Source organism: Adiantum capillus-veneris, chromosome 27 (genome assembly GCF_014529385.1).
Source record: "Adiantum capillus-veneris isolate H3 chromosome 27, ASM1452938v2, whole genome shotgun sequence".
NCBI lineage: Eukaryota > Viridiplantae > Streptophyta > Polypodiopsida > Polypodiales > Pteridaceae > Adiantum > Adiantum capillus-veneris.
The window spans coordinates 30,784,171-30,856,259 of NC_140957.1; the positions used below are offsets into that span (position 1 = coordinate 30,784,171).

At 43.7% G+C, this 72,089-nt stretch overlaps 1 protein-coding gene across 1 annotated transcript; it reads left to right on the top strand.

Moving 5' to 3' along the window:
* Nucleotides 1-4,940: 4,940 nt before the first annotated feature.
* LOC147421725 (eukaryotic translation initiation factor SUI1 family protein) lies at nt 4,941-47,777 on the top strand. The gene is made up of 8 exons (XM_086502428.1): nt 4,941-5,208; nt 30,458-30,569; nt 30,881-31,071; nt 31,152-31,246; nt 44,557-44,991; nt 45,648-45,756; nt 45,845-46,487; nt 47,307-47,777. Exons 1-8 carry the CDS (start codon nt 5,074-5,076, stop codon nt 47,429-47,431), a joined length of 1,845 nt encoding a protein of 614 aa, XP_086358554.1. The 5' UTR covers nt 4,941-5,073; the 3' UTR covers nt 47,432-47,777.
* The last annotated feature ends 24,312 nt before the right edge of the window (nt 47,778-72,089 follow it).

Below are 72,089 nucleotides of genomic sequence, written 5' to 3' on the forward strand. Positions count from 1 at the left end.
AGAAATAAGGAATCAAGGGAAACGGAGTCTTGCACCATATGGATCTTACAATTGGGTGCTTTCCATGTGTAGGAATGGGCATATAGTTCTAGTCTTAAATTTTGTATAAGCTTTTTGTAGGAATTATAGAAAATCCATAACATTTTTCCTTTCCCTCTTCTTGTATGTGTTCAAAACAACAATAGACATCTAGCTATTGGGTAATTTCGTAATGATTTTATCTTGATGAACTTTTTGGGTGTAAGAATCTAAGTGATCCCATTCCACATCAGTTTTGCTAGCTTATGTAGCTTAATCTTCATTCATAGTCGAGGTTCATGTTGATAATTGATGGTTTTAAGTACATCTTTTCCATAAGCTAAGCATCAAAGCCTTAGAGCACAATATTTTTCAACCATGCAAACAAAGGAAAATGAGAGATAGAGGATTTGCTTCCATTGGAAAGAGAAGGAAGTTTTGTTTGGGTGGGAGTGTCACGAGCTTCATCACCGCAATGTTCTCCATCCAATTTGCCCTCAATAGACAACATGCAAAGGTTTTCAGCCATGGAAAATAAATGCATCTAGTGCAAAATGGTTCTAGATAGCACAACCCATAGAACACTATAATGCATGCTTTGCAAACATCCCACAAATATACGCACTAAAAATAAATATATAGAACAAACGCAAAAATTGTATGCACATGTTAATTGCAGTGGAATTAAGAGTCAAAATGAGAAAACTCTTGTAAACATCAAGCTCTATGTGTTGTTACAAAGTACACATTGCTCAAAAAATGCTCATTATAGATCACTTTGACCTAAGAGTGAAGCCATGGAATGACTTCCAGGGTATTGAAGCCACCTCTAATACCAATTCTTTGTTGGAAATACAATTGCAAGAATGCATGCAAAGATAGAGAAGCTAAAGAGCACACAACATAGTAAGTAGTATTACTAAGTGTGTTGGTACAAAGATAAGGCTTCCCTAGAGTGCGACAGTCTTGAGTATGTTCACACACATCACTACCATAATATGGTAACGTTCTTGGAGTTAGAAATTCAAGGATGAACACACAAAGCTTGGATAATAAGGAGTGGCTCAAGGGAACACAACAAAAGTAATGTTACTCAGTGTGCAAGTACAAGACAAACTAGCCCTAGAAGATATGTGTATACACTATGCACAAGTGGCCAAAACCTCTTAGTGGAGCTTGACACATTAGTAGTTTCATGCTTTGGAGTAAAAGTACGTACATTCTAGCTTACATTCACCTAATGCCTTGGCTGTCCAAGTGTGTTCACACACATCACCACTTGAATATGGTAATAGTTGCTACAAAGAGTGGATCTAATCATCCAAGTATCTCCTCCCTAGTAAGCTCATTGTCAAAGATGACTAAGACGTAAGAGAAAGGTTATGTCACCAAAATTGATTTATTTTAAGGGACAAATGAAATTTTATCACACATAAATTTTTTTGTGTGGTTAATAAACTTTAAGGGTTTAAATAAAAACTTCTCTGTCCGGGCTAGAGAAGAAAATGCTTAGAACTACTATGAAGTGAGCTATGCACCTGGTGGAAATGGCAATTTGGACCTTATAATTCCATGGAAGAGTTAGACATTTTTTGTGATCTTTCTTTCCTAAACTTGAGATAACACCTTGTGGCTGCAAAATTCAAGGTTGAACATAGTCCAAAAGTGAGGGATTGTGGACTAAAAAGTATTCAAGGTAATTAAACCTCCATAAGATAACACAAAATTTACAGAAGATTGTAACATTATTTTTTTAGATCAGAAGAGCCTAAGAATGACTCAAAAACAATTGTTCTTCTCCAAAAGCTCTATGGAAGCAGAGAACACAACCAGTTGGAGAGGTATGTTGTGGTTGGCGTTATGTGGACATAGAATGATCATATCCAAAGATGGCACGTAAAGAACACAATATATAGAGAGGTCTAATTAGCCCCTATGCATGAGCGAGCTCTTATATATCTTTGTATTAGCTATACTCAAGTGAACTCAAACATAAGGGATACATTGTAATTGAAGTAAAAATAGAACATGATTCAATGAAAATAGAGTTTTCACGGTTTAAGAGAGTTTACCTACGAACTAATAATAGCTAATAGAGGTTCCTTGCTGTGAAGATGTGCACATTAATGATTATGGAGGATGAGAGGAAAGAATCCTTTTACTATTGTGCTATGCGGTATTAGACTTGAGAAGATTAGAAATTTCCTGGCGATTGAAATCACAAGAGATCCCTTAACCATATTGGAGTTTGACAAATGACCCTCCTAAGTCTATTGGTGTTACGAATATAAGCTCTAAGATGGTATCCATTATGCAGCTCATGTGACCATACTAGCTTTTTAAGGCGATTTATGCCCTATCTTTGAGTTTAAGAAAATTTGAGGTTTCGAGGGAGCTTTTTCCAGATAATTGCTCAACTGAGCAAAATTAAAAAAAGCTCGCTGATTTTGGAGCGAGTTTTTTTTCTCAATCCCTTAATCTCTCTCTGTGTGTGTGTGTGTGTGTGTGTGTGTGTGTGTGTGTGTGTGTGTGTGTGTCCCTCCCACTGATTTTGGAGCGAGTTTTTTTTCTCAATCCCTCAATTTGTGTGTGTGTGTGCGTGCGCGTGCACGTGTGTGTGTGTGTGTGTCCCTCCCACTGATTTTGGAGCGAGTTTCTTTTCTCTCTCTCTCTCTCTCTCTCTCTCTCTCTCTCTGTCCCTCCCTCCCCCCCTCTCCCTATCCATCTCTTTCTCTCTCTCTCTCTCTCTCTCTCTCTATCCATCTCTCTCTCTCTCTCTCTCTCTCTCTCTCTCTCTCTCTCTCTCTCTCTCTCTCTCTCGCTCTCTCTCTATATACACACACACACACACACACACACACACACACACACATATATATATAGATATATATAAATTATACATATTATATATTTATCCCCCCTTCTTGCTCTCTCTATATATATGTGTGTGTGTGTATACACACACACACACACACACACACACACACATATATATATATATATATATATATATATATATATATATATATATATATATATATATATATAGATATATATAGATATATATAAATTATACATGTTATATATATATCCCCCCTTCTCGCTCTCTATCTCTTGCCTGCTATTGAGAAATTTCGTCAGTCGTGGCATTCATTTGAGTTTCATTCAAACCTGTAGAAACCTTTGCTCACGGATATGGCCAACTTGGGGGACCACTCAAGAACCTCATTGATTATATTTGATACTTTTCGATGGTACCTTGTACAAGCTACTTCATCAGGTGCTTCATCTGGCCCCCCACGATGGACTCAATTCTCTCTTTTTGTTCCGTTCAATTATTCTCCTCAGGCTGGGTCTCTCTCTCTCTCTCTCTCTCTCTCTCTCTCTCTTTGTGGCATGCATATAGTCCCCTTCACCTTGCACTCCCTTTGCCCAATGGCCTCTCTTGCATCATACAAAGCTGCTTAGTTACGACTGAACACATGGCTTACCTTAATTCCTGCGACTTTTCTAGATGGCCCTCGGACCTCAGCGCTCTATAGCATTACGCAAATAACAGACATGGAAATTGCACGTGTAGTTATTTTCTTGTGCTTGTCTAGGGGATTCTTATAATTGGGTTTTCAGTCTCGCTGATTAATATAAACACAATCTGAGGGTTGACATATTTTTTCTTTGCAGGGCTGTCATTGGGGATATGTGAAACAGCGCCGCCATGCAGGGTTTGACAGAGCAGGAGGTGGTGATGAGCATATTGTAGGTAGGACGCATGGGTAGGGCCTTTACCCTAGGCCAGCTGCGCGAGTTGCAGCATCAAGTGTTGGTGCTCAAGTACATCATAAACGGTTTGAACGTGCCACAAGATCTCGTCACCCCAATTCGCACTAGCCTTTCGGGCAGAACAGATGAGAGTCCTCTCTCTCTCTCTCTCTCTCATGCTCATGTTCAAGTGGGCGCACATGAGCATGAGAGAGAGAGAGAGAGAGAGAGAGAGAGAGAGAGAGAGCCTAGAAAAATACATTGTCCCTACCGGTAAAAATAAGGAAAACTTAAAATTCTCTCGATTTTTAGGTCAAATTTTGAAGCTTTTACCGATAATTACACTAAAACTCAAAATCTAACAGAGATTTGCCGATAATTACAATAATACTTGTGTAAATTTTTCGGTTTTCTTAAAGGCAAGCTCAAAATCTAACCGAGATTTGCCGATAATTACAATAATACTTGTTTAAATTTTTGGGTTTTCTTGAAGGCAAGCCCAAAACCTAACCGAGATTTTAAAATTTCAGCTGGTTAAAATACATTGGACCTTGGTTTTTTTCAACACACACACACACACACACACACACACACACACACACACACACACATATATATAGAGAGAGAGATTGAGGGGTTAAGAAAAAAAGCTTGCTCCGAAAACTGATTTTGGAGCGAAGCGAGCTTTTTTTATTTTTGCTTAGTTGAACAAAAATATGGAAAAGCTCCCTTCAAAAGCTCCCTCCATTCCCATCTCCGTTTAAGAAAAAGGCCACTTTTGAAAGGCTTGCTAGACCATGTTCAAAACACACTGATTTTCAACCTCACTCATTGCATTTTGGAAGCTGAATAGGAAAAATAACCTTGCATAGGTGGTGCTGATAGTGTCTGTATTGGTGACCAGTTGGTGGAGCTAGTTGGCCATGCAATATATGGCCTTTTGGCTCTAGGTCTAACATAGAGTTACTTGGAAGAGCTAACCTCCAACCGCAAGTTTTCCTAGTAAAAGTTTTGCAAGACACTTTTGATTTGAAAATTGGTAGGTTAAAAAGAACCAAAGGTCAAGCACATTTACAGTCCCGGAGTGCATTTTTAGGAAATTATGCTACACTTGAGTTTTACACGGCAGGTTTTCATTCTGTCAAGTTGATGAGCTGCGCCCATTTGGCACCAGAAGTTCCTAGAAGCTTTGCTGTGAGACTTTGGAGTCTTCAAGACAGGACGTGAGCGATCCTTAATTTTATCAGAGAAGGAGAAGAGCAGTCGGGCTTTCTCCTCTGCTACGCCTTTCACGTCATGTTCAAAAAACCTAGTGAAGTGAAAGCACTACAACGCCTCTCTGGCGCCGATCGCAAGAAACTGCGGCGTACCATCCGTGACCGCTTTACACAGGCTTCTGATGCTGACTTGGACCTCATCCTCCCTCCCAAGGTATCCATTTGTTTGTTCATGGCCTGCGGAATTCAACATATTTTTTACATATCAGAACTGTTGATGGTGACCCGATACACCGGAATAGAGCTGTAAACCAAAGGTATAGGGCTAGCGATTTAGAACAAGGGATAGACAGTGGTTAAGTTAGGAGCAAATGGCAAGGCTATCACATGTTATTGACCTCATCCGTCAGGCAGAGACTGAGGGAAGTAGATGTATATATGTATGAATAAATCGTCCTCTTCCAAAAATGCATTTTTAATGATTACTATGTGGAGTGCTTTTGAAGCATTTGACATGAGGAACTTCTTTTGTTTAGTGAAGATAGAATGTTAGTGGTAAAGATCATTGTCGAGTGCAAGGTGGCAAGGAGCTGGAAGAAAATGTTTAGGATGAGTTGTGCATGCTGCTCAGACTTTTCAGTTTATCAATGTATAAATGCACGTCATGCCTTGCGCCTGAATTTTAGTGGTAAATGAGTTTGAGTTGGACATGGCCGTTCTACAAGTAGTTGAAGAAGTTTGAGTAACCTCACTTTGATTAGTGAAGGCTTTTGTAGCTGGATGATGTGGGTGGCATGGTATGTATTTGAGTTTTCTTCTCCATTCATACCATATACATTTTTTGACATGAATGAGTATTTCAGTTTGGAAGATTTTGAAAGCTTAAAGTATTGAGATAAGGATATAATGAATTTATGCTGGTTAGTGGAAGATACATGGGAATGGCACAACTCTAGCCTTATAACTTTGATCTACACAAGTGCGCACACTTTGTGATCACAACCAGCACACAAAGCTCCCACAAAGATTCGGCAGCTTGCACATTATGTGGGCAGCCACAAGGAATAAATCGAGGAGATCTCTGATCACCCAGAATAGTCCAGTTTACGATGGCCGCTGATGAGTAGTCAGAGGTTATTATCAATGTACAGAGTGGGTTAGAACATGGCTAATCCAGCCTCCCACCTAGATCACCCAAAAGGGCATGTTTTTTGGTGCATGACTTGTAACTCTATCATATCAGGGTAATATTGAGTTTGTCATCTCTCTAGATTCGTCTAGTTGGTTTCGGTATCTCCCACGGACAAGTGATAGGGAGTGAGGGCTGTTTTGTGGCTGTGCTTGGTTGGAGTGAGGTACTTTTCTCATGTCGGGTTATGTCTAGCCAAGTGTAGCCCGGGGTTTTGGCTGTCCTTGGCCATTTAGCCTCCTGCAGGTGCTAGGGCTAGGGTGCTAGGGATATTTCCCTAGTCATTGGTTATTTTTCCCAGATGCCTTTGGGGCCCTACTGGTTTTATTTCCCTCATTTCCCTATTTTCTGATGTCGTGGGGCTGGGAGGGTGGGTTGGTCAGCCAGCTTTGGGCCTGTGTATGAGGTTGGGTGCGTCACCTTATCTATTGTCTGTAGTATATACTATAGCCTAGTAGGGCCCCCCCCTCATAGGCCAGTCCTTCGGGGGCTGATGAGCCTTCTTGGCAGGCTGGCAAGAGGGCAGCCCTAACCTGCGTTTTTGTGTCAGCCTCCTGGCGTTTTTGCTGGGCAGTAGGGGCAGAAGGGCTATCCTTCCTTTGGTGCTTTGCCTTTCAGATGTTGGGCAACAGGGTTTGTTATCTTGCAGTTTTTTCCTTAGGGCAGCCTTTTCTAGGCTATGTGATCATGCAATGGCAGAGCTTCTCATATGAGGTGCAGGCTATGGAGTGGAGAGATCCAATGATCTATAGAGGGCAGCCTCGTATTGTGACAACCTTGAGTGGTGGATCTCTCCCTCCATATTTCTTTCTTTCTAGGAGGAATAATTTATACTTTTAGAGCATGTTGGGGATGGTACCGATGTTGAGGACGAGTTAGAGGTCTTGCGAGCAGGAGATGGCTGTAGCAATAGCAGTAGCAGTCGTGTGTATTAGGGGTCTATCCACCGAGGCCATGCCACATCTATGCTGGACCACCCTCGGGCACTTGTATATGCAGTTTGGTATCAGCATTGAGAGCCTTTCCGAGATACTCTCACTTTTATTCTCAGATGTTCTGTCTCTTTCTACCTAAATGGTTTCTCTTCTCCACAGTTGCCTTGTATATGTATGTGGCATTACAGGTTGTCACAAGTTTGTGATGTGGCAGATCCCACTGACTTGAAGAACTCGTGGACACCGGCCGAGGGGTCCTAACCATCAGAAAATAAAGACTTGCGGATGTGCTGCTGACTTGGCACTGTACTACAGATCTCGAAAATTGCAATGTTGCCACATGGCATTATTGTACGGATTTCCCTGTTTGTGTTGGTCGAGACTGCCTGTTTACGTGCATGTTTTTGGGAGCAGAAGCTTTAAGAGACAAGTGCTCTTGGATGAGAGCTTTGGGGGCATCCCTTGTAAGGGTCTTGAGGGCCACTCTTCAGAGGGCATGTGAATGTAGTGTCTTGGAGAGCTCGACCCTCGGGTAGTTGTACCCTTGCGAAGCAATAATAAAAAAATACTGGAAGTTGTCACAAACTGATGACGTGGCATGACCTTATAAGCGTTCCAACTTACAGAGTTCCATCCGATGGGGCTCTAGGGACACTAGGACAATAAAAACGGACTGGCTGCTGGCTGTACGGACGCCGCAAATCGCGCTGGCTATTGACGTGGCATAACATATGTATTTCCGTAAATTGCACTGATAGAGCTGACGTGGCACAACTATACGGATTTCCTCGAACAACACTGGCTGCTTTTGGGCCTACTTCTTTTGAGTTAGAAGCTTTTGTGTAACTGCTTTTGTAATTGCTTTTGGGGCTTTGCTTTTAGCATTCCTTGTAAGAATAAAAGGAACCCAAGGGCCTCACTCTACAGGGTATCTTGACGCAGAGTGTGAGAGCAGAGGACCCTCGAGAGTTGTACTTTGCTCAAAGGTTAATACAAGGTTGCAGACTGATTGATACTTCTCTTGAGCTCGGGGAGAACATATCCCTCTTCACGATCCTTCCCCATGGATTGACTTGGAGCAGAACAAGAATGTTGTTGGCTGCCTCGTATGGTTGACTTATTCCCGACCTGACATCTGTTACACAGTTTCTATCCTCAGTTCCTTCAACACCCAACCTCGTAAGCGACATTGGCAGTGTGCCCAACGTACTTTGCGGTACATCAGCGGCACCTTGGACCATGGTGTAATAAACTGCTGACATGTCAAAGCCCTGAAGAATGGAGTCAACTTGCAGATGCTGGCCGAGGGGCCTAAACCCTAAGAAGAACAAGTAACAGAAGAAGAAGTCCTACGAACTTATGGGGACCCCGTGCGATGGGGCACCAAGTGACATAAAGATTAAAATAAAGCCCATCAACTGATGACGTGGTAGATTTCCAAAATTGCGCTAGCATGATGACGTGGCAAGCTGTACGGATTTTCGCGTTTTGCGCTGGTTGATGACGTGGCAGTTGTACGGATTTCCATAAATTACGCTGGCAGCTTTTTGGCTTTGCTTTTGGACCAGATGCTTTTGAGTTTGAAGACTTTTCACTGTAATTGCTTTTAGGCCAAGGGCCTTTAAGTATGAGGATAGGGCTCATTCTCTGGGATGCTTCTTGGAGAGGGTGCAGAGTTTGGAGTACTGGCTTGTACTGAGTTGATGCAATATAAAGAAATACCGAAAGGGGCGCCAAGGTTTGGGGCCAATATTCTCTGGGGTGGAATTCCGCCATTCCGTGTCTCGTGTCGTCCCTCTCTCTCAATTCTGTTTTTATTGAAGTGCTAAAAGTTTGTTCAATCCGTTCTTTTCTATTGGCACGTGGTGTCCGTCTTGTGACAGTGGTATCAGAGCATCAGGCGTGTGCTTTTCTGAAAGCATACCGGTCCTACAAAAGAGCAGACTAACCCGGATTGGAAATTTTATTTGAGGGATCTTTGCCCTCCAACCCGGATTGGAAATTTTATTTGAGGTATCTTCGCATTCCAACCCGGACTTATTAGCCACTCCCACCCTTACTTCATCGCGCATCGGGCGCGCTCCCATCGTCACCGCTCATGTCTTACAGGGCATAAGCCATTAAGATCACTCGCAAGAGAAGGATCCAAGGTTTGTTTCGAGCTGCCGTTTTTCTCGGAGACAGTGCCATGCAGATGTTGATGTCTACAGCTGTCACAAAAATACGGAAGCGTAAACTGACTTTTAATTGTACTTCAAATACTCAAGAGAATTTGAGAGAGAGAGAGAGAGAGAGAGAGAGAGAGAGAGAGAGAGAGAAAGCTTGACACTTCATTGGGGACCAGAAGATGGGCTGGTCCCCCCCCATAAAGTGATTATCTTTATTACTAAGGGAGAATCTTTATAAGCACAGGAACGGGGCGATTGCCCGTCCTCTATTCTTTCTTTTCTGCTTCTGGCTGAGAGAGTGCGAAAGCTACTCTCAGAATACTAAGAGGATTTTCCCTCTGCTATGAGATTTTGGGAAGCTCTCGAAAACGAGAGTCTATCTTCCACAAAACTCAACGGAAGCTCTCGAAAATGAGAGTCTACCTTCCGCTAACTGTGTCCCTTTTTGCATAATCATTCTTGCAACAAAAATAAGGGAGAAATACGCAAAATGCACGCACGTCGGCTAAATGTTACCTGGGCACCTACCAAAGCCGAAAAAGAGACCTTTTTTGCGATGGAATCGCACCAAATTTTGTGTATGCGTAGTATAGGTAGAGAAGAACTACATTCTATGTGTATTTTGCTGAAATTCACCCTAGAAGAGATGATTAGGGGTTGGAAACAGAGAATTTACAGCCACCATACTCTACGGAGAGAGTGCCCGCTGCAACTTCTTGCGATGAAACTTTACCGAAAGCTGGCTATGGCTATGAGAACCCTTGTTTTAGACAATGGGAGCACGAGGCCACCACATATGTCGCAAGGGACTGCTCTCAAGCTTTCATGGAGGGCTCCAATGCGTAGAGCATACTCACAATAGGGGGGGTAGGAGCACTGCCAACACTGAGAAGTGGGGGAGGGGGCCTCCTAAATAGCCATCAGGGAGAGGGGGCGCTAGGAAGAGAGAGAGGGTGAGAGTGAGAGAAGCAGTTTTGCATTGTTAAGTGTGCCACTCTTCACTTTTAAAAGTCCCTAGGCTATTAATGAAATGTGCAAATTAACTCACAATTGCACACACAAATGCTACTAATGAAATTGTTAGCTGCTCCCCAACGCAATGCCATACCGACACTGCTGTGGCATTACTTGTTCGCACTTGTCCGGCCATTTGGTCCAGCGCAAATCATTTAAGATAATTTAATTAACTTATCCTAAGGCCGTAAAAATAATTTAGGCCTTAGGGTTACTGTTGTTCTAAGGACCCCATCTCATTCATGTGCTTGCACTAGCGCGCGTGTTTTTTTGAGCCTGAAATCTGAGGCTACTATCTACCCCTTCATTGAAGACTCGATTTCCCAATCACTACGGCTTCAAGGTATTTTCTGCTAGGGTCTCCTTGAGGTGGTTTGGCCCAAACTTGGGCGCATATGAGGCCCCATAACTGCTAGATCTATTCTGATGTGCACACAACTAATTAGATAATTCTTTTCTCGTAAATAAATTAATTATTTACAAACTCTGACATAGTTACATCCCTCTTGGTTCTAAATTGTTGACCTCAACTTTAGAGCGTCAACATAATTATGCAAGATGTCTGGGTAGTCCTTAAGATAGGACTCAATCATCCACTTTGCAACTAAAGGGGTGTAATTCTTGAACTTGACTAAATACTTTCGATGTAGGCTCCCCGACTTTAGTTGTCTCTCAGAGTGGTATTATCTTCGACTTCTTCTTGTTCTGGCGCCACTGGAGGAGGTCCAACATATGGTCGGAGGAGACTTACATGAAAAGCATTATGGATGCGCCAGTGAGAAGGCAAATCCAATCTAAAAGTCACGTCATTGACTTTATCTGTAATCTTGAAAGGGCCGTAAAATCTATGGGAAAGTTTTACGACTTCCCCTTTTTTGACCCGCTTTTTCAATCTAGCTTTCTCAAATCCAAGCAGGACATATTGTCCTTTTTCAAGATTGAGATTCCTTCTGTGCTTGTCAGCTTTTCTCTTCTGTTGCTCTTGAGTACGTAGAATCGCTTGCTTTACTTGTTGATAGGCAATATCCATAGTTACATGGGACAGCGGGTCGGGGTCGGGGTCGGGGTCGGGGACGGGACGGGACGGCAAAAGTCAGGAAACGGGGACGAGGGTCGGAACGGCAAAAACTAAAGAGAGTTTTTTTGGCATGAAGTGGAGAGTAGTATCCATTCCACCTCGACTCACACAAGCCATGAATCTCCGCATATTGAACAGGGTCAGGCACAAGCTTCTCAAGTGCCTCTATCATCCGATCCATGGCTTCGTAGACTTTGCCAATGCATGGCTGCAAGCCATCCACCACTCGAAGTAGGTGTAGAATAGGCTTGACCATGGCGTCAAGAGTCTTCACCTCCTCCCACCAAGCGGCGTCGTCAGCCCATTCTCGGCATTTCAATCCTACTGTTGATGTAGACTCCGGCATGGCCTGGAACTCATCATCGAGAAAGAGGCCCCTTAAGGCTCCGTCACATGTAGACAAGCGGCCTAGCATAAGCCAATTGAATGCAAATCTTGTCTCTGAATATTTGAGCAAGGACAAGTGGCTCCTCTTTGAGAAATCATGGCGCACTTTTTGATGGTTGAGCACAAAGGAGACAATTCGAGAGGCGTCACCAATGGTGGGTGAAATCCATGACAAGTTCCCTACATCGTTGAGGAGGTTATTGAGGCAATGCGCCATGCAAAATGGGACATGGATGTTGGGATACATACCCTCAATGATAGCTCCGGCTGCCCTATTTGATGCCTCTCCATCTGCAACCATACAAAGGACATTCTCCGGGCCGGTGATCTCTATGGTGCTTGTCCACTCAGCAGCAAGCATCTCGGCGGCCTTGCCACTATCGGATGCATCATGTGACTCCACAAAGTACATCTCCCCCCGAGAGTAGGCCACCACCCCGTGGATGGACCGCTTGCGGGTGTCGCTCCATCCATCTACAAGGAGAGACGCCATTGGTCTCCCACAAATCCTTTGTTGCTCGGGCCGCTTGCTCCACGGCAAGCTTCTCTTTTTCAAGGAGGGTGGTGCGAAGCCTCTCCGATGAAGGTGGCACATAACAGGAGCCATATTCCCCTATTTTCGTAACCATGGTTCGAAAGTATGGAGACCTATCCACACAAATAGAGCATGTTGTGTTAGTATGGAGAGTTGAGAGTCGAGAAGTTATAACCCATGATGAATACAAAATGGAAGATTGCCATGTGCATATGCCAAGGGAAACTCACCGCGAAGCATGGAAGGCCATGTGGTCGTGGAAGAAGAATCGGGCAACCGACCTATCCATCTCTTCCTTCAATTTAGGATTCCAATTTTCGTTGAGAGTGCTTTGGCGATGCGGAACGGAAGAGGATGGTGTAGATGCATGGCTCTTGAAGCTTCGAGAGATGTCGTTAAGGTTGGCTTTCCTTTGCTCTCGCGGTGTCGCCGTGGCGGAGGTATCAACGGCAACAAAACGGCCCCTCTTGGCCGCTTCCGCAACCTCATACACCGTGAGCTTCTCAAGAAGATCCAACCTCTTCTTGGGAGCTACATGGGGGCAAAACTTCACCTCGTGACCGGGTTCATGAAGAAGATGGGCTTGCACTTTGTTTGAACCACCCGTTCTCTTGTATGGGCATAGGCTTGCATGTCCATGGTCTTGCACTGCCACCTTTGCCACGCGTGCTAAAGTCTACTTCATCCCACCACGACCACGTTTGCACGACGGGCCTCCTTCGAGAAGAATCGGCTTGAGAAGTGGAGTTGGCTTGAGATGACATGATGGTGGAGAGACTCGAGAGAGTAGAGCTTAGAAGTTAGAGGAATTAGAGGAGAGCTTGTGTGGAGAGAGAGTAGAGGAGAGCTTCAAAGTGGGTAGAAGAGGGAGAGACTTGAGAGTGGAGACTCAACTTTCAAGGGTAGAGTGTAGAGTAGTCAATGGTCATGCTTGAGCCTTGAGCAATGAGGCTATGAGGCTTGAGCATTGAGTAGAGAGGAGAGCTTGAGCTTGAGGGAAATTGGAATAAGTATTAAGAGGCCCAAGGGGGCTTTTATAGCCTCCCAAGGGCCAAGGCCCCCCAAAATATGGCGGTTGGGCTGCAAACAGCCGTTTAAAACGGTCATAAACGGCTACTTTAACCCCGCCTGAAAGCTGCCGTTCCCGTCCAACCCCGTCCGACCTCGTCCGATCTGGTATGTCCCCGCCCCTGTCCCCCTGCGACCTGCCCGTCCGGCCAGAGATTCGACCGTCCCAAGGCGTCCCCTTTCGTCCCTGGCCTAGTTACGGCCGTCCCCCGGCCCTAGGGCCCGTCCCCTCCATCCCCTGTAACTATGTCAATATCAATATTGCGCACAAATTCATCTGCGGCGAAGATGTTTTCTTTGGTAACCATAATAGGAAGTAAAAGTGGCTTCCCATAAATAATTCGAAGGGAGTTTTACCAGTTGAGGAATGGATGGTATTATTATATGCAAACTCAACTATCGGTAAGTACTGTTCCCATTCGGATTGTCGTTCTGAAACATAGCACTTGAGGAGATCTAAAACAGTGGCATTAGCGATTTCGCTTTGACCATCTGTTTGAGGGTGATAAGCTGATGGAAAATCAAGCTTAGTTTCCAAGTTTTCAAACAATGCTGCCAAAATAGACTAGTCATGCGGGGATCTCTATCGCTGACAATAGTCTTTGGCAGTCCATGGTTTTAAAAAATCTGAGCTAGAAATATTCTAGCCATGTGATCAGCTTTGATCTTCTTCTTTACTGGAAGGAAATGTGCTTGCTTACTGAATTTGTCTACTATAGTCCAGATTGCATCATTTCCATTCTTGGATCTAGGAAGATCCGTAATAAAATCCATGGCAATACTTTCCCATGGCGTGTTAGGTACTTTGCACCATCTTCCTAGGAGCACCCTTGTCATGTATTCAATCAGCTATGCGAGCTGGATCCATAAGTATCTGCAAGCTACTCTGAGGGTAAAGTTTCATAGCCTTTTGCAAGGCTTCATGCAATCTTGCTTCAAACTGCGCATCTTCTCCGAATCGTCAATCTTCTTAAATGGAGTGACTTTCAAGAGAATGTCCCAAAACCTATCCACATAGCGTGGAACAATTTCGTTCTCTGACTGTGAGAGTCGATCCCATTCTTTCTTTACCTCTTCCTCATAGTCTGGAGGAAGGAACTGTGCGTAAAACTCCTTCTTGAAAACAATCCAATCTTGGGTTTGTGATTTTCTAAGATCAGGGTTAACCACCAACTATTGGCGGTGCCTTTCAGGTACATACTGACATGGTGAAGCTTGGATCTTTCTTTAAAGTTCCCTTCTGCAAATGCAACTTCAAATTGGCGGATGAAAGCCAAAGCTGTCATTATCACGCCGTCCATTGTAGGTGTCGAATTTCACATCTTTGTCTCCCGACTTAAATGTTTTCTGCTTGTGGTGTTTCTTCTTATGGTGCTCTTTCTTTCTATGCTTAGACTCCTTGTGGATAGGAGTCCTTTCCCTTGAATGCACTTATTGCTGCGACGGATCATCAAGAAACATGTCATCCGAAGCGACTATGTCATATAAATCCTTCATGAAAGAGAATTGAGGGGAATCAGGAGGATCCTGCTCTTGAACCTTTGGATTAAATTGCACATGACGTTCTGGAGGTTTCCTCTGCCTCTCGTGCATGCGGGAGGTTCCAATCAAAGGATCTTTCCTGGTTCTGGCGCCTTTGGGTTCTGCGGGATTTCTCCCGACCCCATCGGCATTTTCTCCTTCCCTTTCTCAAGAGTATGGAGAATCTTCTGGACTTCTGGATGGGAGAGAGCTTTTTGCAGCTCTACCACCTGCTGTTGAAGGAGAGAGAACTCTATCTCGCGTCCTCCCATTTCTGCAGTCTGCCAAGAGTCATCAATCCCTTAAGCAAGAGAGAGATGACCTTGCTCTTATACCACTGTATCAAAAATACGGAAGCGTAAACTGACTTTTAATTGTACTTCAGATACTCAAGAGAATTTGAGAGAGAGAGAGAGAAAGCTTGACACTTCATTGGGGACCAGAAGATGGGCTGGTCCCCCCCCATAAAGAGATTATCTTTATACTAAGGGAAAATCTTTACCAGCACAGGAACGGGGCAATTGCCCGTCCTCTATTCTTTCTTTTCTGCTTCTGACTGAGAGAGTGCGAAAGCTACTCTCAGAATACTAAGAGGATTTTCCCTCTGCTATGAGATTTTGGGAAGCTCTCGAAAACGAGAGTCTTATCTTCCACAAAACTCAATGAAGCTCTCGAAAATGAGAGTCTACCTTTCGCTAACTGTGTCCTTTTTTGCATAATCATTCCTGCAACAAAAACAAGGGAGAAACACGCAAAATGCACGCACACATGCTTGCTGTAATTTTCTGTACATAACCTGAAAATGTTACCTGAGCACCTACCAAAGCCGAAATAGAGACCTTTTTCATGATGGAATCGCACCAAACTTTGTGTATGCATAGTATAGGTAGAAAAGAACTAGATTCTATGTGTATTTTGCTGAAATTCACCCTAGAAGAGATGATTAGGGGCTGAAAACAGAGAATTTACAGCCACCACACTCTATGGAGAGAGTGCCCGCTGCAACTTCTTGCGATGAAACTTTACCGAAAGCTGGCTATGGCTATGAGAACCCTTGTTCTAGACAATGGGAGCACGAGGCCACCACATATGTCGCAAGGGGCTGCTCTTAAGCTTCCATGGAGGGCTCCAATGCGTAGAGCATACTCACAATAGGGGGGGTAGGAGCATTGCCAACACTGAGAAGTGGGGAAGGGGGCCTCCTAAATAGCCATCAGGGAGAGGGGGCGCTAGGAGAAGAGAGAGGGTGAGTGAGTGAGAGAAGCAGTTTTGCATTGTTAAGTGTGCCACTTGGCATACTTAATAACTTTAAAAACCCTTCAACTTTCACTTTTAAAAGTCGCTAGGCTATTAATGAATTGTGCAAATTAACTCACAATTGCACACACAGATGCTACTAATAAAATTGTTAGCTGCTCCCCAACGCAATGCCGTACCGACACTGCTCTGGCATTACCTGTTCGCACTTGTCCGGCCATTTGGTCCAAGCACAAATCAGTTAAGATAATTTAATTGACTTATTCTAAGGCCGTAAAAATAATTCAGGCCTTAGGGTTACTGTTGTTCTAAGGACCCCATCTCATTCATGTGCTTGCACTAGCACGCGTATTTTTCTGAGCCTGAAATCTGAGGCTACTATCTACCCCTTCATTGAAGACCCGATTTCCCAATCACTATGGCTTCAGGGTATTTTCTGCTAGTGTCTCCCTGAGGTGCTCTGGCCCAAACTTGGGCGCACCTGAGGGCCCAGAACTGCTAGATCTATTCTGATGTGCACACAACTAATTAGATAATTCTTTTCTCGTAAATAAATTAATTATTTACAAAGTTTGACATAGTTACAACAGCTACCAAGCCGCACACTTCCAAGGACTTGGCAAGCTTTCAAGAAAACTTTTGCCTGAAGTTGTATAGTTTTTGACATCTTCCTTCAAAGTGCAACTTCTGGCAGAGTGGAGTATCCTGAATTGCTTGCCATGGAAACCCTAGCAGATTATAACTTGAAGTTTCTCGACATCTCCCAGTAGATGTCTCTTCACGATCAGATGACCTTGGAGGTCGAGTGCGATTGCTATCTTGGGACTACCGTCGCCGCCAAAGAAACACTGTTTGTCCAAGAGCTGATGGACCATGCTGTGCTCGGCTACGACCTTATGGAATGAACCTAACCCTAATTTTTGATGCAGGTTTTAGGATGGAAAGTCAATCGACTTTTCGAGCTCGATTGATGTTGAGATTGCTTTTTAAGTTTGAAATCTGTTTGAGAACTTGTTTGGTGATCCTATTTGGAATTTGTTTGAAATGGATGGTAACTGTTTTGAACCTGTCTTGGTGCCGATTTGAAATGTTTGACTGTGGTTTTAATACTGGTTTCATTGATTGATGAGTTTACTCCTGGGTGGAGAAGTGAGAAATACTGTTTGGGTATTGTTTGAACCTCGGAACAACGCAGGCCGATGCCTGGGGAGCGTTTCGTTGTATGCTAGAAAACCTCCAAACGACGCAGGCCGATGCCTAGGGAGCGTTTGGTTGTATGCTTGTAAAATAATTGTTGTTGTGACTCCCGGCCCGCACCTGGATGGTTATGCGGGAGGAGTATTAAGAAGTCTGAGCAGTGGTTACTCTCAACACCTCCAAACAATGCAGATTGCTGTCTGGGGGGTGTTTGGTTGTAAAAGGCCTCTATATCTCCTGGCCCGGACCTTTTTAGGTTATGCGGGAGGAGTGATGAGGGAGTCGTGGAATATCTCCCTGCCCGGACCTTGTTAGGTTATGCGGGAGGAGTGTTCATCGGCGGCTTTATGTTTCTATGTCTTGTAACATGCATATGTGAGCATTTGTGTTGCATTGTGATGTGCAAGCTACTGAATATTCCTAATTGGATGAGATTGCTTGGGTATGTAATTTTTTTTAGTGCATCAAGACACCCGTGGAAGATCAGTACGGTCTGGGTGCGATGGCTAATTTTACTACGCCGGAATATCAAGAGTTCCAATCTGGACGACAGGAGAAGCTAACTCCTTCATCAAAAGAGTAGAAAGGAGAAGCTAACTTCTTGGTCAAAAGAGCAGAAAGGAGAAGCTAACTCTTTAATAAAAAGAGCAAACTGATTTTCCCTCGGAATGTCTCTCGAAAATTTTTGAGATAACTTGAGTTGTTTTGCAGATATGCTGTAATCGCGGACGATTACTCTCTTTCAAGAAGGGGAGATGTAACAAACTGCTGACGTGTCAAAGCGCTGAAGAATGGAGTCAACTTGCAAATGCCGGCCGAGGGGCCTAAACCCTAAGAAGAACAAGCAACAGAAGAAGAAGTCCTTCCAACTTATGGGGACCCCGTCCGATGGGGCACCAAGTGACATAAAGATTAAAATAAAGCAGGACCCGCAACTGATGACGTGGTAGATTTCCAAAAATTGCGTTGGTATGATGACGTGGCAAGCTGTACGGATTTCCGCGTTTTGCGTTGGCTGATGACGTGGCAGTTGTACGGATTTCTAAATCACGTTGGCAGCTTTTTGGCTTTGCTTTTGGACTAGATGCTTTTGAGTTTGAAGGCTTTTCACTATAATTGCTTTTAGGCCAAGGGCCTTTAAATATAAGGTTAGGGCTCATTCTCTGGGATGCTTCCTGGAGAAGGTGCAGAGTTTGAAGTACTGGCTTGTACTGAGTTGATGCAATATAAAGATATACCGAAAGGGGCCAATATTCTCTGGGGTGGAATTTTGCCACTCCGTGTCGCGTGTCGTCTCTCTCTCTCTCTCTCTCTCTCTCTCTCTCTCTTTGAGTTTTGTCTTATTGAAGTGCTAAAAGTTTGTTCAGTCTGTTCTTTTCTATTGGCACGTGGTGCGCGTCTTGTGACACATGGTGTGTTCTATGGTCGCTCCAAGGGTTGCACCTTACTTGGTTGGTGCGATTCAGATTGGGCAAGAAATCCATATACTCGGCGCTCTACTACAGTAGTAGTTTTCACACTCGGCTAAGGACTCATTTCATGGAGCAGTAAGCGGCAACCCACCATTGCGCTGTCCTCCACAGAGGCGGAGTACAGGGCAGCTTACTATGTTGCTTGCGAGGCTACAGAGATTATTGGGAGAGTTAATGTTTCCCCAGACTGCTACGACTCGTCTTTTGTGCGACAATCAGAGTTGCATTGCTGTTGCCAAGAACCCTTTCTTTCACGCTCGGAGAAAGCACATTGAGGTGCAGTACCACTTTGTTTGGGAGTATGTCCCTACTACGGGCAATGCAACAGACATCTTTATGAAGGCTGTACTTCAGCGGACCTTAGCTTCTCAGCTTCGACTTATCTGTGTTGTCTCAACATCCGGTGCTAAGAGGGGGTGTTAGAGTTACACCACTGTTGTTTCGCCATTTTGTACGGCTAGTGATTGTCTTGGGCTGACCACCCATCGCACATCATGTAGATTGCATGGGCATACAATTTTAGCACGTGGCCGCCTGGTCATTTTCTGAGCCTTGCTTGGTGCACACATTTTTAGCCATTTTTGGGCTTTTAGGTTTTTTGCACCAGTTACACATTTTGCCCTACCTCAACCTAACATTGTATAAATAGAATGGTTAGGGTCTTGTAGTCATACATTGTGTATTGAGAGCATCATTTGCAGAGCACTTGTGCTCTCTCTCTCTCTCTCTCTCTCTCTCTCTCTTCAGCGTTTTCGGCGCGTGTGCCTCTCCGTTGCTCACTCTCACATTGGGGTACTTGGGTTCTTGGGGTACTGGGTTACTTGGGTTCTTGGGTACTTGGGCTCTTCGGTTCTTAGGGTACTTAGGTTCTTGGGTACTTGGGGTTCTTGGCTTGCAATCAGAAATCTGCGTTTATGAAGGCTGTGCTCTTACCCAAGCTCAACTCCTTCCTGCGGGTGCACCCCTTTGTGGCCTTGTGCTCACACCAAGGTTGCTTTTTCCCACCTCACATCGATTGGGTTGCCGCTAGGTGCAAGGTCCGCTCTGAATGAGTGGAAAAGAAGAACGAGGGGAGGCTTGACAAGCCCTTCTTTTTTGGGTTACTTTCCACTCTTAAAAAACACAGATTAGGGATCGACACGCCCACGTGTTCTTGGGTTACGTGCGACCACAAGAAGAAAAAATAAAATTTTCTGTGTTTCTTTTTGCTTCTTTCCTTGAGTGATGATAATGAACACTACCATAGAGCTCTGATACCCATGTAATGTGCAACGGAAGTGAATGATGGTGTATGCTCAGGATGAGTGCTCAATACGTGCTCAAGGTTCCTTTTACTGAAGGGAAAGCCTTCCTTGACTTAATGAGAGATTGTGCAATGGATGACAACAAAAAGAGAATGATGGTGTATGCTCAGGATGAGTGCTCAATACGTGCTCAAGGTTCCTTTTACTGAAGGGAAAGCCTTCCTTGACTTAATGAGAGATTGTGCAATGGATGACAACAAAAAGAGAGAACGGGAAACTGTGAGAGAGTGCTGAGAGAGAGAGAGAGAGAGAGAGAGAGAGAGAGAGAGAGAGAGAGAGAGAGAGACACCAGACGGGGTCCCAAACCCCCCTCCAAGGGCCCCCCCTCTCTATTGCTAGAGAGGTATTTGTTTTCGATTGCACAAAGTCTGGTACAATGGTTCTAAATGCCGAGATGCTTGACGACGACGCTGTCGATGACGACGACGACGATGATGCTTGTGGTCAGGGTTGATACTGTGAGGCTAATGGGCTGAAAACTGAAAACGCTGGAGATGCTGATGGGATTCTGCAAGTGTAGCACACATGGGTTCTAGTGGAGAATTCGATAGAGACGACACCCCCTGCGACAATTAGTGTGCAAGGAGATGAAGAAAAGCCAAATTCTATCAGGAGAAGAGAGGAAACCTATAACCGGCTTGTACAACGTAGAGGGCGGTACTATTTCAATTACCTGTTAACTTTATACAGAGCACTGAGAAGGGAAGAGAACACAGTTGCGTCCAGCGACTAGAATGTCACTGCGCACACGAGACCGACACCCTGTAGGCCCCAAAGACTGGCGCTCCTTTCGGTATTTCTTTATTCAAATTAAGGTAGACGATCCGACCACTTCGCACAAGCTTTCACAAAGCTGTCCAAACCTGGCGAGGGCTGAAAATGCAGGTTTTCGACCTGATTTTGGCAGCATAACGGCGCAAAAACCCCCTGTGTGTCAAAAACACCTGTCTAGGACGGATTCCCTTTCTATCTGGAAGCTTTCTGGTGAGCTGTCACAGAAATTCAGCGGGCTGTAATTCCCTGTTTTTCACTGCCGGGTGCCCAAAAGCTTGTACACGCATCCCAAGGCTCTCACGAGGCTCCCCCGGCGTTCCCTTGCAGTTTAGGTGCAAAACCCTAAACCTGCAGAAAAACACAGCAGGCTATAATTCGCTGTTTCGGATCGTTTTTAGCAGAGCGAACACGCCTACGCGTGTCCCAAGGGCTCCCGCACGCAATGGGATAGTTCCCCTGTGAATTGGACGAGTTTTCACGCGAGAAAACACTCCGAACTTGCAGTCTTTCACGATGGAACTGTGCGTACCTGCGGGGGATTAGCAATTAGCTAATCCGGTTCCTGTTCAGAAGGCTCTTGCCTTGGCAAACGCGCATAAACCCCCAGAACTGTACATGTTCATCTGAGTAGCCCAACTAGTGGGGCATTACCATATGTGCCAAAGGGTAGAGAGAGATGCACGAGAGCAAATCATCGCGCTACATGAGACAGAGGAGAAGGCAAGCTTTCCATTAAAGCTGTAGACCTGCACCCACTACTCACACACACACACACACACACACTGTAGGTCACTTGTGTGAAAAATCAGCCCCCTCTCTCTCTTGGGCGCCTCCTCCAGCTGAGGTGTCTTGCAGACTGACCTCCTCCTGCCAAGTGTCCAGTTTGCCCCTTTGAGTTAATTCTCTAGTTCCCACTCAATTATAAAGTTGTGACTTTCCGAGTGGCCCAGATTTCGTTTGGCGAGCACAGGCTTCCATACTCATCAGAATTCAGTGCTAACTGGCCCGACCAGTCCCAGAATGACCGATCCAGACTCCCGATGTGAGAAACTTATTCGGCCGCAGCCGTTTCACACTGGCCATCCAATGTCCACTTGCACCTTTTCAAGGGTTCCGAGGAAAACAAGTAAAAATAAAAATAAATAAAAATATCTAGTACTTATTTACGAAAGGCAACAGGAAAAATACACCTCCTGGTGACACACCATCAGGCATAGAAGTCTTCTAGTGTACTCTCAAGCACAAACTTCTCTAGCTAAATTCTGTATGGAAAGAGTAGATACAATTGCTTAACTACTCTCTTGAGCATCATGAACCATGCTCTTGCCTTGCTCCAGAAAAGGCTACATGAAGTCACTGTGGGTTCCATCTGAAAGGCTTCAAGATACAATTGCAATAGCTGAGGTGAATCAACCAATTCAGACTCTTCCATCCATTTGGCATCCAACGATGGATAGTTCTTGAACTTCACCAAATAGCGTCTTGCAACCTTTCCTCTAACCTTTCTTTCTTTATGTGCCAATATCTGTTCAGGAACAAGGATTTCATCCAATTCTTCCACTTCGGGTTGTTCCTCATCAAGCATATTCGCTGGCACATTACCAACAAAGGGTCTTAGAAGGCTGACATGAAAAGCATTATGTATTTTCCAGCCTTCTGGTAGCTTTAACCTGTAAGCTACATCGCTGATCTTTTCTGAAATGTGAAAAGGACCATAATATCGCATACTGAGCTTAGGAAACAAGCGTTCCTTGCCTTTCCTTTTCCTTAACCTGGCCTTTTCAAAGCGCAAAAGCACCCAATCACCAAGTGAAAACACAAGTTCACGACGGTGACGATCAACAGCTTTCTTTTGCTTAGCCTGAGTCTTCTCAAGAGTAATCTTTATCTTCCTGTATGTTTCATCCATATCTTGCACATACTTGTCTGCCTCAAAAATCTTGTTCTTAGTCTGCAAAATGGGCGGGACTTTCTTCCCTCCTTCCACTTTCTCAAATGGTGCCTTACTTGTTGAGCTATGCACAGTGTTATTGTAAGCATATTCAACCAATGGAAGATGGTGTTCCCAAGTTGCCTTGTGCTCTGACACATAACATTTGAGCAGGTCCAGAAAAGTAGAATTTGCCTCTTCTGACAATTCATCAGTTTGCGGATGAAACGAAGAAGAGAAGTTTAGCGTAGTGCTCATGTTCTCAAACAATGCCTTCCAGAAAAGACTCGTCATACGTGGATCCCTATCACTGACAATTGATTGAGGCATCCCGTGATATTTAAAGATATTGCTCATGAATATCTTGACCATGTGTTCTGGCTTTATCTTCTTCCTCACAGGAATGAAATGGGCTTGCTTACTGAATCTACAAATGATAGTCCAAATCCATCATTGCCTGTTTGTGTCCTTGGAAGATCAAAGATAAAGTCCATTGCTATGCTTTCCCATGGCCTATCTGGGATCGGCAATGGTTGCAACAATCCCGGTTGCTTTTGTCTGTCAAATTTGACTTTTTGGCATACTAAGCATGATCTTACAAATGTGTCAACATCTTGACCAAAGCTGGCCAATAGAAGAATGCCTCAACCCCTTTCATGTCGCATCAATTCCACGATGCCCAGCATAAGGTGGAGCGTGACTTTCCATCAAAATCTTTGGCTGTAACTGTTTAGTAACGCATACTTTCCATGCATCATGAGAAAGTCATTCTTAAGCATATAGTGCTCATGATGTTGCCCATCAACAAGCTGGTCATAGATCCTTGCAAAATCTGAATCTTCAGCATATTGTGTCTTCATTTCGTCTAGTTCACAATGGTACGGAATTGACACTGCTGAAATTTGGGGCTTTCGTGACAACACATCAGCCACCACGTTCTTTTTCCCTTGCACATGCACAATCTGAAGATGGAACATTGACAAGATGTTTGCCCATCGCATGTGCTTCTCAGACAACTTCGTCGTTGTGAGAAAATATCGCAAGGTTTGATGATCCGTTTGGACAACAAAATCAGCCCCTAGCAGATAGTGTTTCCAACTAGTGAGAGCATGAATTACTGCCAACAATTCTTTCTCATAGACTTGCAAGTTCCTTTCAGTCTTCAAAAGAATTCTGCTCTCATATGCGACTACTCGGCCATTCTGCATTAGAACTGCACCAAGACTATGGCCACACGCATCACACTGAATCACAAAAGGTTTGGAAAGATCTGGCAAAATGATTACCGGATCTGAAGTCAGCTTCTCTTTCAAGTGTTTGAACGCTAAAATTTCCTTGGCTGTCCACTTGAAAGTAACTCCTTTTCCTTGTAGTGCATGGAGTGGAGAAGCAATCTTAGCAAAATTTCGGATGAACCTCCTGTAGTAGGAACATAACCCTAGAAAGCTTCGAATGTCATGTACGGACTTCAAGTCCGGCCATGATCTAATTGCTTCCACTTTTGCGGGATCCATGCGTACCCCATCCTTTGAAACAATGTGCCCAAGGAAGTGAATCTCTTGCAAAAAAAATTCACTCTTCTTCGCATTAATGAGTAGCCTGTTCTTACGTAACTCATTGAAAACTGCAGTCAAGTGATCCCTATGCTCCTCTTCAGACTTCGAATAGACAATCATGTCATCAAAGAAGGTACCCACGAAGTTTCTATGTGGTCTAAAAATTCTGTCCATCATTCTATTAAACGTGGCAGGAGCATTTGTGAGACCAAATGGCATGACAAGAAACTCATAGAGACCAAATGTTGTCCTGAACGCAGTCTTATGGACATCTTCTGGCCTAATGCGTATCTGATGGTAGCCACTCTTTAGGTCTATCCTTGTAAACAATGACGCTCCCTCAAGCCGATCAAGAATGTCATCTATCCTCGGTATGGGGAACCTGTTCTTGATGGTATTCTTATTCAAGGCGCGATAGTCAATGCACATGCGCCATGAACCATCCTCTTCTGCACTAAGAGTACAGGTGAACAAAAAGGGGATGAACTGGGCTGAATCAGCCCCTTCTCTAAAAGCTCGTTGACCTGACTCATAATCTCTTTCTGCTGGGCTGCACTAACCCTGTATGGTGGTCTATTCGGTGGACTAGAACCTGGCACAAGATCTATAGTATGATCCTCAGGTCTCTCAGGAGGTAACTCCCCTGGCAAAGAGTCCGAAAAACAATCACTGAAACCACTCAAAAAAGTTGACCTGTCTTTATCTAAGGTAGACAAATTAGATACAACTTGAGGTACTTCTTTTGCAAAGATCAAGTACGCAGAAAGAGGATTCTTTATTACAGATGAAATAGCAGAAGCAGAAACAACTGGAACAGACTCGCCTTTAAGCTTTACATCAAGGACATGAGTCTTTCCTCTATGTACAAGGGTAATCTTTTTGTTGTAAGTATCCACCATAGCATGCAACCTGTAACACCATGGGATACCCAGTAACACATCACAGCCCTCAAGTGGCATAATATGAGATTCTTCCGCATCCACATAGCTCTGAATGTGCAGACGAAGCTTCCCCAAAATGGGAGTAATGGGCTAATGACCTGGGCATGCCAAACCTGCTTCCCTTGTCATACCCATCTCCCTCTGCACGAATGCCCAACTTTGATGCCAATTCTGGTGATATGAAATTTGCACGGGCTCCTGGATCAAAGAAAACCAGCACTGTCTGGTCTCTAACTTTGCCCCAAGCTCTGCACAGCTCTGTGGCATCTGTGTTTGGCTGGTCTCCAACCAAATCTGGAACAAGTCCTGCACTTGGCTTTGGCTTCTTCCCTTTATGGTCTGACTTGTCATCCTTATCCTATGACTTCTTCTGTGGGCATTCATTTGCAAAATTTCCTTCCTGTTCACAAATGTAGCATTTCTTGGCCTCCCTAAGAGCTTTCTGTTCTTCAAAAGTTTTGCCGGAAAAATGCCTCTTTTGTCCTTGTCCTCGTCCCGAAGGAGACTTAGACTGCTTCTTGGACGTATCACCTTCTTCAGTGGAGGGCTTCTTTGTGGGAGGCTCAGAAGGCTTCGCTGCAACATTGCCCTTGGCTGAAAATTGTTTGCTCTGGGACCCTTTCTTGTGGCTATTAAATCCATCGGAATCTCCCTTCGACAGATTGCTGGCCACTCTTGCATTCTCTATCAACTGAAACATATTCATGACAGGAGTCTTTGTGCAGTAGTCCCTGATTTTCTTGGGCAATCCGCAAGAGTACTTCTCAATTTGTTCTGACAATGGCACAAACCTGTAAGAGGTGACTGGCAACAGTGCGGCCCAATATTGTTTATTGTACTCTTCCAGATTCGCACACTGTTTAGCATTCAACTCGTGCCATTCTGTCATCACATCCACTTCGAAAGTGTTTGTCAACCATGCAGGCGCAAAAAGTTGTTTGAATTGAACCCACGTTGTTGGGGCTTGACCCTGGTTCAACAATGCGGTCCACCATTGAAGCGCATTCCCTTTCAAGAAAGTGGCAGCCTTGCGTATCTTTGAAGATTCCGTGAAGTTTCCTCCAGCATAAGCTGCATCGAACTGCTGTATGAAGGTCAAAGCCTTCAATTGATCCTCAGTTCCTCTGAAAGTTTCAAACTTCACTCCCTGCCCACCTTCCTTGTAATCCTTAAGCTGACTCAAAGGAGCCACATTATCATAAACAGGTGCCTGTAACAGTGGTGCTCCATGATTGTTCATTCCAGCACTCGCATCAACTGTTTTACCTGTGGTATCTGCATTTGTACGTATGGCTGCGAAAAACCAGCCACACCAAATTGTGTTCCAGGCACTCGAAACTGGCCATAGGCACCCTGAAAACCTGGTTGGACACCCATGTTCGCGTACATAGGGTTACCCATGCCTGTTTGCATTGTCGCGAACACATTCCCTGGCATATAACCTGTGGAAGGTCCAGCCATAGCTTGAAACACTGAACCACCTCCAAAATAACCAGGATAAGTATTAGGTAATGGAAGGGTCTGACGCATAGCGTGTTCATTACTCCCTTGACCATTCACAAATGGTTCTTGTCCAGCTAAAGCAAGTTGCTTTGGATCATTGGACACCGCTAGTTGCTCAACCACATGGGCTTTCCCTCGAGCATCATGAGTCTTCTGCGCATTGGAAATCTCCTTTTCCTGCAACGGCTCAGTCATGCCCTGTGTAGGAGGCTGAAAACCCTGTGTCGGAGCCTGTAAGAACTTCTGCATCCTTGGGTTGTTAGCCAACTGTTGAAACATGTCCATGCAGCAACGCAGTTGAGTTCTAAACAACCTGTCCTCTTCTTGAAGAGTTGAAGGAACTTTCTCCGTGCCATGTGAGGAAGATCCCTCTTCAGGTACTTGGTCTCTCTTCTCTGCCATAACGACAAGCTCTGTGTTGCTTTCACCCACAACAATCCACGCTGCACTTTTTGAAGAAAAAGTGACTATCCCGTCGATGGAACCATATAACCGGCCTGTACAACGTAGAGGGCTGTACTATTTCAATTACCTGTTAACTTTATACAGAGCACTGAGAAGGGAAGAGAACATAGTTGCGTCCAGCGACTAGAATGTCACTGCGCACACGAGACCGACACTTTGTAGGCCCCAAAGACTGGCGCCCCTTTCGGTATTTCTTTATTCAAATTAAGGTAGACGATCCGACCACTTCGCACAAACTTTCACAAAGCTGTCCAAACCTGGCGAGGGCTTAAAATGCAGGTTTTCGACCTGATTTTGGCAGCATAACGGCGCAAAAACCCCCTGCAGGTCAAAAACACCTGTCTAGGATGGATTCCCTCGCTATCTGGAAGCTTTTTGGTGAGCTGTCACAGAAATTCAGCGGGCTGTAATTCCCTGTTTTTCACTGCCGGGTGCCCAAAAGCCTGTACACACATCCCAAGGCTCTCACGAGGCTCCCCCGGCGTTCCCTTGCACTTTAGGTGCGAAACCCTAAACCTGCAGAAAAACACAGCAGGCTGTAATTCGCTGTTTCGGATCGTTTTTAGCGGAGCGAACACGCCTACGCGTGTCCCAAGGGCTCCCGCACACAATGGGAGAGTTCCCCTGTGAATTGGACGAGTTTTCACGTGAGAAAACTCTCCGAACTTGCAATCTTTCACGATGGAACTGTGCGTACCTGTGGGGGATTAGCAATTAGCTAATCCGGTTCCTGTTCAGAAGGCTCTTGCCTTGGCAAACGCGCATAAACCCCCAGAACTGTACATGTTCATCTGAGTAGCCCAACTAGTGGGGCATTACCATATGTGCCAAAGGGGAGAGAGAGATGCACGAGAGCAAATCATCGCGCTACATGAGACAGAGGAGAAGGCAAGCTTTCCATTAAAGCTGTAGACCTGCACCCACTACTCACACACACACACATTGTAGGTCACTTATGTGTGAAAAATCAGCCCCCTCTCTCTCTTGGGCGCCTCCTCCAGCTGAGGTGTCTTGCAGACTGACCTCCTCCTGCCAAGTGTCCAGTTTGCCCTTTGAGTTAATTCTCTAGTTCCCACTCACTTATAAAGTTGTGACTTTCCGAGTGGCCCAGATTTCGTTTGGCGAGCACAGGCTTCCATACTCATCAGAATTCAGTGCTAACTGGCCCGACCAGTCCGAGAATGACCGATCCAGACTCCCGATGTGAGAAACTTATTCGGCCGTAGCCGTTTCACACTGGCCATGCAATGTCCACTTGCACCTTTTCAAGGGTTCCGGGGAAAACAAGTAAAAAAAATAATAATTAAAAATATCTAATACTTATTTACGAAAGGCAACAGGAAAAATACACCTCCTGGTGACAAAACCAATGGAGATTTTGGTAAATTTTTTGAGGAGTCCGGAGATTTTGGCAAATTTCCGATGGGGAATCTCGATAGAACGGGATACAATCGTCAACTAGTTGACACGTGCAAGAAAAGATTGATCAAGTACTCCAAGGATCCGAAATATGTGAATCACCCGAATAATTACCCGCTTGATGAGGTTCACTCTAGTTGGCGAGAGGCCGCTCATTCTCCTCTCAAGTTAGTAACGAAGCTGAAAGCAAAGGTGAGTGTAGAAAAGTAGAAACTGTACTCGCAGAAAGAGTTTGACGAAGCTCTTGAAAAGAAGACAAACCAGAGGATGAAGAGTATGAAGCACGTTGGAAATCAACATATTTCCTTGGTTATTTGGGCCGGAAATTGACTTTCGAGGTAGCTAGAAGATCCAAGAAACGTGTTTGTTTCACGGACGACCCAAATTTTTCTTCGTCTTCGGAAAGTTGCAACAGTGCGTCATCCATTAGTTCCGGTGAGGATGAGAAAAAGTGGAAGAAGCGGAAAAAAGCAAAAAAAAACAAGAAAAGCAGATCTAAGGAAAGTCTAGAATGCACAGAAAGTAAGATAGAAAAGGAACAAGAAGGCGAAGGATTTGAAGGATGGGGGTCAAGCAATCAAGTTTGACACGTTTTTAGGCTACAAGTGAAAGGGCTACGGTGGATTAGCCAATGAAGCATTCATACTAATTGCATAATTAGGAGAATAGGAATGCTGTAATCACACTTAGATGATCAGTGCACACAAGAGTACAACATAAGCACACAATGATTATTGGATAATTATTGAGTGTATACACAAGCTCACTTTATAGCCTTGGGCTAGGCATCTTTGCACACAAGGTGATGATGTCACAGGGATTGCCAAGTAGGCTGCACATTAGGATTCATCACATGGTTATCACATGGTTTGTCACATGTCATAAGTTGACTAGGGATCCACATGTAAGAGGGCTTACCCTTGATCAGCTCTTGGGAGATATTGGCACCACCACGAGATAGGGGATGAAACTCTTAACATGTCCTTGTGGCATATAGAGCAGGGCGCACATGACATACAATTTAAGTGAGAATTTCTCTGCCTCAATTCTTAAAGTGAGTAGCATTAAATCACCCACAACCGGTCTGAAAAGTTATTTATGGTGCCCACAAGTGTAAGTCCCATGCCACCCTTTTTTCGCGCACACTTGCATCAAGTGGAATTGCTGACATCATTTCGAAAATTTGAGAACTGTACACAGAATTTGTGCCATTTGTACATATCCTCTCATCCATGGTGCGAGTTTACCAGCTATAGCACTTCAAAGCTCAAAGATTATAAGCTTTTATTTGAGATGACTGTATTACTTGAATCTTGAGTTGCATTGGGATTGTTAAGAAGTAATGGATTATGCTTGGTTGTTTTACCGATCATAAACAGCTGGTATTGAATTTTAGTTCTAGGGAGAACTAGTTTTAAAGGTTGTTTTTGGAGACAACGATGCGTATGACGTCAACTATTCTCTACAACATTCCTCGGCCACAAGAACAACGGGAAGTGTGCTTAAACAGTCTCCATATATGTAACAAAATACATTGTACTAGGGATGCCTTTTTGTGAGCTGAAGAGGGTATATGTATGAGGGATGTACTCTATGTTAATGTGGAGGAGCTTAGTGTCTTCTTCTGGTGTGATTCATGGCCTCTCTTCATTCATGATTTGTGAAGAACTTCTCGATTTATTTTCCTTGCAAAGTGGTTCTTTTGGTTTTTCTGTACTAATTGAATCTCTTTACTGTGTAACATTTAAAGGTTGATATATCAGTGGCAAGGCTGACAAATCGAGCTTATGTCTATGCTGTGGAAGGGGGACCGCCTATGCTTTTTGATTTGGATGGTAGAGGCAATGATATTTTTCCAACAGGTGAGAATCTGTTCTCCTGCCAGTGTGTTGTTGAGTGCTATTGCTCACTTTACCAAGCCACAAGCTTCTATCAGCTCTATTTACTGTGAAGTTTTGCTCAAGCAAGGCTTATCCTTGCATGTCCAGAAGAATTTTCAAGCCTTGACTGTACAATACATGTGTGATATGTACCCTTTGTAATTTGTACTTCATAGATTGTCTCAAATTTGCCTAATGCACTAATTGTTATTCAAGTGCATGGACCATTTTTGATATTTTGAGGTTGCAACTTGTTTGCACTTACCATTCGTACGTTTCTTTGCTGGATTCAGTGTATGCGCTTTGGAAGGCTCCATCACTACTTCCATCTTTTCTTCTTAAAGGAGGCGAGGTTTCTCGTTATGTGCTTGGTGGTGCAGATTTGATGTTTCCTGGAATTTACATTCCTCCTGATGGTGTACCATCATTTGCTGCTGGTGAGCCCTGGGCTGTGAAAGTTCCAGGAAATGCAGCTCCTATCGCTGTAAGTGTAGTTTGTCTATTTTTCGCAGGTTAAGTTTGAGCTTGCTGCTCTAATTTATTTTGAACTATATCCTGGTCCAGGTAGGCATCACAAATGTAAGTAGTGCTGAAGCAATTAAAGCCGGACTTCGTGGCAAGGCATTGCGTATTACACATTATTACAAAGATACATTATGGTAAAAGCCAATCTCTCTCTGTGTGTGTAAAACGTGTGTAAAACAGTATAGAAGAGCTTGTAAAAGGAAGAATTGGCCTATGAAACAAAATATTTAACAAAAACACCCATGATCTTTTCAGACAAGGCGGCAGAAGAGAAATGCAAAGGGGCGTCGATGTCCCATGGCGAAATCTGATTGGTTGGAGTTGAGGCACTCTTCCGCCGGGCCTTCCATTTTTCTTCCCTCCCCCCCCTCCTCTCGGAAGAGTTGCTGGCCTCTCTCAGCCCCCTTCACTTTTTCACTTTTCCTCCTCCACGTTGTTCACACTAGGCGGCGGCAGATTTGCGAAGCCCAAGTGCTTCTGCCGGTTCAATCTGAACCCAGCCATAGATCTCCATCCATTGTCACAAACTGCTGATGTGTCAAGCCACTGAAGAATGGAGCCGACTTGCAGATCTCGACCGAGGGGCCTAAACCCTAAGAAGCAGCAACGGAAGAAGTTTTACCAACTTGCAAAGTCTTGCAGAGTGGCCTATTTCTAAAGAGGAGTTCCTGCCAACTTATGGGACCTCGGGCCCAAGTGACCTAAAGACAGTAAATAAAGCAGGACCAATACACACACATGCGATGACGTGGCACCGTTGCATGGATCCCCCGCAAAACGCGTTGGCATGCTGATGTGGCAGCTTGTATGGATTTCCATGTTTTACGCTGACATGATGAGGTGGTAGGTGTACCGATTTTCGCAAATCGTGCTGGCAGCTTTGGGCACCAGCGTTTTTTACTTGTCTGAGATAGCACGTAAACCAAGACCACTTGGGGGTGTGTCACAAGACCGGCACCACATGCCAATAGAAAAGAACAGGCTGAACAGACTTTTAGCACTTCAATAAAAACAGAACTGAGAGAGAGAGATGACACACGACACGGAGTGGCAGAATTCCACCCCAGAGAGTATTGGCCCCAAACCTTGGTGCCCCTTTCGGTATTTCTTTATATTGCATCAACACAGTACAAGCCGGTACTCCAGACTCTGCACCTTCTCCAGTAAGCATGCCAAAGAATGAGCCTTAGCCTCATATTTAAAGGCCCCTGGCGTAAAAAGCAGTGACAATGAAAAGCCTTCAAAACTCAAAAGCTTCTTGTCCAAAAGCAATGCCAAAAAGCTGCTAGCGTAATTTATGAAAATCCGTACAATTGCCACGTCAGCAGTCAGCACAAAACGCGGAATTCTGTACAACCTGCCACGTCATCAATTAGCATAATTTTTGGAAAAACTTGCCACGTCATCAGTTCCACGCAATTTCCTTCAGTGTGTGTGTGGGTCCTGTGCCAATAGAAAAGAACAGACTGAACAGACTTTTAGCACTTCAATAAAAACAGAATTGAGAGAGAGACACACTCGACATGGAGGAGTGGAATTCCACCTCAGAGAGTATTGGCCCCAAACCTTGGTGCCCCTTTCAATATTTCTTTATATTGCATCAACACAGTACAAGTCGGTACTCCAGACTCTGCACCTTCTCCAGGAAGCATGCCAAAGAATGAGCCCTAGCCTCATATTTAAAGGCCCTTGGCCTAAAAAGCAGTTACAATGAAAAGCCTTCAAACCTCAAAAGCTTCTGGTCCAAAAGCAATGTTAAAAAGCTGCCAGCGTAATTTACGGAAATCCGTACAGCTACCATGTCAGTAGCCAGAGCAAAACGCGGAACTCCGTACAGCCTGCCACATCATCAATCAACGTAATTTTCGGAAAAACGTGCCACGTCATCAGTTCTACGCAATTTCCTTCAGTGTGTCTGTGTGGGTCCTGTGCCAATAGAAAAGAACAGACTGAACAGACTTTTAGCACTTCAATAAAAACAGAACTGAGAGAGAGAGACGACACGCGACACGGAGTGGCAGAATTCCACCCCAGAGAGTATTGGCCCCAAACCTTGGCGCCCCTTTCGGTATTTCTTTATATTGCATCAACACAGTACAAGCAGGTACTTCAGACTCTGCACCTTCTCAAGGAAGCATGCCAAAGAATGAGCCCTAGCCTCATATTTAAAGGCCCTTGGCCTAAAAAGCAATTACAATGAAAAGCCTTCAAAACTCAAAAGCTTCTAGTTCAAAAGCAATGCCAAAAAGCTGCCACTGTAATTTACGAAAATCCCTACAGCTGCCACGTCAGCAGCCAATGCAAAACACGGAATTCCATACAGCCTGCCACGTCATCAATCAACGTAATTTTAGGAAAAACCTACCACGTCATCAGTTCCACGCAATTTCCTTCAGTGTGTGTGTGTGTGGGTCCTACTTTATTTTAATCCTTTATGTCACTGGGGCCCCATCGGACGGGGTTCCCATAAGTTGGTAGGACTTCTTCTTCTGTTACTTGTTCTTCTTAGGGTTTAGGCCCCTCGGCCGGCATCTGCAAGTTGGCTCCCTTCTTGAGGGCTTTGACACGTCAGCAATTTGTGACATGTCGATCTCTCCAATCTGTGATTTTGAAGAGTGACAGGTAGCCAAAAAAGGGCTTGTCCAGCCTCCGCTTGTTCCTCTTTTCCACTCATTGAGTGCGGACCTTGCACATTGCGGCAGGCCAATCAACGTAAGGTGGAAAAAAAAGAGAAAATTGCAAGAACTACCAAGAACCCCAAGTACCCAAGTACCCAAGTACCCAAAGAACCAAAGTACCCAAGTACCCCAAGTACCTCAAGAACCCAAGTACCCCAAGTACCCAAGTACTGAGTGCATGATCACCACTAGAAGCAGAATGGATTCCTTGCGTGAAGGTGATAAGAGTGGAATTGGAGAAGAAGAATTCTCTACACTAGGAGGATTGTTTCCAGAGGCTCAACAGGTCGTCGTGGAAGGGAACGCGAAGCTCAACTCATAGGAGCTGAAGAAAAGAGAGCAGCTATGGAGCTAGAGTGTGAGCAAGCACGCGAAGCTCAATGCATATCGGCTAAAGGAAAGAGGGCAGTTATGGAGCTAGAGCGCGAGGCACTAGGAGACCAACGCATGAAAGTGAGTCCTCCAAGTACTATCTTTGAAGAACGAGCCACTCGAGGAGGTCGGCGAATCATCGCGTAGCACAGGTAGAGATGACTCCTCCAACAATCCAGTCACCGAGAAGTTCACTTTCAGTAAGTATGATGGTAAGATTGATGCTGCTGCGATTTATTCTTCTCTGCATTAATTTAATGCTTACTTTGCGACTAACAAGAAAAATAGTGACAGTCAAGTTTTGACTACTGCTATGTATTTGTTGGGTGATGCCAGTAATTGGTATCAGGCCTGGCAAGAGGTATAGATGGCCGAGCACCTTAATCGTGCCACGGATGGCGAGCCACTGTCTTTCGGTTGGGTCGACTCCCAAGGCAAGCTCAAGGCTTGCCACCGTAGTACCTTGATCGGTTGAAAGAATTTTGGCGAGGCCTTAAGCAAATTGGAACTCCCGTCATGTCTTTTTCCAACCATATTTTGCACATAGGTGTTCAATTGCGTAAGTCGGGTGAGGATCGCAAAGAAGCTTTCCTCCTTGGTTTGGACGAGTATATCAAATACGATGTGCAAGTCTTCAACCATACAAACTACAATGCCGTCGTCACGATAGCCCTTGCACAAGAAATGAAGCACAACAAAGGTAAGCCTAAGGAGAAGAAGTCATCCTAAAGTACCTTGTAGAACCCTCATAACCAACAGAATGGTAAGAACAACAATAATTCTTCCTCTTCTTAGTCTTCCACTATACCTAGAGCACATATCTCTTCACCTAACAGTGATAATAAAGGAAAGGCTAAAATAGAGGAACTCCCTAAGTTGATACTCTTCGGATGACCAAAGAAGATACTTTGGATATATAGTGTCAGAGATTTTGGAATACTTTTCTACCGGCCTTTTCTTTAAAAAAGATCACCTTTAAGCAATAGATTGAGTGATTTTGTTGTGGTCTACCCAAAGAGATACAAGATTACTGCTTATTGCAGAAGTGAGAGTCCATACAACAACTGATGGGACATGTTAAGCAAGGGTTTACAATGCATTTGGGTACTCTTACGTATCCAGCTGATCAAATTTTGACGATCGGACAAAATTTGAATTACGGTAATAGAAGACGAAGAAAGATTCAGAAAAGAAAGATACACGTCCCTGACTGACAGAGGAACAATGTAACGAACTTGGATACCCCAAGTCTAGATTCTGTCGCGACACGAGAGAGATTCACTTAGAAATACTTCATAACTTCAAAATCACAGTTCAATTTGGTCGACACGGCTCGAGAGATTGGCCCCATAGACTGGTGCCCCTGTCGGTATTTCTTTTATATTAATCTTTGAGCAAAGTACAACTCCCGCAGGGTCCTCTGCTCTCAGACTTTGCGTCCAGCTCTGAGAAGTGAGGCCCTTAGGGCTCTTTTATTCTTACAAGGGATGCCCAAAAGCAGAGCCTCAAAAGCAGTTAAACTCAAAAGCAAACTGTCCCAAAAGCAATTGGTCTTGGAAAAATCATAGTTACATGGGACGGCTGGTCGGGGTTGGGGTCGGGGGAGGGGACGGCAAAAGTCAAGAAACAGGGACAGGAGTCGGAACGGCAAAAAAAAGAGTTTTTTTTGGCATTTTTTGACCTACACACATGCCACACACATAGAGCATCACTTTGACCATAAATTTACACTAAATAGACCAAAGAACACGAGTCATATAGGCGGAAATGTGCTAATAAAACATCGATGATCGATGGATACAAAATGAGAAGTGCATGCCACAAGGGCTCAAGAGTCAAAAAGCCTAAAGGACTTAGGACAAGCCTGAGGCCTCAAGGATAACAAAAAGTACAAAGAGCTATGTAGTAGGTAGAGTCGTAGACTCAAGAGTCTAGACTCGAGAGTCGAGTGATCAATGATCATCAAACTCAAGAAGTGCTCGCCTGCTGAATCTCCATATCGTCGTCGTAGTCGAGGTCGTCAGCAACGTATGAGGGCTCGGGAGGCTCGCATTGAGGCTCGAAGTCCTCCTCTAGCTCCTCCAAAAGAGTATCGGCCATAGATGGATTCTCTTGTGCCATCTCCCACTCAGTGAAAGGATCTGCCTTGTGTGTGACGCTCTTGGCAAGCATGCGCAAGTTAGAGCTCACAAACACCAAATCATTGGCCCTCTGAACCCCAAGGCGATTCCTCTTCTTAGAGGCAATGTGGCTGTACACACTCCATAGTTGCTCCAAGCAACTAGTGGTACATGCTTGGCTAAGGACACTAATAGCCAAGCGCTGCAAATGTGGGCCATCTCCTCCATAGTCCTCCCACCACAAAACCGAGCCAATCTTGTTGCGATCAAGCTGTGCATCTACACATCCATAGGAGCCCTTCTTTTGCCTATAGTTGAGTAGCTCGTCTCTAATCTTGCGCCTAATGTAAATGCTAGGCTCAAGGCGCTCCAATGCAAGCCGCCATCCTTTGCTCACCTCCTTGTCGGTCTCTTGACGCCTTCCCTGAAACTCAGGGTCCAGCACATAAGCTGCCGCATGAAGTGGAGAGTAGTATCCATTCCACCTCGAGTCACACAAGCCATGAATCTCCGCATACTGAATAGGGTCAGGCACACGCTTCTCAAGTGCCTCTATCATCCGATCCATGGCTTCGTAGACTTTGCCAATGCATGGCTGCAAGCCATCCACCACTCGAAGTAGGTGTAGAATAGGCTTGACCATGGCGTCAAGAGTCTTCACCTCCTCCCACCAAGCGGCGTCGTCGGCCCATTCTCGGCATTTCAATCCTACTGTTGATGTAGACTCCGGCATGGCCTGGAACTCATCACCGAGAAAGAGGCCCCTTAAGGCTCCGTCACATGTAGACAAGCGGCCTAGCATAAGCCAATTGAATGCAAATCTTGTCTCTGAATATTTGCGCAAGGACAAGTGGCTACTCTTTGAGAAATCATGGCGCACTTTTTGATGGTTGAGCACAAAGGAGACAATTCGAGAGGCGTCACCAATGGTGGGTGAAATCCATGACAAGTTCCCTATGTCCTTGAGGAGGTTATTGAGGCAATGCGCCATGCAAAATGTGACATGGATGCTGGGATACATGCCCTTAATGATAACTCCGGCTGCCCTGTTTGATGCCTCTCCATCTGCAACCATACAAAGGACATTCTCTGGGCCGGTGATCTCTATGGTGCTTGTCCACTCAGCAGCAAGCATCTCGGCGGCCTTGCCACTATCGGATGCATCATGTGACTCCACAAAGTACATCTCCCCCCGAGAGTAGGCCACCACCCCATGGATGGACCGCTTGCGGGTGTCGCTCCATCCATCTACAAGGAGAGACGCCATTGGTTTCCCACAAATCCTTTGTTGCTTGGGCCGCTTGCTCCATGGCAAGCTTCTCTTTTTCAAGGAGGGTGGTGCGAAGCCTCTCCGATGAAGGTGGCACATAACAGGAGCCATATTCCCCTATTTTCGTAACCATGGTTCGAAAGTATGGAGACCTATCCACACAAAATAGAGCATGTTGTGTTAGTATGGAGAGTCGAGAGTCGAGAAGTTATAACCCATTATGAATACAAAATGGAAGATTGCAATGTGCATATGCCAAGGGAAACTCACCGCGAAGCATGGAAGGCAATGTGGTCATGGAAGAAGAATCGGGCAACCGACCTATCCACCTCTTCCTTCAATTTAGGATTCCAATTTTCGTTGAGAGTGCTTTGGCGATGCGGAACGGAAGAGGATGGTGTAGATGCATGGCTCTTGAAGCTTCGAGAGATGTCGTCAAGGTTGGCTTCCCTTTGCTCTCGCGGTGTCGCCGTGGCGGAGGAATCAACGGCAACAAAACGGCCCCTCTTGGCCGCTTCCGCAACCTCATACACCGTGAGCTTCTCAAGAAGATCCAACCTCTTCTCGGGAGCTACATGAGGGCAAAACTTCACCTCGTGACCGGGTTCATGAAGAAGATGGGCTCGCACTTTGTTTGAACCACCCGTTCTCTTGTATGGGCATAGCTTGCATGTCCATGGTCTTGCACCGCCACCTTTCCACGCGTGCTAAAGTCTACTTCATCCCACCACGACCACGTTTGCACGGCGGGCCTCCTTCGAGAAGAACCGGCTTGAGAAGTGGAGTTGGCTTGAGATGACATGATGGTGGAGGGACTCGAGAGAGTAGAGCTTAGAAGTTAGAGGAGTTAGAGGAGAGCTTGTGTGGAGAGAGAGTAGAGGAGAGCTTCAAAGTGGGTAGAAGAGGGAGAGGAGAGCTTCAAAGTTCAAAGTGGGTAGAAGAGGGAGAGACTTGAGAGTGGAGACTCAACTTTCAAGGGTAGAGTGTAGAGTAGTCAATGGTCATGCTTGAGCCTTGAGCAATGAGGCTATGAGGCTTGAGCATTGAGTAGAGAGGAGAGCTTGAGCTTGAGGGAAATTGGAATAAGTATTAAGAGGCCCAAGGGGGCTTTTATAGCCTCCCAAGGGCCAAGGCCCCCCAAAATATGGCAGTTGGGCTGTAAACAGCCGTTTAAAACGGTCATAAACGGCTACTTTAACCCCGCCTGAAAGCTGCCGTTCCCGGCCGACCCCGTCCGACCGCGTCCAAACCGGTATGTCCCCGCCCCTGTCTCCCTGCGACCTGCCCGTCCGGCCAGAGATCCGACCGTCCCAAGGTGTGCCTTTCGTCCCCGGCCCAGTTACGGCCGTCCCCCGGCCCTAGGGCCCGTCCCGCCCGTCTCTTGTAACTATGGAAAAAATGCCAAAAAGCATCAGCGCAAATTGCGAAAATCCTTACAGCCTAAATCCGTACAATCTGCCACGTCAGCATGTCAACGCAAAACTCGGAAATCCGTACTGTTGCTAGCGTGTCCGTACAGCTCTCTGCCACGTCACCAAGTCTGCCTACGGTTGGTCATGCCACATCATCAGTTTGTGACATACCCCCCTCTTGAAAGAATTGTAATCGCCCTCGATTACGCTTGCAAAATCAGATATAAGCCATAAACTAGTTCAGTAGACACTGACTCTAAGTACCGACGCACTAGACACGACACATCTAGTACTTGTACAAAGACGACAGTCACATCACTGCACATGACATCACAGGACATCACATGACAATCAATCAAAGAAACATTCATTCCAAATCTCAGACCATGGCTGCTGACAACATATTTAGTAACCACATCTAGATCCATTCTGGACCTCATTGATGTCGGGTTAACTAATTTCATATTGCGATCATGTCTATAGAGATTTTTGGACTCAAGCACTATCGTGAGCAAGCAGTCATTCGTCTCAAGCACTGTCGTGTGCGAGAATTGTTCACCTCAAGCACTGACGTGTGCGAGAATCATTCGCCTCAAGAACTGTCGTGTGCGAGAATCATTTCCGGGGGTCCCAATCCATCACCAAGTTCATACTGAACAGAGTGGTTTAATCATTTATTCGATTGAATCAGTCGTAGCCATGATTCGTTATCGGGTTCATTCGTGAGCTTTCATTGCTCCAAAATCATCATCATCTTATTCTTAATCCTGTTATCTGTTCACAAATAAATTCATGATACTTATTGTTGTCAAGTTCATTCTGGAGTATCAGTGCTCCGAATTCGTGTCATGTGACACATCCAACCCTATGTGTCCGTGGACAAGCTATAGCATGACAAGGGTTTAGTCAGTCCAGTCATTCTAGCTTAGGAAGTGTTCTGGCACTTTTGTGAGTTTGTTCGCAGACCGTGCATGCCTAGGCACTTAGAGTAGATGCATATCCTCTGGTTGCACACAATATGATCATCAGCATTACCATCAAAATCCAACAGAATCCATCAAGAGCATTTTCTAGTGCATTAAACCTATTTTCCCTATTTTTGACATTTTTCACTTATTTATTAAGTGACTTTTGTTGGGAACTAGGTAGGGCAATTTCGCTAAGATAATATATAAGCAAACCAAAGCTAGCACTTTTTGGTAGAGGAGACAACAGGAGCATTGCTCAGCAGGCCAACTCTCAGCAAGAAGAGGAACTTCAATTTGGCGTTTCCATCAAGGTAGCCCAGTGTTTTCACCTCAGCCCCTTCAGTGTTTTCAGCCCTTGGAGAACCTCAGCCCTTCTGCGTTTTCCCAGCCTCGCCTTGGCGATTTTGCACAGCCATTTCAGCCAGCACCATGGCGATTTCATTCCCAGCTTCATAGCGTTTTCAGGCCCTTGAACCAGCGTTTTCAGCAATGGTTGCGGCAGCCAATTCAGCAAGGAAATTCAGCAAAACAGCCAGCCTTCAGTAGTGTTTTTGCATCAGCAGATTTCAGCACTCTTAGCGTTTTTGGACAGCAGAGTAAGCACTCCGTTTTCAGCCTTAGCATCGTCCTCATCGTCCACTCCGTCGACATCGACATAAGCCATTAGATTTGCATTCAGCCATTGTACCAGATTGTGCAGTCAATAGTAGACCACTCTCGCCATCGAGAGTGGGGCCCTTGGAGGAGGGGTTTACAACTCCCTGGTGTCGTATTCTCTTCTCTCTCTATCTCTCAGTCTCATGCACCTTCACGCACAGTGTCCATTCACTTTGTTTGTGTCCACTGCACTCTCTCATTAAGAAAGGAAGGCTCTCCCTTCCATTAGAACAAAAGGAACCTTGAGCACAGTTCGGAGCACTCATCTTGAGCAAAGTTCAACATTCATTCTGCTGCACCTTACATTGGTATCAAAGCTTTGGCAGTGTTTTGTATCACTCAAGGAAAGAACCACAAGAACCACTGATTTTTTTTTTGCTTGTTGCGGTTGCACGGAACCCAAGTTCTCTTGGGCATGTCGATTTCTAATCGTGTTTTTGAAGAGTGACAGGAATCCCAAGAAAGAAGGGCTTGTCTAGCCTCCCCTTGTGCATGTTTTCACTCATTGAGAGCGGACCGTGCACTTAGCGGCCGGCCAATCGACATGAGGTGGGAAAAAGCAGCCTTGATGTGAGCGCAAGGCCGCCAAGGGGTGCGCCCGCAGAAAAGAGCAGAACTTGGGTGAAGAGAAGATCCTTCTCTAACACAGATTGCAAGCGAAAGAAGAACCTCAAGAACCCCAAGAACTCAAGACCCCCAAGAACCCAAGAACCCAAGTCTCACAAGAACCCAAGTTCCTAGAGAACTTAAAAACCAAGATCACAGTGTATGGTCATCACCCAAAGCGGAATGGATACGTTGCATGGAGGTGGCGAGCATGGGAGTGGCGAAGAAGAGTTCCCCCCACCAAGAGGTTTTCCCGACCCTCCCCCTTTCCCATCTACACCACCGATTGTACCAAATCCTATGGAGGCTTTGGTAAAGACAATGTTGGACATGATGGCACAATAGGAAGCGAATGGTTTGGCGGCCGAGGAAAGACAAGCAGAGCGTGCGGCGCAGAGTGAACGACGCATGCAAGAGTTGGTCCGACATGTTCTCACCTCGAAGCCCGAGCCAGCCATAGATGTTGGTAGTTCATCAAGTGGCGCAAGCCGCGATTCGGACTCCCAACCTAGTCACAGAGAAGATCCAGTTCAGTAAGTATGATGGTAAGATGGATGCTACCGTTACTCATTCTTGGTTGCTTCAATTTAATGCTTATTTTGCTACAACTAAGAAGACAAGAAATAGCAAGGTTTTGACGGTAGCTATGTATCTTACCGGTGATGCCATCAATTGTACCACGCATGGCAAGAGGCACAGTTAGCCGCGTACCTAGAGGAAGTGACGAATTCACGCCCCTTTCCTTCAATTGGGCTGATTTCCAAGACAAGCTCAAGGCACGGTTTATGCCACCTCAGTATCTCGCACGATTGAAGGACGATTGGCGCGGTCTTAAGCAAAATGGTATGCCAGTTATGTCTTTCTCTAATCGTGTTTTGCAGCTCGGCACTCAATTACGCAAATCGGATACAGAGCGCAAGGAGGCATTTCTTTATGGATTGGACGAGTATATCAAGTATGATGTCGAGGTGCTCGGTCCAATCGATCTCAACAAGGCGGTAGCGATTGCTCTAGCAGAGGAGATGAAGCACAACAAGGGAAAGCCTAAGGAAAACAAGACTTCGACAAGTACCTCTCAGACCTCTCAGAACCCTCAGAACGGTAAGAATGGTAAGAACGGTAACTCTTCTAACCAATCTTCCAATAGTCTCTCAGAAAAGAACTCTCAAAGTGAACCTAAGGGGAAAGCTAACGCAATTGCTAAACCTAAGCTCATGCACAAAGTGATGATGTGGCTACCGACATCAGAAACCCTAAATTCTGCCAGAAACCCTAAAATTCCTGCAAACCCTAATTTTTGCCAGAAACCCTAATTCTCAGAAAACCCTATTTCTGGAAACCCTAACCCTAACTGCTGGTTGGAAACCCTAAAGTAGCCAAAAACTTGGAAGATCCACAATGCTTTTCATGTGAGTCTCTTGAAACCTTTCAAGGGTGAGGTGCTAGTCGACAGGGAGCTTGAGGAGCAACCTGAAGAAGAGAGCGAGGGAATTCTCGTTCCAAAAACATACTGGCTCACAAGGAAAGGAAAGAGAAAGGTAAAGTGAACGACGGTTCTTACTCAAGAACTATCCGACATTGGATGCGAAGTGGATGGAGAAGGAGGACCTCGCAGATACTCCTCAGATATTGGAACTTTACCTTGAGATTTCGGTCTAGCTCTGACTATTCCGAGAGATCTCGGACATTAGCAGGGTTGAATCTGGTGCATCCGGGACCGCACAAGAGGGGAGTTACTCCGCTCCTTTGTCACAAATTACTTGCATGGAATAAAGACACTGATTTTCCTTTGGACTTCGGGGATACCGATGTGCGGATAGTATTCTGCTGGATGACTTCATGGAAGAAGTATTTCGACATGGGAATTCCCGAGATGAATTTGACTTATGTGTCACATGTGACTGTGTCTGAGTGCAAGTTTGAAAGACGAAATGATTACAGCATTTTGGTCTTGAGAATCGATGGACATGATTGCTATAAGAATTAGCTAATCCGATATTAGTGGGATCTAGATGCGATTGCTTAACACGTTGCCAGGAACCATGGTCCTAGATCTGGATGGATTTTTATGTGATATGATTTGAATGTGATGTCAATGATCAGTGACTATCGTCTTTGTGCAAGTGCTAGATTTGTGTCATCTAGCGCGTCAGTACTCAGAGTCAGTGTCTACGTAAGTGGTTTATAGCTTATGTTTGTTTTTGTAGGCGTAATCGAGTGTACAATTCTTTTAAGAGGGGGGTATATCACAAAATAATGACTTTATCATGTCCGCCCAGAATCTGACAAGAATTTGAAGTTATAAGTTGTTCCAACTTATAGGGTCCTGTCCGGGGGACACTAGAGTAATGAAAAGAGAGAGAGATCGCGTAGAAGATGCTGACGTGGTATGCGTTGACTGATGCATGGCAGCTGTATGGAATTCCGCGATTTGCGTTGCCAGTTTTTGGACCAAATGTTTATGGAAGTTGAAGCTTTTGAACTGATCGCTTTTGGGGCTCTGCTTTTGGCATCCCTTGTTTTGTTTAAAAGAGTCTTTGGGGTCTCACTCTGCAGAGCATCTGGACGCAGAGTCTGAGAGCAGAGGTCCCTCGGGAGTTGTACTTGGCAATGATTAATGATAAAGAAATACCGAAAGGGGTGTCAGACTTTGGGGCCAATACCTCTAGGCACGGAACTACGCCGTGCTCTCTCTCTCTCTCTCTCTCTCTATGTGTATGTGTGTGTGTGTGTGTTGCTTTTGAAGTTTCTATTCGTTTGTTGCTATTGATTTTGTGCTTGGAGTGTCCAAGCCTGTTACATTGAGATTTTAGGGATACCGACAGACTGATAGTATCTTGAGGAAAGAATTTATGAACATTTATACATTAAGTTGGAAATTTCCTTGATTGAAAGGAAGACGCGCTCTTTCATGTGTGTAAAGTTAGAGACATGTAGAGAAAGATGAGATGTTTGCAGCATTTTGTTTGATGAATGATTAGAACGTAGCGCATCTAAACATCCGTGATAAGCGTGATTTGGATGTGATGGCTATAAGTGAATGAGAATTGGATGAGATTCTAGTGCATCAAGATTTCTGTCTGGATGAGATGATTGGATACTGTTGTGAATGTATGAAGAGTTTTGGAAGAATGAGATGGTTGCACTGTGATCTAGGTGTATCAAGAGTTTCTGGACAGGATGAGATGGCTAGATTAAATGATGGAGACACAATGTTCAGTGTGAACTAAGTGTGTGATTTTTGTGAATTGCATGCTATGTGAATGTATTGTCTTGTGGAGACTGTCATGGGTATGGTTTGCTTGATTGATATGTGAAAAGAAATGAGAGACTCACAGCATTTTAATTATCATAATTGCAGGGAATCTGCTGAAGGTCGATATGTCCCTAATGAGGGATTTTTTGGGGACATGGTGACAAAGGATCCAGCATATGTGCCTCGGGAATTTAGTGAAATGTTACTAGATGAGGATGCAAGCAGTGTGGATGAGGATAGTAATGAGAATGGAAATAGTATTGGAAATAAACTAGAAACGAAAGATTCTGTGGTTGACTCTTCCCCTGCTGTGGTGGCAAAGGACAATGTTAGAGAAGAGGGTGTCAGCAAGGAGATAGAGGGACTAGCTCCTGATTTGGAGGCTGTGAAAATGGATGGCGTTGCAGATGCAGAAGCTGAATCTGCTGAGGCACCCATGACTATTGAGGAAATTGATAGGCTTCTCGATACTTGTTTGCTGCAAGCCCTCCACACAACTGTCAAAGAGAAAGATCTTCCAATGCCAAGCAGCACTTTATGGTGAACATATCACCCTTTTGATTGTTTAAAGCTGCTATGGTGAATGTCTTCTCACCTCACCTTTGCTACTTGTGAAAAGGCTGCACTCTCTTAAGCAGCTTCATATGCATCTCTGTGTGATTGCTTTGTGTTGGTGTGTGCTAGCTTGAGGTCTATATATTGTTATTCTACTTCATTCAGGAAAGAATCAAGGAGGTGAAGCACAGACAAAGTTGCACCTTCAAAGCTTAGCGTGATTATTTTCTCCTTCAAACATGCACTTGAATGCTACTTGGTGCATGATGTGGTCACTGATGATAAGGAGTGGAAAGTCCATAATTGCTGTCCTACTGCAGGCACACGGGTGCATGTCCATGTGCTTCCACTTATAAGAGGTGGAATTTCATCAAGATGTTTGCATTTGTGTCATGTAAATATGTGTCCATGTGCGTGCTCGCATACACCCAGCCCGAGACCCACACTCACATCTGGAGAGATGGCAACATCTATGGAGTTGATTGGCTCTAGAATCTTGTCAGTCATTATTTTGGCTTGTTGTTCTTCTTGTACCATTCACTTGTGACACTGGAATCTGCAATTAGAATGAGGAAATGTGCTGAAAGAAAAAGTTATGATTTATTGTGTAGCATGTTAACAGGTGTTGGCTGAATCAACAGGTCCAATCATATCCTGTCCTGTAGACCTCCTGGGACCACCTTGGATCTGAAAAAATCATCCCACAAAAAGCTTTCAAAATGGCTTCAATTCAAGTCATCAACAGGGCTGGTATGAGTGCATTAGCGTCCAATTATTTCCAGTGTTTTTGTTCTATATTGCAAGATGTGACCCTTACAACTGTAATAATCTTCGCCAGATTTCAGCAAAAGAGGACAAGCACAGGAAGGAGGTCATGTTGCTGGGATTCAATCGAGGTCATCCAGATTTTTTGGCATTTAAACCGATGAAGAAAGTTACTCCTCAGGAGGTGCATACAGCTCCTTCAGTGAGTGATGGGCACCAGGCTGGGAAACTAGAGGTGTTTGAAGTTTGGAAATGCAGTTCTCATGTCAGTCCAATATTTGAAGCAGTTGGTGCAGATCCAAGCAGGCTGTATAGCTCATCAGAGGCATCAGATGTTGTATATTCTTATGTTGAGAAAGAGAACCTGGTTAAAGGTAATGATAAGGCCATAGTTGTGCTTGATGCATCACTGTGTGACGCGCTCTACAAAGGCACCATAAAGAAGGGGAATACCTACCCTACTGAGATCTACAAGAAAGATCTGGGTGCGACATTAATTAGCCGAATGCAAGCCCATTTTAAAGTTGTCAGGGGGAATGAGTCTGCGGTCAGGAAAGGAGCGCTAAAGACTGTACAGATTATGACTGAGCGACGGCAGGGGAACAAGAAAGTAACCAAGGTTTCTGGTATAGAGTCTTTTCTTGTGGATGCTGAACATCTGGCCAATGAGCTGCAGAAAAAATTTGCTTGCAGCACGTCAGTTGCAGAGGTACCAGGTGGGTGTACGAGTTATTTTCTACGCCTGAATTTTGCAGTTTAAGATACTATACTAGAATTTTAGGCAAGTCTTACACAATCAAGCATGTTGTTGCCAGTAGGTTACTCATTTTTGAGTGCGGCTCCCACAAGAGGCCTTTGATACTAGATAATGTATTTTGTCTGGCTCAATTGTATATGAGTCTTAGGCGAGCTCACACTAACCACGTCGTCACCATTACCATTTAAGTTGTGATGAGCGAAGTCTAACTCCCACATCAGTGATCACATCCCCACTCAATTGTATAGGAGTCTTAGGCAAGCTCACACTAACCACGTCGCCACCATTACCATTTAAGCTGTGATGAGCGAAGTCTTAACTCCCACATCAGTGATCACATCCCCACTCAATTGTATATGAGTCTTAGGCGAGCTCACACTAACCACGTTGCCACCATTACCAGTTAAGCTGTGATGAGCGAAGTCTTAACTCCCACAACAGTGATCACATCCCCACCCTTCTCGTTGGGCAGCGTAGGTTTCAGCTTCGATTGTTTATGCATGCAAACCGTTGTCAAATTTCGCGTAGGTGATTATATTTCGTTGGGTGTAGTTTCCCCTCAGATTGCAGCTTTGTAGTAATCCCTTGAAACTAGGTGGCAATCTCAAGTGTAAATGGCTTTCAGTATATGTGCATAAGCTCTTAGGCAAGCTTTGCTTGGTCAAATTGGTTTGATGTTACCCTAGATTGCAAATCTGGTTCACTGAGATTTTGGTTTTTATCTGCAACTGATGCCAGCCATTCAAAAAACTGATTGTGGTGGTTTTTAAATTTGTAGGCAAGAAGGGTCAATATGAAGTTCTTGTACAAGGTGGCGTCATTGAGGATCTTGGGAAGCACTTGATCTCACAATACGGCATACCAAAGAAGTACATTGAGATTCTGGATAAGACAAAGAGGTGAAAGAGCTGCACAGCTGATTAAGAGGATGCCATTGCAAAGAGTTGAGCAAATTTCATGCTTCTGAGCTTGCCATGAGGTGAGGGAGATTTATTTAGATGATTAATGTAGCTAAGGCATGCAATGCACAGCTAGCAATTGAAGGTGTGATAAAGAGTTGCTTCGACTGGTGATTGGCTGGATAGTGGGTTGCTTCCAGGCTTTGTACTCATCACCTGATGCAATATGCTGGGTTTGCATGCTTGTAAACATATTATGTGGCCCAAAGGAAAAGTTCCAAAGCTTTAAAAACTTACTGACATCTGTATATTTACGCTAATTGTGCAATACGATGCCTACGTTTATGCTACAGGTGGCAGCTTCCTTGTTTCATTTTTGTGTCTACTGCTTCCCATACATTAATTTTCCGCTTCCTGCAGGAGTAAGTTTGTCTTTGTTCGGCTTCAACTCCAGAATGACAACTATTCTTGCCCTGATGGCTTGCTTGTTCTATAGGTGGTAGAACAAATTTTTGAAGCTACTAGTAGCAACTTGATAGCTATCAAGTGTCCGTGGCCATTAATTTCTCAGTTTTGCAACGTGACATGAATGTATGAATTGTTGTTGCCTAATGTAGAATCTATATTGCAAGTGTCAAAGTCAATTGAAATGAGCGTTCAAGGCATGCATTTTAGGATGTTTTAATTTAAGTATGTGATCACAATGCAATAGTAACTAACATGGTGACGTGAAGGATGACCGGTGTTTTTCAAAAATGTGCATCTGTTTCTCAACAAACTATTTTTTTTAGTATCACACACCCAATTCAGACGGAAGGATACCCTGTTGGTGAATTTGTTCGAAAGAGTCTAGCGCCTATTGGCCGTTGTATCAGGCATAGCATTAAATCAAAAGCATCTTGCACAACTCATTCTGCAAAGGGAGGTTCTCTCAACATGTTAGTTACCTTAAGTTCACTTGAAGGAATTCATTTGTCCCTGTATTGCACTTATTTGAAAGATTGCAGAGATTGTTTGCCCATTTTGTCCCAAGCATGGACTACAATTAAAGCATTCAAACACGTGGCACTATGAAAAAGGTGGTTCTCTTGGACATTTTACCCTTTGCGAAGAGTACCGGTTATTGCTTGCATTTGCATGTGACAACGCACAGCACAATGTGCCTCTGGTTCGAATTTTGCGATTGCAATTATAGAGCAGGCATTAAAGATGGAAAAAAAATCCCTTCATTTGGAAGGAGTGCACTAGTGCGAGATTTAGGAAAGTTAAGGCCCCTAGTTCTGACCTACAATGCTTGTAATCTGAAATGATGCCCCTAGTTCTGACCTACAATGCTTGTAATGAAGATATCTTTCAAAAGGCAAGTCCAACAATTCAATGCCTCAATGCAGCACGATGGTGCTTTTGATGCTCTTGCAGTAATGAAGACATTATCTTTAAAGCAAGCTCCTGTATCATAGATGCAAGTTACTTCATGCAGAAGTCTCAAACTGACAACATTGGATTGATCATGAGTGATGAGATCCTCACAAAATCAATTGTTGTGCGACTTTGAAGGTTTTCCTACACGAGCTTGCTGGATGCTCAGCAAGGATTACAACAAACTCTTCAACATCCTCTTTATGAGGACCGTCTCCTCTTGCAATAGCTGTTTGGGCTAGAATTCATATATTTTAGTGTGTACTAGGGTGGAGGGACAAAAATGGGTAATGAAGTCTATAAAAGAATCAAATCCCAATCAGGCATGTCATGCTCAAGGATCAAGGCTTTCATTAACATGTATATGCCTCAAAACAAGGATATACCTTTGTAGTGGAAGTATAGCAACACCATTTTTGCTTTTTTGTAGCAGTTGTAATGGATGGTGTAGATTGTAAATAAACATAATCATAGCATCTACAAGTATGTTGGGGAAAATTTATTGGCCCCAAAGGAGCCACAAAAGGGATTCTTAGTTGTGAGGGAGAACTTAGCCTTCAAGAGACAAACTCAGAAGTTGCAGCTATCTTTGTAGCTCTTATTCTTGTTTCTCATGTGTTTCTTATTTGGGCTTGCATAGATTTTAGAGTTGATCTACATATTCATAGTAGCAGCCATCCAATGGAAAATGCCGTGGAAAGACATTCGAAATAGTCTCTCTCTATCTTCTGTTGATAAAATACGCAGAAGGAGAAGTGGTCACATACACCAAGCACCTCTCTCTCTCTCTCTCTCTCTCTCTCTCTCTCACACACACACACACACACACACACAAAAAGCATGTGCTAGGGCTGTGTACGAGCATAGGCAAGGATGATGTGGTCAATCTCTATCTCATTCTCTACTCGTCTCTATTTTTCCACGTTGCGACAACTTGTTAAAAAAGTTAGAGAGAAAATTTGAAGTAATTTAGTATTTCTTGAGTCTTGGATGATGATGCAACTTGAGGATGGTCTGTCAATTTTAGCAGATCACACTTGTTTTGACTTACAATATTTTCTTATTTATAAGTTTTGGATGATGATGCAACTTGAGGATGGTTTGTTAATTTTAGCAAATCACACTTGTTTTGAGAACATTTTCTTATTTATATTGTGAGTTTTATAGTAGAAGCATAGTAATTTTGTGGGTAGTAGCAAACTCTCAATGTAGGTTTGGAATTTGGATATATGCTGATAGTCCTCCAAGGGATTGTAAAGGTCACATTGTGCGAGCCTAATTTTTTCATCCATGCAATTTCAACACTTCATAAATGTGTCCAAAACTCTCCTAGGTAGGCAAGTTTGGATGCTTTTGACAATTTTTTATGGCTATGTGTGAATGCCAAGGGTAAAAGCGTAAAAGATCCACATATTTGACCATACATTTACCAATTGTGTGCATGTGCATGAGTGAATTTCTTATGTCAACATGTTTGACCAAAAGTTTACCAATAGTCCTCCCATCTTATACATAACAATAGATGAAGATGAAGATGCCCCTCCTTGACTCCTAATTCAGGCCTACAATGCTAAAGATAGCAAGGTCCCAATTGCCATAAGGAGCTCACTCATGCCAATCATGGTTTGCCCAAGAGTTCATCAATAGTCCTCCCCACTTATACATAACAATAGATGAAGGTGAAAATGTCCATCCTTGATTTCTAATTGAGGCCTACAATGTTAAAGGTAGCAAGGTCCCAATTGTCATAAGGAGCTCACTTATGCCGATCATGGTTTGCACATTTTACTTATGTTTATTTGCATACTTCATTTTACAAACCGACATATGACATGTATCCTTAGAATGATTATCCCAGTCCCTGTTGAGTATCAGGTCTTGAGTTGAAGACTCATCCAATAGATCTTTGAGGTCTTTTGGAACTGTCCACATGACGTTGAAACTTCTCTTCTCCTCCTCCTCCTCCTCCTCTCTCTCTCTCTCTCATCTATATATATATATACGTATATATATATATGTATGTATATATATACATATGTGTGTGTGTGTGTGTGTGTACACACACACACACACACACACACACATACGCTAGGCAACTTGTTTCTTAGGTAAAGTGCCTTTTTACAGTAGTGGGTGGTGCTTACATCATTGTTGTATGACATCAATGCTTTGGTCACTTTTTATACGAGAGAGAAGAGCTGGAATATTATTTTTATGCCCAGGAACATATTCATAGGAAATATTAAAGTGACTGAGCTTGTAGGCCATCGGTAAAGTCGAGCATTCCCGACTTTTCTAGCATTTTTTTCCTTTAGAAATTTATCAAAATGTTTGAGGTCACTTTCAAGTGTAAAAGGAATTCCCATAAGAAATAGGCGAAAAGATAAAACAACATTGACTCCCGCCAAAAGTTCTTCTTGAATTGAATGGTACCGGATCTCTGCATCCTTGAAGCGCCTTGAAGCCCATTGGTAGATGATGGGGGTTTCGTTATGATCTTCGTGGAGAAAACCTCCCATGCTTCTTCGGAGGCACCGGAATCAACCATAAGAGGTTTATCAGTAGGGATGTTGAGGGGGGAAAGATTCTGGCAAACTTGCTTGATCTTCATCATTGCCTGTGATAGCTCATTATACCAAAAGAAAATTTTACTTCTTTCAAGACTTTTAAAGGGTAATAAGTCTTTAACTACTTGAGGGTACTGAGGAGCAATCCACTGTAAACATCCAATAAAGGATTGGACTTCTTTGCGATCCTTGAGTTGATTGGGAAAAGTTTGTAGCATGCGCAGTACATGTTCTTACATTTTAATGCATCCTGCAGAAATTTCTATTAAGGTGCTTGACATGGCTCTGAACATCTTTAGAGTATACCAAGATATCATCAATATAGAGAAGTAGAAATTCTTCACAATCAGCAAAGAGAATTTCTATCCGTTCTTGACAGAGAGAAGGAGCTGGCTTGAGTCCCATAGGAAGCACATTCCACTCATACATACCTTGGGGGACAACAAAATTGGTCTTGTATCTGTCCCGAGGCTTGATCTTGAACTGCCAGAAGCCACTCTTTAGGTCAAACTTAGAAAAAACCCGACAATTCTTTATCCTTCGTGGTAGCAATTTGTCTTTTAGGGAGGAAGACTTTTGTGTTCTAGCCACCCATTGATAGATTTGTAATAATCACCAATCTCTTTTTTTTCCTCTTTTTTGTTCAGAGTGATTATTTATATAAAATGCATGACATGCGAATTCATTGTTGGATGGAGCAATTAATCCATTTGTAACAAGGCGATCAATCTCCTCATGACATAAGGGTGAAAGTGTGGTTTGGTGGTACAAAAAAAGAACCTATTTTACTTCTATCAATGAAAAAGTGGAGGTTGGTAAAATTTTTGTAGTTTAGGTCAAAACTTTTCGGAGCTTGTGTTTTTAAATTCTCCTTTTGAAGATCTATCCACTGATATATAGTATGATAGGTAGTTCTTCATGTGACATGTAGAAATTGGAGCTCAAAGATTTGTAAAAGGTGCTGTCAAGGAAAGTCCTTTTTGTACCACCAAAGCGTGCTTTTAGCCATAACTTAGTGTCCTCTAGAGACATACCAGGATGTGTAGCCTTAAGCCCTGTCGGCTTAGGGTCACCAGGTAAAGAGATCCAATATTCTTCTCTGTCCCAAAAGGCCAATGGGTTGTGACTTGTTTGTTGTGCCAGTTGAGAAGCAATCTGCTCAAGTTGGTTAGAGTATTTGATCCTTTCATCAGTGAACCATTGTAAAAATCGTTCATCTTTCTGAGGATTTGGTAGCATAAGAACTACTCCCCCCAGTAAAAAAGATTCGCGTGGTTTAGTGAGGACAATATAGGGAATATCATCCAAAGGAAAGTGAATAGAAGCATTAGGGTGAATAGTAAATGGAGTAAGCTGGGAAATCATATCAGCACCAATGGTAAGGTCTGTATTAGGATGAGGATGTAAATACAAATACATTTGTATTTTAGCATTCCCTAATGCCAGCTTACAAAGAACTATTTTATTGATGCGTCCCTTTGAATTATCAGCATATGAAACAGTGATGCCATAAGACAGACTTTGGACAAGATGTGTTGGAACCAATGCTTGGTTGATATAGGAAATAACAGATCAAGAATCCCAAAGAGCATCCAATTGAAAGGATTGTTCTTGGGGGAATTTAATCCATACCTCAGAATAGTATGCTTTGTTGTAGGCAAGATTGAACTGAAGGATATGACATCCATTGATATACGTTCAGGGATCCAATTAGTTGTGGGTTCATTAGCAATTTGTGCCAATGCAACAAGTTCAGAAAAGTGTTGGGCCATTCCATAGACAAGATGTACTTTGGCTTCAGTAGCTCCAAGTTGGGATTGAATAGATAGCAACTGATGATGGAGTTGTTCACATTTAGTACTTACCTGTTGGATGGCTTCCAAGATGGCTTTGTCATTCTTAGTACAAATTTGTATGTAGTCAGCTGCTTCATTTATCGGATGTAAAGCAGATGTAGATGCTTCTGGATGGACTCCTTCTCTCTGTCAGGAACAGATAGAAATTCTCCTTGCTGATTGTAAAGAATTTCCACTTCTCTATATTGATGATATCTTGGTATACTCTAAAGATGTTCAGAGCCGTGTCAAGCACCTTCAACTCTTTATACAAAAGCTGCACAAGACAGGGTTGGTACTAAGCTTAAAAAAGATAGAGCTCTGTAAGCCACAGGGTCGAGTTTTTAGGAATTGAAATTTTTGCAGGATGCATTAAAATGCAAGAACATGTACTGCACAAGCTACAAAGTTTTCCCAATCAACTCAAGGATCGCAAAGAATTCCAATCCTTTATTGGATGTTTATAGTAGATTGCTCCTCAGTACCCTCAAGTAGCCCTTATTACCCTTCAAAAGTCTTGAAAGAAGTAAAAATTTCTTTTGGTCTGATGAGCTGTCATAGGCAGTGATGAAGATCAAGCAAGTTTGCCAGAATCTTCCTCCCCTCAACATCCCTACTGATAATTTCCATTACGATCATGCCACCAGATCGCAAGTGAAAGTGACTATATTCCTGCTGAGCTTGGAGATTACATTTACCCATGTGGAGGGACATGTATTATGTAAGACTACCAAGGATGGGTGTAGACAACTCTAAAGGTAAGAATCCGATGATCAAAAGAGATAGAGAGAAGCTATAATGTCAACCATCCTAGCTTGGGGCAACTCTGGATGTAGTCAAAACTTGTATGCCCTACCACATCTTGCAAATAAACTACCTAAGGAAGTCCAAAGAACTAAAGCTCCACTCCAATCTGTAGATTGAGGCCAAGTAGATGACCAAGAAGAAATCCCGAATCCTCTCCATTTCTAGGAGAATGCTACTCCAAAGGTAATGTATATGTCTACCAAGGTTTGATGGTAAGTCTTTGCTCACAAATGGATGATGGTTTCTTCTCTGAAAAGTCCCTCAAAATACACAAATGGTGCTAATACTAAGGGCAAGTACATGATTAAAATACAAAGCATGCCTGAAGGTGACATCTGGAAAAACCATGTACAACTAGCCACATGGGCAATACTAAAACATTGAAAGGACAAGGGAAAAACCTCTCCTAAAGAGAGTAGAAAAAGCCCTAGCCATCTAAGGAAGAGAGGATGACAACTGCCTCTAAAAGGCATTCCACACCAAAAGGACTCTCTACGACTACACCTTAAGATCCCAAGATAACTGAAAGCCTCTACAAGTGTCATGGAGTAAGGAATTGGCTACAAAGGCAGTAACTTGAGGTCAATTGAAGCTTGCCAAATCGTACCATTGGAAATTATAGCACTAAAGAACCACATAATAGAAATATAAGAAACCATAATGTAGAACCAACAAGAGAACTAAACTAGATTTGTCAAGCATGCCTCAACCACTAAAGAAGACAATCTAGTTTTGTTGAAGGTGGCTTCTATTATCTCAATTGGGGTGGAAAACTCTAGGAGATAGTTGAGGAATCTTCATGGACCATAAGAAGAAGTAAATCAACACTTGTTATAGAGAGTAGAGCTCCAACCTAAACACACCCCATGCCCTATCACACAAGAAAACAAACATCATAACAAGCAAAAAAGTAGACAACAAGAAACCAAAAACCATATGAACTCAAAAAATCAAAAGAAAACTAAAAATCCATACTTGACAAGACAAGCTTCACACACCCAAAAGCAAGCCTTGAGAGTACATGCACAAAAGTGCACACTTAAACCAAGCTTCACTCACCCACACGAACACACCAAAGCAAGGAAGAAATATTCCAAAGCAGACAATAGAAAGACCAACAAGAAAAATATATTTAACCAAACAAATTAGAAATACCCACAAATGAAAGACAACTCATGTCCCAATGTTTGATCCTATGGCATATTGGGATCACTAAGACAAGCCAATTGCATGGTGCGTGGGTTGAATCATATGATGGGGGCAGCTCTGACAACATCTGTTAAGGCGGTTACGCCGCTAGCGGAAGCTAAATAGCGAGAACTCAACCAACAACAGAATTTGTCAGACGAGGACGGAGCTTGACCCGCAGGCGCATGAAAACAACTAGGTGGGTGTCAAATCACCTACTCGACCTTCTAATGACAATCACTACTAAGGAAATCAAATCTAAGTTCTAAAACACGCAAGTGACTGAAATCCGTACTACGAACGAATGCTATACGAAACAGGATCTAGAATCATTGAATCGATCTCAAACTCAAGGGAAGTCTATACACTAGGTAAGAACAACACCCTAAAGACTTGAACTGCAAAATCAACCTATAACCACTCTGTGTGGCAAACGCGTATGAAGACAGGCCGAAAAATACAGGTGACCGAAACTTGACCCGGATGGTACTAATGTGTAGCTCTACTCGTTGTGGTTCTATAGATATGCTGCACGCTCTATTCCGACACACGAGTTGGAAGAAAACTCACACCGAAGCTCGTAGGAACTTACCACACATAGAAGCCGATAGCGCGCACTCTTGGTATCTGTGCGTAGCTCTCACCGTTGCTAACACAATGGTGGTGTCGCTTCTCCAATGGCGGCCCCGTAGCCCGCGTAGCAAGAAGATAAGACTCTCTCTCTCTCTCTCTCTCTCTCTCTCTCTCTCTCTCTCTCAGACACAGTCACGGCGCTCAAAAACTCACTTTGATTAATAATTGAATCTCCTTTAGGTTACAAAACTTTGGCTTATATACCTCAGCCTTGGAGGTGAGAACATCTCTAATTATTTACATCAACAGGTGAAATTACTTCGGGATTACAAGCTGGAAACTCAATTGAGTCCCGTTACTTAATGAATGGCTCAAATCAAAATTAATGTCGGAAAGACATTTATTACAATCAATGGTTACAAAATGATGGGTGTGAGCAAAAATGTGGGTGTGATCCTCTGCTGGCTCAACACTCCCCCCCTCCGCGTTCATGTCGTCCCTGACATGACTTTTAGGCTTGGTCAATAGAGTCCTGTCGTCTTGAGCATCTGCAAATGTGATTCATAGCGTAGGTTGCCGATGGTCAAGGTTGGGCCGAATATTTTGCTTTCGTGAGTGAAAAAGCCGGTGTAGAAAGCTTCTTCGAATGTTTGCATGTGGAAGCTAGGCAAAAACATAATTCTTTGGTATAAGAGATGTAACACCTTTGGTGATGGCTGCAATGAAAGATCATACATCATATCCGTCACTGTGTCGGCCGTCGATAGTAGACTCGAGGTAGTGGCTTTATCTGGCGCGAACACTTCAATGCATGCTAAGAGAGTCCTGCAGATTTTCTTTAGCATCTGACACGAAAGGTCAGGAGAGCCAGTAAAGAGTTTGATGGTGCCCGTTAGGGTTTTCACCATGTAGGCTTTACCTATTCTCTCGCCTGCCTTTGGTCCTGGCATCCTTGGGTAATTAAGCCAATTTGGCTTCTTTTCTGCAATCCTGCCATGCTCTTTCCAGCTTCTGACTCTTGGCGCCGGGCAGAAGGTTGCATCCTCCCGAATCTCCTTTGGAGCCTCTACCAAGTAGATGAGGTAGGCTGGGTATTTGTTCAGCCAACCTTTCCTCCATCTAGGTTGAGAATCTACAATCTTCTTTGATTGTTCATCCTTTGTGATGTCGCCTTCGTAAAGAGCGACATACTGCTCCTCCTCTATTCTCTTTTTCGTCTTTATCACTTCAAATTTCATCAGAGGGAAAGGCAGGCTGGGTTGCATCCACTCTTCATGGAGCACTTTTGTGTCTAAACCTTGAAGTCTAATGGAGATGAGGAGTCTCCTTTCCCATTCCATTTCCGCCTTGGCACTTTCCTCTGTTGACTTTTCTATTTGGTCCTGGAGCCTTTGTTCTTCTTCTTCAGAGATTCCTGAAGTCGAGGCCACTTCTTGAACTGGGGCTGGATCTTCAATTGTGGTTGCCTCTCCAGTTTCTGGTAGCTCTATGGCTGCTCCCCCTGCTTCTTCTTGTGGTGGCTCTGTTTCTCTTCTTTGTTGCTCTTGGAGGTCTTGGAGCTATTTGCGGAGGGTCTCATTTTCTGTCCTTAGTGTTTGGTTTTCTGATGTGAGCCTCTCCTCTGCAGCCAATGATCCCTCCGCCATGTGCAATCTTTGCACTTGCTCTAACCTTAGCTCTCTTTGCAAACTTCTGACCTGTTCTTCCAGAGCTGGTACGAGGGCTCCCTCTTGTTCTATTCCTGCTCTGCTAGCTCTAGGGGTGGTCCTGAGTCTCGTGATTGTCCTTTCTTGAAGTTCGACTCTTTCCCTTAGCTCAATGAGCTCATCCTTGGCTGCCTCCAGCTCATCTTCTATTCGCTCCTTTGCTTCCTGTGAACTTGTTACCTCTCTTGAAGCTTCGGCTAGTTGGAGTATCAAGCAGTCTCTCTCGTTTTCTGCGTCATAGAGTGATGCTTTATGACTCTCAGATTCAGTCATAGCATTCTCTAACTTCTTCTGCAACTCTGCTTCCTTTTGTTTTGCTGTCTCAATTGCTACTTCCTTTGCTCTGGATCTTTCTTTAATCTTGCTGAGCAGTTCATGCACCATGTGCATGTCTTTTTCATCTTCATCTGTCAACTTGACAGCTCTTTCTGCCACCACCTCCAATGGCTTCGGCTCTTCTAGTATGTTCTGTTCGTCCATTTTGTTAGGAAATAAGATGTAGCTAAATAGATAATTGAGTAGATTACTTAATGGAGAGAGACAGATTTACATACACGAGATTATAGAGTAGAGAGAGAGAGAGAGAGTACACACGATATACGTGGTTCACCCAATGTGGGCTACGTCCACGGGAAAGCAGCCACTCAATGGCTTTAGTACTTCAAAACAAGAAGTAGTTTACAAAGGGATTATACCCTTAATGGAGCTCCCGCCTTGCTTCACTCTCACCACCTCACACTCACCTTGTTGCATCAACTTCACACTATGACATGTGTGTAGAAATGGCCTCCTTTTATAGGCCAAAAGGGCTGCCCTCTCTTATGAGAGACAGCCATGTGTAGCCTCCCTTGTGCGAATAAGTCCAAATCGGACCCTCCAATCCGCCCATGTGTGGCCGCCCTTGAGAAGACAAGTCCGCTTTTGAATTCGGCCACCGGCCACCGGCCATTGACTTCCGACCACCGGCCACCGGCCATTGACTTCCGACCACCGGCCATCGGCCATTGACTACCGGCCACCGGCCAACCGACCGGTTGTTTTCCGACCACTTTCCGGCCGCCGTCCGGCCATAATATTCCGACGAAAAAGAATATTCCGGCGAAAAAAAGAGGCCTTTAAAGTTGCCCCTGATTCTTGCCCGTGAAAATTTTGGTTTCCGGTGAGTGATTTTCCTTCACGCACGATGGCTTCTCCTCATAATGGGGGCCTTACAAATGTGCGATTTTACCACAGAAAATTACAAGGGTTAATCAGGCTCCATACTTAACAATCTCCCACTTGGAGACTGATCTCCAAACCAAACCGGTGACTGCTTTCCATTCTGGCTTCTTATTCTTGAATGCCGATTGAAGATGAGCAAAAGCTCAACTTCTCCTTGTTGACCACCTTTGTAAACATGTCTGCAGGATTTTCACTTGTATGCACCTTTCCTAGCTTTAGTTGTCTCTCTTCCAAAAGAGTGCGTATGAAGTGATATCTCACCTCAATGTGCTTTGTCCTTGAATGAAAGGCTGAGTTCTTCGCAAGATGGATAGCGCTTTGGCTATCACTGTACAAGACACAATTGTCTTGTTTGAATCCAAGCTCTTCTAAGAATCTGTGAAGCCACAAAATTTCTTTGCTTGCCTCCGTCATTGCTACATACTCTGCTTCCGTGGTAGAAAGTGAAACCACTTTCTGCAGCTTTGAAGCCCAGCTTACTGCTGTGCCTCCAACCGTGAACACATAGCCAGTAGTGCTCCTTCGAGTATCTTTGTCACTTGCCATATCTGCATCAGCATACCCTTCTAGAAAAATATCAGTTCCTCCAAAATACAAAGCATTTGTTGTTGTCCCTTTTAGATACCTAAGTATCCACTTCACACCTTGCCAATGCTCTTTACCTGGGTTGTCCATGAACCTACTCACAACTCCCACTGCATGTGCAATGTCTGGCCTTGTCCAGACCATAGCATACATTAGAGAACCTACCGCTGCAGCATATGGAACTTTAGACATATAGGCTATCTCCTCTTGTGTCTTTGGACACATATCCTTCGTTAGTTTAAAATGACCAGCCAAAGGTGTAGAAACTGGTTTTGCATTTTGCATTGCAAACCTTTCTAGTACCTTCTTGATGTAATCTTCTTGAGATAGCTTTATTGTCTTCTTCGTCCTGTCCCTTGATATTTTCATACCAAGTATCCTCTTTGCAGCACCTAAATTTTCATTGAAAAAGATTTGGACAGCTCCTCTTTTAGGTCTTTGATGTCCTGCATGTTAGCACTTGCAATCAACATGTCATCAACATACAACATTAGGATGATGAATTTCCCATCTCCCAAATTCTCCGTGTAGACGCAGTGATCCGAGTTGCATCTTGTGAATCCATGATCCAACATCCATCGATCAAACTTCAAGTACCATTGTCTTGATGCTTGCTTTAAACCATACAAGCTCTTCTTTAATCTGCAAACCATTTTCTCCTTACCTTTAACTTCATACCCCTTTGGTTGAAGCATGTAGATTTCCTCCTCTAAGTCACCGTGAGGGAATGCCGTATTTACATCCATTTGCTCGAGATTTAGATCATGAGCAGCCACAAGGCTTAAGACAAGCCTAATTGAGTTCATTTTTACAACAGGAGAAAATATTTCATTGAAGTCAATACCTTTCTTTTGAGAAAAACCTTTTACCACAAGCCTAGACTTGTACCTTTTCTTCCCACCTTCTTCTTCCTTTAGCTTGTACACCCATTTGTTTTGAAGTGCCCGCTTACCTTTAGGCAACTCAACCAACTCCCATGTTTGGTTGCGATGTAGTGAGTCCATCTCCACTTGCATGCTCTTCGTCCATTCTTCTTTGGATTCATGTTGCATAGCTTCTTCATATGATTCCGGCTCTCCAGAATCTGAGATCAAGAGATGGTTGAAGGAAGGAACAAACCTTTCTGGAGGTCTACTTGCTCTTGTAGATCTTCGGGGAATAGGTTGAGGCTCCTCATTTGGTTGACGTTGTTGCACATTGTCACCGTTTGCAGTCCTTGAGTCTTCACCGTCCTCAAGCTCCATGTACTCATCACCTGTTTCTTTTGTTTGTTTTCTTTCCAAGTAATCTTTGTACATATTTTTTTCGTTAAAAATTACATCCCTACTCCTTAAGATTTTACCATCTTCAGGATTCCATAGGCGATACCCAAAGTCTCCTTCTCCATAGCCAATGAAGAAACACTTTTTGGACTTTGCATCTAACTTTGATCTTAGGCTTCTATCTATGTGCATGAAAGCCTCACACCCAAACACTTTGAGAAATGCATAATTCACCGGTTTACCTGTCCATGCCTCTTCTGGAACTCCCCCATCCAATGCCGTTGAGGGTGACCGATTGATTAAGTACACAGACGTACTTACAGCTTCCGCCCAAAGCTCAAGCGGTAGGCCTGCATGTAGCCGCATGCTTCGTGCTCGTTCCATGATTGTCCTGTTCATCCTTTCCGAAATCCCATTTTGTTGAGGTGTCCTTGGGGTTGTCCTTTGCCTCCGAATGCCATTGCTAGCACAAAAGCTTTCAAAAGCTTGGCTGCAATATTCGCCTCCATTGTCGGATCTGAGGCATTTAACCTTGGTACCTGTTTCATTCTCCACAAAGGCTTTCCACCTTTGAAATATGGAAAATACATCGGATTTATTCTTCATGACATAAACCCATGTTTTTCTAGTCGCATCGTCTATGAATGTTACATAGTACAATGAGCCACCAAGTGATGGTGTACTTGCAGGACCCCAAACATCAGAATGAACCAACTCAAGTTTTTTATTTTTTCTTTCATTTCCTGATTTTTGAAATTTTACCCTCTTTTGTTTACCATAAACACAATCTTCACAGAACTCTAAGTCCACTTCTTTCAAACCTGGTAGAAGCTTCTTTGTTTGAAGGATTTGCATTCCTTTGGCACTCATATGCCCAAGTCGGTAGTGCCACACCGCACTGTCAACTTCTGTAGTTGCTGCACAAGCTGAAGGTTGCGTGCTAACAGTACACAAGTAAAGTGTACCGACTTTTTCACCCTTGGCAACCACCAAAGATCCCTTTGAGATCTTCCACCGTTTGTTTCCGAATGCAATGTTGTGACCTTCATCATCCAATTGTCCTGTAGAGATCAAATTTTTGCGAAGAGAAGGAACATGCCTAACATCTTTAAGCTTCCATTCATTTCCATTAGCAGTTTTGACAGAAACTGTACCTTTGCCGACAATCTCACAAGCTTCATCATCTCCCAAGTATACATACCCAAAATTACCTTTGGTGTAGTCTTGGAAATGTTGCTTGTGTGGTGTCGCATGGAATGAAGCCCCAGAATCTACTATCCAGGAATTAGACACATTGTCTAATGAGAGAATTAGAGCATCTTGCTCTACTTTACCTGCCACATTGGCCTCCGATGTTGGCTTGTTGTCTTGAGACTCTGTCTCCTTCTTCTTCTTGGACCAGCAATCCTTCTTGACGTGTCCCTTCTTGCCGCAGTTCCAACATTCAAGAACTGACTTTGTGCGTGACTTGCTCCGCCTTGAGCGATCACGACCCTTTTGGTTTTTGAACCTCTCCTTAAGCCTTCCTCTTGTTTCCACTGATAGTGCAGCACTTGATGATTCTCCTGTGCTTCTCCTTCGCATTTCCTCGCTTAGGAGAACACCCACAACATCATCAAACTTAAGAGTATTTGTGCCAGAGATAGAATTACTTACAGCCATCACAAGGCTGTCCCAACTATCCGGTAGAGATGATAGTATAAGGAGAGCTCGCACTTCGTCATCGAAATTGATTTTCACTGATCGAAGTTGACTTATGTTTGTGTTAAAGTCATTTAGGTGTTCTGCAACTGAACCATTCTCTGCCATCTTTAGATTGAACAAGCGCTTCATAAGAAATACCTTATTGGATGCCGATGGTTTCTCGTAGAAGTCATCAAGTGACTTCATCAAGTCCTCCGTGGTCTTCATCTCCGAAACATTGAAGGCCACCGTTGACGCCAAGCTTAACCGGATTGTTCCCAGTGCCTTTCGATCAAGGACAATCCATGCTTCATCTGCCATTGTTGCGGGCTTCTTCGCAAGACCGCCTAGTGGCAAATAGAGGTCCTTCTGGTAGAGATAGTCTTCAATCTGCATCTTCCAATGTTGGTAGTTTTTGCCGTTGAACTTCTCAATCTTGAGCTTCCCTTCCTCCGCCATAACTCCCACTCAATTCAAGGAATCCTTTCCTTGAGATAATTTAGCTACGAGCAAACCTTGCTCTGATACCAGTTGTTAGGAAATAAGATGTAGCTAAATAGATAATTGAGTAGATTACTTAATGGAGAGAGACAGATTTACATACACGAGATTATAGAGTAGAGAGAGAGAGAGAGAGTACACACGATATACGTGGTTCACCCAATGTGGGCTACGTCCACGGGAAAGCAGCCACTCAATGGCTTTAGTACTTCAAAACAAGAAGTAGTTTACAAAGGGATTATACCCTTAATGGAGCTCCCGCCTTGCTTCACTCTCACCACCTCACACTCACCTTGTTGCATCAACTTCACACTATGACATGTGTGTAGAAATGGCCTCCTTTTATAGGCCAAAAGGGCTGCCCTCTCTTATGAGAGACAGCCATGTGTAGCCTCCCTTGTGCGAATAAGTCCAAATCGGACCCTCCAATCCGCCCATGTGTGGCCGCCCTTGAGAAGACAAGTCCGCTTTTGAATTCGGCCACCGGCCACCGGCCATTGACTTCCGACCACCGGCCACCGGCCATTGACTTCCGACCATCGGCCATCGGCCATTGACTACCGGCCACCGGCCAACCGACCGGTTGTTTTCCGACCACTTTCCAGCCGCCGTCCGGCCATAATATTCCGACGAAAAAGAATATTCCGGCGAAAAAAAGAGGCCTTTAAAGTTGCCCCTGATTCTTGTCCGTGAAAATTTTGGTTTCCGGTGAGTGATTTTCCTTCACGCACGATGGCTTCTCCTCATAATGGGGGCCTTACAAATGTGCGATTTTACCACAGAAAATTACAAGGGTTAATCAGGCTCCATACTTAACACATTTTCTCTTCACTCTCCATTGTACCCTTTGTCTTTTCCTTCGTCCCTTTCCGATCATCTTATTTTCGTAGGGATATCCCATAAACTGCCTCCAGGGCCTCTTCTTCACTGTATCCGATCGCTACCAGATCCTCATAATCATCTTTCTTTTGCTGAACTAGATCTATTTCCTTTTCGTTGGTCCCGGCCTCCGGCTTTTCCATAACTTCTGTTTCTATTTCTATTGTGGTCTCCTCCACAATAATTTTCTTCTTCTTCGGGCTTGGTACATCAGTAAAGGAGGGCTGATTGTCCTCAGTCATCTTGGCTTTCCCTTTGTTTGCTTGCCCGTCTTTCTCTCGAAGTTCAGTAGACTCATCTACTTCCTTCTTCCCCTTGTCGTCCTTTTTCAGCTCAGCTTTTAAAAGCTGTACTTCCTCTTCAGTATAAGGCTCGACAGGTTGCTGCTCCAGTATGGCCTCCGACTCCTCATAAGCTCTAATATATTGATCATATTGATCAACATGTGGCTTGGCAGAGCTGGTTCCGACTTTAGTGGGGTCTGGCACCCACATTTCTTCAAAGTCCCCCTTTAGAGCTCTTTCCGCTCTAAACTGCTCCACCAGCCTTTCCATTCTTGCGGCTTTTTGACTTTTGGTTTGCTTGGGATCAGCCTTCTTCTTCGCTTTCTTCTTGAGCGGCTCGTCCACAGCCTCTTCAGGTTCTGAAACTATTTCTAGTTTTCGGCGTGCTCTTGTGGACGCCCTCTTGGATACTTCTTGCTGTTCTTTCTCTTCATCGGCTTCTCTAAGCCACTCATTCTGGGAGGGAACCCGTGGCCCTTGATCCCTAGCTCCAATAGCTTCATAAGCTATTCTTGTTAGGATTTCTCCTCCTCCTATGTACTTTGGCTTCTGGTTGTGCATGGAGATTACTTGCTCGTGGATGTATTGAGCATAATTCACCTCTTTTGGCATGTTGCTCTTCAGTGCCCATGTGATGGTTGTCGCAATGGCATGGGGTGGTGTAGTATACTTCTGCGGTCTTTTACTGCACACATGGAAAAACTGGTTGTATAATCGGCAAAGGGTTGCCGCTCGTTGATCTGCCATATCTCCGTAGGTTGTATTTTGTTTCTTTGATCCATAGACCTCTATGGCCTCCCTTCTTTCTCTGACAGAACTCCCTTTGTTGTGCAGCTTCAATGCATCTGCAATGAGCTGTGGAGTGATCTGTACTTCAACTGTTTCTCCATCCATGGCTGTCAACGTGGCTTTCCCATCCTTCTGAATGGATGTTTCCAATTCATACACTCTTCTTGTGTCAACACCTGATGGTCTCGAGGTGAAGAACCTGTGTAAGTCAGCCTTTTCCAGGTATCTGCTGATGTTCTCTGATCTGCTATAATCCACTAATTCTCGTGGGATCATAGGTACATCGACTGATTGCCCTTGAGGATCTCTGAAAGTCCCCTGGTAGATCTTTATTCCCTCTTTTTCTAGTACTGCTTCCTCCACCCAAGTCTTGGTTGGCTTGAGGGTTTCTGTTGGAATATCAAAAGGTTCTGCTTCTGCAAGAGCATCCTTGATGGTTGGTCTTTTTCTCTTAGTTACCGATGACTTAGCGGAATCCATGGATCCTGTAACTCCAATTACAGAAGTTAGCGTCTTTTTAGTACTGAAAGCCGAAATGAAGCTTTTAACTATTCAAATGACTTGAAAATTGAAACATGAGCTATTCAGGGCCTAAGGATGCAATGTAGGTGAAAAAATATGCAAACTGGGCTCAAAAACATGCTTGAGACATCATACGCGTATGATGTCTTTTGTGTCAGAATGACTTCATATTGGTTGTGCTTGTAGCTGATAGTGTATACATGAGTGTCATATGCTTGGATTTGAGTTTGGATCCCATTTGGTCAAGTTTTGGCCAGTTCAATCCAGTTCCGGCTCTTGGCAAAATTTTGAAAGGGAAATGGATTTTATGATCCAAATTGGATAAAACTTGGTGGTTCACCTTCAAATGGCATGTAGATCACTTCTGTTTGGTGGTTGAAGCCCTGAGGTGCCAAAATCACATAGTGAGACATCATACGCGTATGATGTCTTTTGGTGCATTTTTGGACCAATTTTCTCTATAAGCTTGGTTTTGGCTTTAGATAGGCTTATTCAGTGGATTTATCAAGTTTGGATAGAATTTGGACTAAAAATGGCTCTGGAGACATCATACGCGTATGATGTCTTTTTTGTCAATTTTTCATGGGATTGGTTCTGTGGACTCTCCATGTGCTAGTGAAGGACTGTTTATACTCAAATCTTGGTTTGGACTTGAATATGTTGGATTTGGGACAAAAATAGGCTTTGTATGAAGGATTTTCTCTTAATTGGGCTAATGGGGTGATCCACCTGACCAAATGGTTCCAAACTTCATATGTAGCATGTATTAGATATATATAATGGATGTATGATGACAAATGAGCATTTTTTGCTCTGTAAGTGCAAATAGACATCATACGCGTATGATGTCTTTTGTGTCAAAATGGTGCTTTTTGGTTCCAGATAGCTTGTAGATGTGTTAATCAACAATCCTACAAAGTTTCAATGAGTTTGGAGTTATTTTGACAAAATTAGGACCAAAAATCAATTTTATGGCCTACTTTGCGTCTTTTTGGTTTTCCTTGGGTTTTCTAACTCCAATTCTCATGATACTTGGTTCATAGGATGTGATTAACATGTGGAATGAGGCTATGCACTCAAATGTTGAAATGGATGTGAAAATCATGCTGTGAGACATCATACGCGTATGATGTCTTTTTTGAAATGTTGGTCTTTTTGTGCAAAGAATGCTTTGTGCTAGTGCCCTAAGCCCTGCTAACTAGTTTTCAACTTAAAAAGTCATCAGTTTAGCTAAAAAGCCCCCTTATAGGCATTTCAGTCTCCGAAGTCGTCTTTTTGCCTTGGAGTTGAATTTCTTCAACTTTTCTTCTCGAGAGTTGCATTTCCAGCTCATTGGATATGTTGTGAAGCCACCTATTTGGTTGAACTTGACTTTGGCTCCCCGTTCTCCATCTTTCTCCATTTGGTTGCCCGAAAGCGTCTTTTTCACCATCGGTAAGTGAATCAGCTTTCTTTTGGGTTTTGCTTGCAAACATAAGTCATCCATGTATATTTGAAGCTGCTTGTGAAGTTTCATGTCATTTGGTCGTCAATTTTAGCCGTTATGCCAAAATGACGCTTTGTGTGTCCGCAGCCGAATCGGTTGTTCCGACCTACTTTTGGTGATCCAAACCCGGAGATACTCCATGGTTGCATTGACCTCGATGTTGTTAAGCTTCCTGAGAAGTTTTGTGTCGTTCCGACAACTTTTTTCTGTTTGCCTCTTGCAGGCTCTGTTGACCTAGGGTTTTTCCAGTCGTTCTTTCTCGAGCTTTGAGTGCTAGAAACTCATCTCCTATACTAGGGTAACCCACCTCTAAGTTCTTGCAAGGTTTGGTTAGGCGGTTGTGCCCCTACCTAGCGTTCCTCCCCATTCCCCGTCTGCTCTTGTTTCTTGGTTTTGGTGAGTTTTCGCGACAAAAGTTAACGATAAGCATCAAAAGCTTATGGCAACGAGTCTACCTCTCATGTCTGGTGTCCTCTGAGATCTCGTAGCAGTCGTAGAAGGCGGTAGAAGGTCGGATGCTCCTGTGTGCTCTTTGCTCTCTCCAAGAAGGTAATAGTGGAAATGAGCTTGATAGTGAAGTGAAAAATACTTAACTTCGGGCTTCCCGGATCACTTGTTACCAAATTTGACATGTGCTCCTATCTCGTCGTGAAATGCACTTTAGGATTTGAAATTTCTCAATTTGGACTCCGTTTGACCTGTTTCTGAGAAATCTGTCCACTTTGCCAAAATTCTGTCATTTCGGGCTTTCCGCAACTTTTTCAGAATTGTACCCAATTTTTATCCTGGGTTGCCCTTGTCATTAGGACCATCACCGTCTATTCTTTTCTTTTTTCCGATCTCATTTCACCTGCTTTTTTATTTTTCTTTTATTTTTATTAAGAAAATCATAAAAAATAAAGGAAAATAGCAAATTGAAGCCAAAAAATTCCAAACATACACGATAAATAGCTGGTAACCCTGTGTATATGAATATACACTTCTTTGTGATTTCTGGACTTGGATTACCACTTTTTTCCACTTTTTAGCTCCAAAAACACTCTTATTTAGTGATATTTACACATCTAGAGACCCAAATTCATCATTTGATCTCTTCTTGTTGCAAAACAAGGTATATAAGGGCATAAATATTATCAATATCCGCAATCAAACATAAAAAATTGCAAAATCATGTAAGACACTGCCCTTGTAATATAATTTTTGTTTTTCTTTGTTTTTCCCACTTGTAGCTGCTTTGTAGCTCCTGTATACCTCCCCCCCTCCTAGTCTGAGTCCTCCCGGACGACTATGAAGTGTCTGTGGGTGAAGCATTGTAGTTGTTTTGGTCATAAGTTCCCAATGCAATTGTAGAGCGATGATACAACAGTCTTTCCAATAAAGCTGCTCTTTGTTTGATTGAAGGATTGGTGGTCGGGTTTTGGGTTGGTTTTGGCACTTCGGTAGTAGAATCAGTAGATGGATTCTTCGTTACCTTGTTGTCTTTTTTCACAATCCAAATCTGCTTCCGCTTTGCTTGTGCTTGCCACAAACTCTTTGCGACCCAAACCTGCTTTGTTCTGTGTGTTGATTTCCTCGCCTTGAAATACCTAGGAGTTTCCGTTGATTGTATTGAAGGGAGTTCCTGTTTACAAATCTTTGGGATCCAAATTTGCTTGCTATAGCTTTGTGCCGTCATGAACTTCTTTGGAATCCAGATCTGTTTCACTGTCCTTGATTGTCGGGGATCACTCTGTTGTCTGGTATTGAAGACTCTGTTTGTGTTTTCTGGCACCACCTTTTTTGGTCTCCATACCAGCGTTGACTCCGTTTTATCCCAAGGTTGAGCTGTTATATTATTGCTTGTCTTCCTTATCCAATGTTGAGAGTTCCTCGTCGACGAGCAATCCAGTTGTGTAGAAACTTTTGGTTGCCATTGCTTCTTCTTTTTCTCTGTTTGTTGTTTGCCCTTGTCCGTGGATTCTTCCTTTGGAGTTGGCTCTGCTCCTTTGGTGAACATAACTGATTGACTTTCACCTTCGTATTTGATAAGCACTGATTTAGAACTCCAGTCAATCATTGCATTGTATTGCTTCTGCCATGGTTATCCTAGCAATAATGGATGTTGTGTAGCTTGGTCTTCAACCACGTAAAACATATGAGGATACACATATTGGTTAATCTGTATATGTAAAACTGTGCATCCGATAGTTTTGATTGAATTCTCAGAGTAACTCTTTAACTCTTGCTTGGCAGTTTGTAATTTCGTGTCATTTGTCAATTGTCTATACAAACTGAGTGAAAGTAGGTTAGCTTGAGCTCCTGAATCCAATAGTGCTCTGGCTTTGATTTGGTTGGTTCCTACTTTGCATTCAACGATGGGTTCTTCTTTGTCATTATCCATATCTGTTATACTGACTGCGTTTATTCGTATTGCTCCTTCATTGCGTTGTTTCTGACGCAGTAGTCTTCTTTTCTCCATTCTTTCTTTCGCCTCAGCTTGCGCTTCCTCTACAATCTTTTTCTTTTTTTGGACACGCAGCTTTTCTTGATGTATTTTGAGAAGCATGTCTTGTGTTAGCGGCAACAGATACTTTTTCACTCTGCATCCACTAATCCAATTGGGCATTTCTTCTCCGTCTAATGTAGCAAGCTTGACGGCTCCACTTGGTGATAGATCTTTAATCACCAGAGGTCCCATCCCTCGCTTTTTAAGCTTCTTAGCATGCTGTTTCAGAGTGTAAACTAAGACATAGTCCCCCACTTTAAACTCTTTAGTCCGCACATGCTTATCAAAAAATTCCTTTTGTCGCCTTTTTTGAGCGTAGATGGAAGCTACTGCTTTTAGGCGAAGCTCATCTAGCTTTTCCAGGTCATCTAATCTATCAGAGAGCTCGTGCCCTGTCCACTCTAGATCCTTAGCCACCCTTAAGGTTGAAATCAAGAATTCTATTGGTAAGATAGCATTTAGCCCAAAAACCATGTTATATGGGGTCGTTCCTATTGATGTTTTATATGCTACCCTATATGCCCATAATGTTGAATGCAACTTCTGGTCCCAGTCAGTTCTCGACTCAGATACAATCTTCGTAAGGACCGTGCATATGGTTTTGTTTGTTGCTTCAGCTTGTCCGTTTGCTTGTGGATGATACGGGGCTGATTTCCTATGGATTACCATGAATTCATCTAGAAGGATCTTTATCACTTCATTTATAAAATGTGTGCCTCGATCACTCACAATTTCTATTGGCAATCCATATCGTACAAAGACGTATTCATACAGAAATTGTGCCGTGGTCCTGGCATCTGCTTTTTGAGTTGCCTTTGCTTCGATCCACTTTGTTAGATAGTCTGTAGCCACAATGATGTATTGTGCATGAGTCTTATATGCAGGAGGTGAAATGGGTCCGACATAATCAATCCCCCATTTTGCAAAAGCTCTTGCCCCCATCATTGGTCTAAGCGGCATATCATCTCTTTTAAGTGGTACTTTGGTCCGCTGACAGTCATCACACCGTTTAACGTATTCCTCAGCGTCCATATGTAATGTTGGCCACCATATTCCTGCGGCTAAGACAAGTTTTGCTGTCTTATCACCTGAGAAATGGCCTCCACCTACTCCTCCATGAGCTTGCTCCAGGATTATCACATACTCAGACTCTGATGCGCAAATCCTAAGCTGGTTGTCTTTACCTCTCTTATAGAGTTGATCTCCTATTAAAGCGTAATCTCTAGCTTCTGTCTCTACAGATTTCTGACGAGCTTTTGACGTTCCTTCTGGGAAAGTTCTATTTGTGAGATATTCAACAATATACTGACTCCATTCTGGAGCGATCATTATCTGATATAATGTCGAATACTCGGCTGGCGGTTTTGATGAACATACAATACATACAGTGACATATTCATGTACGCTTTCTTTCATTCCTGGCCAATAGACTCCCAATTGTAACAAATTCCTATATGTGTTCCTTCTTGAACAATGAAATGCACATTCCTGAACATGTGCTTCGCGCAGATATATATTATATTCCTCAGGATTGATGCATAGTCGTAAAACATGATCATTTCCCAATTGATACAACCTTCCTGCAATCAATTGAAGATTCTTGGATTGCTGAATAGCAATATGTTTCAGGTTGTATTCTCTTCTATCGAACTCTCCTCCATAGGTTAATAGGTTAACGACATTTTGAGACCACTTAGGTATCATTTCTATGTTGAACAAGTACGCGTCTGGCATGTCGTCATCTACTCCTATAGGGTCTTCTCCATTCGTCAATCGCGAAAGATGATCAGCTCTAAGATGTGTTTTTCCTTTCTTTACTACTACCGTGAAGTCGAATTCCAGTAAGATAATGAACCATCTCACTATTCTCCCGGTATTGCACGGTTTATTCACTAGGTAGAGCAAGGCTTGGTGATCCGTAAAAAACACAAACTTGTTGGCTAGAAGATAATGCCAAAATTTCTTCACAGCATAGATCATTCCTAATCCTTCTCGCTCTGTTGTGGTGTAATTCTTCTCTGCATGGTTGAGCTGTCGACTGGCGTAACAGATAGGAAAATCCATGTTTCCTTCTTCTGGCTGAGCCAGAATGCATCCTATTGCATATGCTGAAGCATCTATGTGCACATGGAATATCTTCTCCCAATCTGGTGATTTCAAGACTGGAGCAGTAATGAGTGCCTCTTTCAATTTCTTGAACGATTCCTCACACTCCTCTGTCCATTCAAAGTTCACTATTAGCCTGTAAAGTGGTTGGCCTATTATAGCGTACATGTAAATGAATCGTCTATAATATCCACAATGTCCCATAAAGCTCTGTACTTGTTTCGCATTGGTTGGTCTAGGCATATCCACTATAACTTTTATCTTCTCTAAATCCGTGGATATTCCGTTTTGTGAGACAATATGTCCCAGAATTCTGCCCTGTCGGACCATAAACACACATTTCTCAGGATTGAGACAAATGCGATATGTCCTACATTTCTCAAATACTTTTCTTAGGTGTTCTAGATGCTCATCTCTCAGTAGAGAATGTACACATAAGTCATCCATGTATATTTCTAGAAACAACCTTAAGTATTCTTTGAAAGCATGCGTCATCAGCCTCTGGAAGGTTGCGGGAGCATTGGTTAGACCAAAAGGCATAACCCGATAAGCATAAATTCCCCACTCCGTTGCAAAAGCTGTTTTATGTTGATCTTCCAGTGCTATGGCTAGCTGGTTATATCCTGAAAAACCATCAAGAAAGGAGTATGATGTTTTCCCTGATACACGCTCTAGAACATGATCAGTTATCGGCAGGGGATAATTGTCCCTGATTGTTGCAGCATTCACTTTCTTTAAGTTGACACACACTCGGAGTTTTCCGT

Coding starts and splice junctions, on each gene's coding strand:
- LOC147421725 (XM_086502428.1), top strand. CDS start 5,074: ATGTTCAAAAAACCTAGTGAAGTGAAAGCACTACAACGCCTCTCTGGC. Junction 30,570..30,880: donor CAATGATATTTTTCCAACAG/GTGAGAATCTGT, acceptor TGCTGGATTCAG/TGTATGCGCTTTGGAAGGCT. Junction 46,488..47,306: donor GTCAGTTGCAGAGGTACCAG/GTGGGTGTACGA, acceptor TTAAATTTGTAG/GCAAGAAGGGTCAATATGAA.